Genomic DNA, 71,838 nt, shown 5'->3' on the forward strand with positions numbered 1-71,838 from the left:
CGAGTAAAAATTGAGGTTTAAAATGCACAATCTTCATAATTTCTCACTTGTTTTAGTTTTCTATCACTCGCTGTATGATCACAAGATAACTTGGTACTCTCAACACCGGCACTGCGATAAAAAGAGAAAAAGAACTGGCTGTTAGCGCATGTTTTGTGCGCGCTTGTAAATCGTCAGTTTCATAGGTAATAATTGTTTTTTGCTCATTTTAACTCTAAATTAAATTTTTGTCAATAACGAAAGAGGGCAGCAGTGGCAACACCAAAACATGATGGGCGAACGCAGAAATTTTCAGCTGCCTTTAAGAATTGTCATGTAGATCAACGGAACTCCTTCCAGTTCGAATGGAATTTCAAATTTCGAAGGTCTTTTGACTGAAATGTCCTTTAAAGCGCTCGTGTAGCACACGTAGTCTCAGCAGGCATGGGCCGGAGTGAGGCATGAAGCATGAAGCTTAGCCGAACAGCTCACAGACCTCAAGCTGTGGTAGTTTGGTATGACACCCTGTTTCAGATCAACGCCGCTAGCATGCAATGCAAAACAACTGGCATTGTTGCAAGTAACCAGCTGCTGAGAGCATGTGGAGGGTACATTTCAAACTATCGAGGCGACGGATATGAAAAGCCTTTGGCGACAGGAGGCCCTTGCTGAAGGCACGGGCGTTGCTGCCAACACAAGGCCAGCTCCATGGTGGCGGCGGAAGAAATGACAGTTCAGTTACGAAGGTCAAGCAACTAATGAAGAAGAAACATTCAAGAGGCATTTTTTCTATGAAATTGTGGACATCAGAAACGTCAAAATTGAGGAACGCTTTGTGCACATGGGGCAGCACGTGAATCTGTGGGGTCCGCTATACAACTTGACCAAACTTCCACAAAGAGCGATGCTTGCTGGGCTGTGGGGCGACCTTTATCATGCTCTCAAGCACAAGGAAAATGCTGACATAAATGATAAAGACCTTTGCGACAAACTTTTGTACCTTAGCAGCCTTCTGCCTCCCGACTGCAGCACTCCTGTTAAAGTTCTTCAGTTCATATTAAGCTGCAACCTCTGGGAGAACGTTCGAAATGCTTGGGTGGCAATCGTCAGGTAATCGGTTTCGGAATAGTATACATAGCTTGCACCGACGTCACTGTAGCGGCCATCTTGGAGCACCGCTTGCACGGTGGAAGGCCGTGAACTTATCTCCCCCTCCGATCTTGAGTAGCACTGGGAAAGCGGAGAGCGGTACTCCAGAAGGGGCTGTGGGGACGTCACATGCAAGCTATGTATAAAAAAAAACAAGAGTGAAAGCCATTTTCTGTAATTGCGCTGTCCGCGTAATGGACATGCTTCACGGCACAACAAATGTGGGATAGCCAGCTTACAAACACCAATCCCCTTAAAGTCGGCTTCACATCTAAACGCGAATACATTGCTAGGAAGACTTCTTTAAGTAAAAACATAAGCCGTGTTACCATAAAGTTCCGAGAGAACTCCCTCCCCTGAAACATCACCCACCCCCTTTAGGGGTGAAATGTTCAATTTACTAAAAGACCCCAGACATCGCCCACCCCCTTATATCGCACAAGCTTTCACGCTTTCGAAAGCCCAGGGAGCTCCCTCCGCAAAAACGTCCCGCGGCCACAAACACTGCCAATGTCTTGATTTTGAGCAAGAGACGGTACCTGTCCGGCTTTTTTACTTGACATTCCCACAGTTTTGGTAGGCGGTGTGGCCACTTATTTGTAGTTTTTCGCATCTGACCCGAAAGTTCACCAATCCCATATTTTGACAGCGAAGCTGTTTAGCAAATCGTTTGGTGTCCGCAGTTAATAATACCAAGAAAATGCCAAGCGCACATGAGCGCGTGCCTCACGGCAGCCATCCGGCACTTGACAAAACCAAGAAAATTTCAAGCGCTTGTGAGTGCGTGCCCCGCGGCAAACGTCAGGCACAATAAATGTTTTTTCAATCCAATTAGTGTCCCCAGCGCACGTTTGTCAAGCCAAGCATACCCACTTCGAGAGGTTGGCCAAGATTGGTAAAGAAAAAAAAAAACTCCACCGTTCGCCGTAATCATGGCAACAGTTGCGAGAAAGATACGTCATAGCATATGGCCCTTCCAAGGTGATGTCCAATAATTATCACTTCCAAAAAAATGAAGGAAACTCACACTTACAGCAACAATGATGGAGTAAATGTTGTTGCGACAGTGAATAAGAAGCAAATCAGCTGCAATCAGTTGTGGTGGTTGTGAAGGTTGCATACAGCTACGCGTTAGCTTCCTTCATTTTTTTCATTTGATATCACTGCAGTTTGGGTGGGTGTCCTTTCGGAACTCTACGATTTATCAGAATATGAAGGTCTAAGGACTGTTCTTTATGAATTTTTTTCATACGCTCAAGATGTGGTGGTGGTGGTGGTAACACGCATTTATTTTATGTACAAGGGATACAAAGACGCCATGTTACGTTTTAGCGAATTTTGGTGTCTAAGGGAGAGGGATTAAATAATGGGAGTTGGGGAAAAGTAGGTTACATCCGATTGGGTGTGGAATTAAGGAAATGGTGAAGACCAGAGTTCTCGACGAAGTTTTGTAGAGCGGCGAGCAGGCGCCGTTCTTCGCTCTGATTGGAACTGCGTGGATAAAGCCAATCATTAAGGCTCGGTGGGATTGCCAATCCTACTGTCGGCAAAACGAGGACAGTCCCACAGAATGTGTGCAATGTCATTATTGGCTGAGCACCGCGAACACTCAGGGTCATCTAGACTGCCGAATCTTGTGGCGCGAAAGTGTGGGGTTCTTGCCGATCCAGTTCCTTGCCGATCCAGTTCTAATCCTGTGAACGATTGTGCCATTTCCGGGGCCAATGCTGAGGTATGACTGGACGCTTCGCTCCTAGAGCCGCTCGTAGTTGTAACTTCCTTTCAACCTTGCAGCGGGTGTAAAAGTCCGAGCTCGAAGTGGGTGAAGGTTCCTCCGCTGTGTTTTCACAGTTCTCATCCATCTGCTCATCCTGAGATGCAGATGATGGCACTATAACAGAAGGAAGCTCAGGAGAATGTCCATGCTCAGAAGAGAAGGGGTGAGCCTTGGTGATGCAGCTTTTCCCAATTCATGTGTCCCTCGCAGCTTGCTGTGCAAGCGCGTGGGCCCTGCCATAGCCCCAGATTCCCACGTGAGCCGGTATCCAGAAAAAGGTCACAAGACGTTTGTGGGTCCGTAGCGTGCTGACGTGTTGCCGGATATTTAAGATGACCTCGGAGGTTTCATCTGGTCGTTTTAGACGCATAGGACATTTACCTATCACGTCTGTAAGAATCACCGATTCTTTGAAACGTTCTTGCGTTTCTAGCCACTGAACAGCTCGCTGAATGGCTATCAGCTTGGCCATCTCAGGTGTCATGTTGTCGAAAAGGTGTATCTTACACTTTTCGTCGCATTCTGGACACACAAAGGCAGCACCCGCACGCCCAGTGACTGGGTCAACTGAGCCGTCGGTGAAAACCTTGAGAGCGGTGTTATACTCCTCGTCTAGCCGTTTAAGTGCCAAGGATGCTCGGGTCAGTTTCCGTTGTTCGGCCCTCCAGCCATGAAGGCCGGTGCGGTGTCCAGGGATTGGAGCACATGCGGGCACATCTGCTGTTCACGGTGCTTGCGGGAACTGCCTTCTGGGTCCTTGCGGTTGCTGTTTGAGATGTTGCTTTATGATGCAACGTCCCGCTGGTGTCATAGCGAGGCGATGCTGCTGTGCTAGAAGCCTGTTGGAGGTGAGGTCGGCAAGGGTGTTCATGCCAGCCTCCGTGTAGAGGTGCAAGCTTGGAGTCTGGGCTGGAAGGCCAAGGGCTATTTTTATGCCCCGCCTGTTCAAAACCTCGAGCTCATTAGCTTGGGTCTAGGTAGGGCAGAGGTGCGGTAGGACGTATAGTATCCTAGATTGAATGAGACCTTGTGTAGGCGAAGGAGCTTCTTGGTAGAACAACCCCACTCATAACCTGCGCACCGTTTGAGTATGTCGAGAAGTCGTAAGCAAGTATCTCTTAGTGCGCTAACTTGACTTTAGTTGCGTAGGTTGGCATCAACTATGAGGCCCAGAATGCGGGCTGTAAAAACTCTGTGCACAGCTTTGCCATGAAGGTGGAGTTGGATGTCCGGGGGTCTCCGCACGCATACGTGTACATACCATGTAAGTTGTTTTTTCTGGCAAGAGTTCAAGACCACGACTTCGGAGAAATTCCACTGTGATGTCAATGCCTTGCTGGATGGTTCGTTGCTGTGTTGCGATATCACCTTTTGTCGTCCAGAGCATCACGTCATCGGCATAAATAGTAGTTCTTAGCCACGGAACCTTGCGAAGCACCCTGGGAAGGTCAGCCATCAAGATGTTGAACAGTATCGGGCTTAATACGGCGCCCTGGGGGGACACCTTGCTCAAGCACTCGAGGTTTAGAGAACTCTTCTCCCACCCATACCTTATAGGAACATTCCAGCAGAAAGCCCTCCAGGGGCGCTATTCGAGAAGGCCCGAGTTTCACCTGCTCCCGAGTTTCCAGCTGCTTGGGTTATGAAAGTAGAGATAGTGGAGCATTCGATACACCTCGAGCGAAACCGCCGGGATCGTGCGCAGCACGCCTGGCATACTCAGCGCGCTGCGTTGGGGCCGCTTACGTTGATACAGTACGGCGCCTGCTATCTTCCGCATGCAGCACCCTCTCAAATCGCTCTGCAATGCTCATTCCCGGGCATAAACTAGATAACCCCACTGCTACTTTGAAATCCTCAGCGTGGCTGTTGGCCACGCCCGGTAAGGGGCGGTCCGTTTTTCTCGGTGTTCTGTTCTTCCACTGAATTATGTTTGCAACGTGCCTGAGGGCAGTCCCAGTGCAGCTCTGCGCAAGCACAAACCAAGTAATCAAGCGGGTCCACTGTAGCGAATGGAACACGCCCTGCCCCCGACCATCAAATATGGCTTTTGTTTACGGCTTGCTTGAGTGTGCACGGCGGGCACTTATCAGAAATCATCCCGGTCAATTGAAGAGCGTGTTTGAGAATTGGCAAGTGCGTTTTAGGCGTTGAAGTTGCGTCATTAGTCATCGACTATGTTGTCACGGTGTATGAAGAAGGCTCCTATGGGAAAATCGTGTCGTTTTTGCCTCTCCTGTCGGCTTGTACTCCAGTTCGGACCGAACACCCTCACGACTGTGACACCGTTAGCTGACGGTGGCCTAGGGACTTCATTTTTGTTTTGTGCTAAGTTCTTGTCGCTGCTAGCGGGCATCAAGTGACTACTTAGTGGCTACAACGCTACGCCCCCACAAAGCGGACGCCATGGGTGGGTGTGGCTTCGATTGTTACGCCGCACCCCCGAAGGTGCTGGATGTGTTTGACTGACATTAGAACTCGGAGGAAACTCGGGTATGGCTTTGCACGGCCGAGTTGAACTTGGGACGCCCGTGGTGGCCGCTGCTGCGGCATGGTTTATATTTATGATCTCTGTAGCACGCATATTTCTGCCCCGACAGGTCTTTTAAATGAAATAGGAATTTCGAGCCAGTTTCTTTCTCTCGAAAAGTGCTTTGCATTGGTTGTGCAGTCGTTTGGCGACAGACCCCATTTGCGATGACTTAGAGGCAGCTTTAGCTTCATGACCGTCGCGGAGCAAGTGTAGTGTGCGCTGCGGTTTTACGTGGCGGGCAGCTTTTACAGAAGCCTTGGTGGCGACCGCACCATCGACCGACACCAGTCGACTGTCAGTGGGTGTGTGCGCAATATAATCAGTGGATACATGTTTTGCAGACCTCGCCTTTCTTTGAGGTGGTTTGGTGGACATGGCTTCCGCAGGTTTCTACCGCACGTCTATCCGTCTGCAGCCGGAGCGTGCGCTTCAGTTATCGTCTGCTCGCAAAGCAGTTTCGAACGAAGCGTTGCATGACCGTGTGTTTTGTTTATCATCAGCGCGGTGGAAAGCCTACCTCACGGGGTTGCGTAGCGCGCATTTCTTGTGAAAACGTTACTTACAGGATAGCTTATGTGTATAACATATGCTGTCAAGGAGACAGTCAATGCACCGATAGTCGGTTGACGTGGTGTATTCGCAGGGGTGAAGCCGATAGGAGCGCAGGTCCGAGCGTTGAGATAACCCAGCTCATTTCTCGCGCATGTACCTTATGGGGTTCATCTTCCCCTGGCACGTCTTTGGCGCATATATATCCCCGTGTCTGGATTGGACATATTCCTGCCTTCCTCTTCCACATGGTCGAGGCTGTGATGGCGAATACCCCGATAGCTTGATGGCCTGTTGCATCTTTTCATTATCCTCTCTACAATACAATGAATGGCGCGTGCCTATTGTGAGAGGCGATCTTAAAACCTTTCAACGGGTTTTGTTCGGCGTCACTGTCATGTGGTAGGAAGCAGAACATGGAAAGCGAGTAAAAGGGAGAGCTAAGAATTGAAGCAACCGCGTGACGCCAGAGGGAGGGTAAGCGGGAGTGGGAAGGGCGCGAAGGAAGCGGGAGGGTTGTGAGGGGATTGAACTCTACGAAAAAAAAAACGACTGTGGAGAGCTTCTTCAAACAAGAGCGGTGAACAGCAAAAGGAAATAAAACAAACAACCCTGAAGAGCTTTTTTTCTTGTTGCTATTCCTTCCTTCGTAACACATGGACACTTGGGGGATGGGCCCGGAATTTGGACCTTTGAGGAACTAACGTGCCCGGTTCGCAAAATTAGTAACACTGTGGATTCGAACAGTAACACTTGTAGGATAGTGCATGCAGCGTGCACCTAAACCTGATGTCACGGGAGTAGGACAGGTGCACACCACCCTCGCAGAACCCCGATTCTAGGGAGGCTGTGACGTGTTCCAGTCTGCTTGCACACTAAGACGAACAAATGTAAGAGAAGAAACTGACGCAAACACGCAACAGCAGAAAAAAAAGCTGTTTAAAGTAATCCGTGGCAAAAGAAAAAGAAACGAAAGCGAGGAAAAAGGCGCAAGTACAATAAATTAAAAAAGAATTTGCTAATACATCTCACCAGGGTTTCGCCTTAAAAGCACGTAAGCAGACTGGACCGCGCCGAGGAAATTTTGTGTCGAAAATCGTAGGGTTTCGATAACGTAATACGCGCAGCAAATGTTTTGAATGTGGCGCGCTTTCATCACCCACTTTCTTTTTTTGCCAGTCGGCCATAGTCACGTGATTGCACTGTGCCACCAACGGCAGAAACTACTTCTTAGGACGAAAAAATTCCAATCAAGAAGCTCATATGACTGCATTAAATAAAAAATAAAGTGGACTTTGCAGTGAAATACAGATTAATAAAGTAAAAGTACAATAAAATGAAGTAATTGGGTTTGTGTGCCCCCAGTAGCCACCAGTGCAGCAGGGGAGCGAGAGAAGCACTGAAAGATGCGCCACGCCCTAGTGGCGCATCCTTGGTGCGCGCTGCCCTGGACCGATTACGTCACCTCAATAATCAGCAAATAGCATGAATCGCATTTTTGAAGTGCTTGCCCGCCTTGAAATATGTCCATTACGCGAGGGGGCGGGTACAGAGCTCGTTGATTCCCGAGTTTCGGTCAATCTCGGGCCTCCTGGAATAGCGCCCCAGAAACCTACTTAGCCTCCCACCAAGTCCCCTTCCTCTCAAGAGACGTATTATTGTTGCTGGTGGGGCATTATCGAACGCTTTTTTAACGTTCATAAGGAGCAAAATGCTGAGGCCACCTGGTTTCTTTGCAGCTTCAAGGTCATGAGTGATCATCAACAGGCTGTCGGAAGTTGATAGGTGTGTCCGAAAACCTGTTCACAGGAGTAAATACATGATCCTTTTCTAGTTGCCAATTGAGGCGGCGTGCAACCATGTGCTCGAACGTTTTTGCTAGGGTGGATGTCAGCAATATAGGACGAAGGGCCGCAGGACCATTCAGTAATTTGCTGGGCTTGGGAATTGGTTTAACCCATGCTTCTTTCCATGTCAGTGGGACGTCTCCTGTAACCCATACGTCATTGTAGTAGCCCAGCAAAGCTTCCTTGTTGTTAACTGTGGTGTCAGTCTATATACGCCCACAGGGGAGGCTTCTATTGGACTCCGATGCAGCTGCCAATATGGACTGGATTGAAGGTCTCCGTGACCTGTTGCACCTGGCCCGTTGCTGATAGGAGGTGACTTTAATGCGAGGCATACAAAGTGGGGTTATGCAGATTCTTCGCTACGCGTAAATAATCTTGTCGAAGTAACTGACCGGGCAAGCCTCATTTTGCTGAATGATGGAACGCCGACAAGGTGTGCTCCGCAGTGAAACCAGGAAACGGCACCTGATCTCACCTGGGCTTTCGTGGATATCAGCGCTTCATGGACTGTGGAACCAAACCTTATGGGAAGTGATCATCATCCCATTATAATTTCTCTAGAGAATTACACGTACATGTACGAAGTTGTACTAAGAGTAACTAATTGGGACAAATTTCGTGAATTCTTCACATTGGCGCAAGGAACAGTGACAGATAGGGTCCTAGAGGCGAAAGCCAAAGCTACGAAGGCTATCAAACTACGTTCTCAAGATCCCGTTCCCGACCTACGATATCTCAACCTTTGAGCTGCTTGTCTTCGAGCTCAACAACAATTGAAATCAAATCCTGCAGACCCGGCTAGGCGAGCAGAGCACAACAGGCTTCGCGCGAAGTTACAGCGTTATTCAAAAAACCTGAAACGGGAGCAATGGCCCGAGTTCTGTACTACACTGAACTGTGCCACCCCTACCACAAAAGTATGGAATGTTATTAATACAATGGCTGGTGCCAAGCCCTCTCGCAATGCTTTGCAATCCCTCATGATTAGCATGGACATATCGGCTCAAGAACTTGGGGAAATTTTAGCTGACAGCTTCTTTTCAAAAATGAGACCTGCAGAACCCTACACGCCAACGCCACCCGATGATCAAGGTCCCCTCGACAACCTATTGACCCTGGCAAAGTTAGATGACGCCTTACGCCTTTGCAATGCCAGAAGTGCACCACGCCCAGACAGGATACCTTACAATGCCATTAAGAACCTTCCCCATAACGGCAAGGAAGCTTTGCTGGACTACTACAATGACGTATGGGTTACAGGAGACGTCCCACTGACGTGGAAAGAAGCATGGGTTAAACCAATTCCCGAGCCTGGCAAATTACCAAATGGTCTTGCGGCCCTTCGTCCTATATTGCTGACATCCACTCTAGCAAAAACGTTCGAGCACATGGTTGCACACCGCCTGAATTGGCAACTAGAAAAGGATCATGTATTAAAGGTGTAGCGCAGTTTTTCGATCCCAGGGGTTTGAGTGGGTGCCGCAAGGGGGTGCTACGCTCACGCGTGATTCTCGTCTACGTCACTAGTTGAAGATAGTCTGCTGGATCGTAACCACAGACAGCTTTGCTGTAAAAATGAGTTTAATGGCCAGGGTGGGGTAGGGGACACCTAAGCAGGAGTTCGCACAGGGCGCCGAATGAGGTAAGGCCGGCTCTGTGCGCACTGGGGGGGGGGGGAAGAAAATGAAAAAAAAAAAAGTGTAAATGCTTACCTCAAATAATGATGCACCTCCGAACATGCATCAATTCTGGGGCATTGTTAAGCAAGCAAAAACGGTATGACTAAAAAGCACATTTATTCTCGCATGCTGCATCACATTTGTACACTTTCCTGCCACGAGTTCGTTGCGGGGCAAAACGGCGTGTTGGCACTTTGTAACCAGTGTCTGTGTTGTGCGTTTCTTCTGCTTTGTCCCGTCATTCTTGGAGCAGCCAGCCCACGAAGACTGCTCACAAACGCATCAGCTGGGTGGCCAGCACCCAAGCCTCCTGCACACGTGGCTCACTTGGTGTGCCAAGTGGAAGAGAGCCCTGGTCATGAGCCCCTGGTTCGCTCCAGCTTGGAGTAGCACTTGCAAGTGGTTAGGAGGTGCTCTAGTTGGGTGCTGGGCCGAGCAGAATGCTTGCTGCCCACTTGCACTCAAACAGCCGGGGGGCGCAACCCGGGCGACACTTGTGCGGAACAGCAGCTCGAGCAGGAGGCCTCACTCCTGCTGCAAGTAGACGAGGTACTCCTTCTGCAGGGCTCGGGGAATCTCCGTCTGGTAGATGGCCTCGGGGGACACAATGCAGCGCCGGATCTCCTGGAAGCAGTTCTCCTTCAGCGAGTACACTGCACAGAGAGGAGTGAGGCAGCGCACTCTCAGTCACCACTCCAAGAATAGAAGCACCACGCCCCGCTAGGCAGGGAGGACGACAGGTTCAGCTCTGCCACCACAGCTCGAATTCAAAATTTCTCCCTATTGTGACTTAACCCTTTGATGCCCAAACCTTCAGATTTTAGATTAAGATTTTGAAAACATTTTTATGATCTAAAAGAATTTCCGACATCACAAATATGAAGTTAGAAAAAAATTTGGTTCATTACGATGGACACAATGATCCACTGGGAAATCGGAAACACTCGGCAGTGGCTGCCCATACATTAGTTGAAGAAGAAACCTACCTACCTGATCAGCATAATTTATGGTTCAATTGAAGACAATAACGCAAAGTTTGTAATGCTATCATTTGTAATAACAACGAAATTTCACAATTTCGCTTACCCGTCACTAGCCCATTGGACCATCGGGCTCGATGCGAGTTGACACACATAAACAAGACTTTTTTTTAGCACATGGAAGTACGGGCTTCCTTCTCTTCATTTAAAAGGGACACTGAAGCGAATTTGTCAAGCTCTTGTTTTTGCTTGCACTGCGTAGACTGGCTCAAATTAGCGCACTTTTCATCGTTTATGAGGTTGACAAGTCAGTAAGTATATTACAGAGCGCGAAAGAAGAAAAACTACCATGCGCGGTTTGCGGCGGCTGCACCAACTAAAGGCTGTGACGACGGGAGGAGACGCACCATGATTGGACGATGGCCAAGGTTAGCATTCAAACAAGTTTCGGTTTCGGTTCTGTAAAACAACATGCTTGACATCCGACGGCATAGTTGGATGGGCCGTCTCGATATCTCAGTAATCGTCGCACCGCGCTTCTGCCATGTTGTCGGCCGTAAAAGGATGGCTTCGAATCGTAGAAATCACTAGCTGAAGCCTACGCAGTGGATGAACGCCCTCCGCGTCCCCGCAGATGCTCAAATGCCATGCGCTTTTCCCCCATATTTGGAGCTTGCCTCACTCATGCCTGTATCGTAAAAAGCGTGTTCGCACCAGGCCAAGGGTCTGTTGGTTCTGGCCTGTGCCCACTGCCCGCAAGCCGTCGGTGCTTATGGCAACAGCACGCCAACGAGATCTCGCTAGCACGCCAGTGCCAGCCTGCGCGCGTTCTGTGAACTAGTTCGTGGAGCAGTGAACGTTACTGCCCAAAAAAAGGTGAACTCAGTACAGAAAACATCAACCAAAAACGAAAAAGTCAACCTATAAAAAAAAAAAAACAAAAAAAAAACAAGAATGTACCCTTGGGGATTTGAACTCCTGACTTGCAAAACACTTGCACTAACATACCTAGCGCTCCAGACCACTCAGCCACGGGCGAGCGCTGCTAACTGTGGAAATACAAGATATATAATGTATAACCAGTTTACACTTTTATTAAGTTTTAGCATTTCAAGCAGCTTAGGTGACTATTTGTTGTATTGCGCTCGTGCAGTAAGTGTCCCCCAAGTTTCCAGAATATCTCACGTCTAGCAATTGCATTTCTTAAATGGAAAAGCGTTCGCAGATGCGTAGTCGTGCTGCTGACCGCTGTGCTTGTTTGCCCAGCGCAAAAAAAGTGCTTCCTGCACCCTAGTTTTATGCTGTATGGTAAAAGTATCAGTTGATTTTATTTCCTTAGTACCCACTTACTTCGCTGACTGTTCTCCCACCTTCAAGTGGCCTTAGATTTTCCTACTGGCGTACCAGTCAGCAAAGCGTCGCATGTGCGCTTGTGCAGTGCTTGTATGAAGCGACCTTGACTTGGAGCTAGATGCAGAGTACAAACTAAGAAAGTAAAGAAAGGCACATTCTTCCATTCGCAAACGTGTCCTGGTTTCGTTTCAACTGAGCGAGTGAATTGCGACGACCCGTCGGCAGCTGGCGGGCGAAACGCTGGGCCGACTGACTTTGTCGGAAGGTTGGCGAGCTGTGCAGTAGCGCAGCCAATTGTCAGCTCATCTCCTCCTGACGTCACACGAAAACGACACAGAAAATGGGCGAGGGTGCAGATAGGAGGACAGCATTTTCGAATTGATTTTTCCACTAAATTAATTCGCGTAAACGCACTCAGAGTGGTCGAAACAGGGCCTAGGGACTCGGGCTACAATTTTCACTCGTAATCTTGCAATGTTTACAAATCACTTCAGTGTCCCTTTAATTTTGAAAGTCCGGGAACCTTTGTAAACAGATGGTATTAAATGTCGAAAAAACCAGGAAGTGCAAGAAAAAAAAATTGTCTGAGTTGCTACAACATTGGGCATCAAAGGGTTAATTCTGTCATAATTACATTCATAAAAAATTCAATACGTCCGGTGTGTCCTATTAGGTGCGGAGCACCTTAGGACCGCACAATGTCCGTTCGCGTCCATGCGCATAGCATTTACAAACGCAAAAAAATCACACAGGCACCGGCAAGATTCAAGCCTGTGTCTCGTAGACCAAGCAGAGTTAGTGTCAGTCGTCTTACCCATTGGGCTACGACCATGAGTTAGTACCTGAGAGCCAAATGGCTTACTCCCTCGCCTGTAACGGTGCGGAGTACCTTAGGACCTTTCAATGTCCATCCCCGTCCATCCGTGCACCCAGCACTATCGAGCGAAAATCAAGCGAAATTCGATTTGAGCCGTGAGTTGCAGTTTCATTTAGGGAATAATCAAGGTGCAACTCACTGCTGAAATCGAATGGCGGTCGGGGCGCAAATCGGATGTCACTCGGGGTGCAACTTAGACGTCATTTCCAGTCCCCGTACTCCGCACCCTCGCCATCATACACGGAGTGGAGATGCTGCCATTTTTTTTAAACATACTTAAAGTACAGAGGTCTTTTTCCCCACTTCAATATTTATTCGGGAGATATGAGCTGCTAGACATTTCTGCAGCTAATACAGCTTTCAGCAAACAAAGAAAATGTTGAGCATGTTACAGCAAAGTCAACAGTGATTTTAGAAAACCACAAGCAGCGTCTGTCTAAATTTCATTCATTTCGCTTAAAGCATAAAGGTTTAAAAAACTGGCCACACATCTGCACACTTTGATGCAAATGTCGTCAAAAGACAATACAGTCTTCTGCTGTCCCAACACACACGTAAATTCCACTCTCCCCTCCCCCACCCTTCCCTTTCCGCTTTGCTCCTCCCACGATAAACATGGTGGGTGTCTGCTCAACCCAATTCAATTTTCTTGCGTTCTACTGCTCACGCACCATCTCTACTGCTCACGCACCATCTTTCATTACTGTCAGACGTCTTCGAATGCCGCCACGAGGTCTAGGCTTGGCCCTTTTAGCATTTTTGGGTCAGAACATCGTTTTCAGCGCCTATTGGCTACCACAAAAATCAAGGACACATCCATTTTCAATTAAAAGAACACTGCTAGCACCAGTTGTGCATCAATGTTCTGTCTCCCATGTTTTCTTTTTGCTCGACATTGTCGACAAGTAGGAGGTATGGCATCAGACTGGTTTGGAAAGGTCTTACCCATGTAAACTTCTCGTTTCAGAATTTGTATAACTTCTAGGGGCCATGAAGACAAAATACAAGCTTGGTTCATTAAAAATAGAGCTTAGCCCCAATAACAACGACTTCGATTTTATAGTAAGGTGCAAATAAATAACAGGGATGTTGAAGAAATCGCACAAAGCAGTGGTGCCTCCCCAGCCACTTTCCGGCGATTTCTATATAACGTCACCGAATGTTTGTGCCACTGGCTGCCGCCGACCTAAGTCGCCACCAAGAAACAGGACTGGGCGATTGTGGTGGTGCATCCAGTCCAGTTTTACCGTACCACTTGAATGCTAATGTGCAGTTAAACACGCTGATAACTATGTTTCTAGCGTGGGCCATATTACGCTCCTGTAACATAAAATTTTGAGGTCTGTCAATATTTCCTGCGTCTTTTCTTTTAAAGAAACATCTGTTGTGGATGGAATGAGGCTGAGCGAGTTATCAAAGGCTAGCTTTTTAAAACAAAACAATTGCTTTTGTCTTCATGGTCCCTTTAAAAAGGAGTTTGCCTTAAACAAAGCCATATATCGCATCCCAACTTCCCAGCAATTTTGGTCTAGTGTCACAGCACGGAAAGGTAGGTGCCCTGTGTATGGTTACTGCTATCTTCCAGAGATCGTAACTCCTAAGAATGTCGAGAGGATTTTGCCTCCAAGGCACGTCCAACTGCTGGCAATGACGTCAGGTGGACAACGTGCTACGGTCAAATGGCACTCGTGCCTTGAACAAACCTTGTGCTTTTCACCTTGTATTATATGTGGGTCCATTTTTCACTTGGCTTTCTTAGATATAATTAAGTATAACAAACTATAGTTTTAACTTCTCCTTATTAAGAACAACAAAAAAAACGTGCACAAGTGCCACGAATTTTCACTGAATTTCTAGAAAATAAACTAGGCGCACAGAATGCAAAGCATGAAAAATTCCCACAGGAGCTCCCTCAAACCACACCTACTACTGCTGGTGACTCTCCCCTTTGCGCATGAGCTCTGATCTCCATGCTGACAACATGTCAGTTTTACAATGGGAACACCTGTTCCAAAAATGTGCACGTTTGCACACACTGCCCACAAAGGGCGCAAATGCTCCATTTTAACCTGTATGTCAGGCAGGGCATTTGAATTTCAAGGAGACTTCATGCCTAAATTTCAATACGGGTTCTGGTGAGAGCATGGGGACAAAGTGCTGCGTAATGTTGGCAACCTCAGTACTCAGAGGAACACTTCCTCAGGGCACCACAGAAGCCAAACCTTGGCTCACTCAGTGTCCTTCTGAGTGACCTCATGTCGCTAAAGGATGATAAAATAATGAAAAAAGTGGATGTGCAAAGCAGTGCATGGGCTTCCTTATCTAGGAGGTGTCGACCAGTGCAACCACATCATCAGAATGTGCTGCTGGCCCTAAACTTTTTCGTCCTCCAGCTGCACATGCTCTGCAGAAGGCAGCCAGTGCATTCTGGCAGTAACCACAAGCTTGCCTAGCTTACTGCAGCACACAGACAGGGTGGTTTTCTGGATGTACACTGTGGCTAGTGCCCTGCAAGCCAAAGTTTCAACATTTCATCACCCTCGACAAGAACAAAGACCAACTCAGGTGCTGCCTGTGCAAGCACCGTGTCGGGCTTTCCGACAAGGAGCTGATATTCCTGCATTAAAAGGCACCTGCAACACTGCCGACAAACGCTTTCACTTTTTCCTTCGTGCCTGGAAGCAGCGTAGCACTCAGTGATTTGCTAGCTGCAGCGGATTCACCTTCCAGTTTCTGCTTTGTGCTTGTTGCAAATTTCTTTAACATGGCTATTGAATGTGTTCACTGCTGCAACTGAATGGAGGCTGGCCAATACCCGCGATATGGCTCAAATGACGTCATTCGAGCGCACAAACGACGCCAACACTGGGAAAGAGGGGAAAATCTTTTGAGCAAGTTTAGAAGTTATCTGATGGGCATAGAGCAGTAATTTTCGCGTGAAATTCTTTGCGGGACCCTATTCTATGCACTTTCTGCACTTGTTGTCTATGTTCCGAAAGCATTTTAGAGTTTGAAAAAGTTGAAGAAAGTGTTGCGGGGTTCTTTGATGCAAGCTCCTGAGCGTAACAACAGCATTGTTTCTTTCTTTTATTTTCATCAGCTCAAATTATGCATACATTTGCATTGCCCTGAAATAAATGTTACTGGAGGTTAATTCCCACGTTTAATCCTCTCCTCATCCCTTGCCTGATGTCTCCGCTATAAATTCAAGGAATTTCCAGCACTGCACAGGGATGCATGCTGTTCATTTGCACGCTGACCTCAAAAACTGACAGCAAAAAATGACAGCTTCAAAATAGCTGGAATGTTCAGATTCCTTGAGCACTCAATATATAATTAAAAGTTTAAACCTCACCTTTAAAGGAAAATTGAAGTGAACTTGTGAAACTTCTGTTCATGTCTGTATTCCACAGACTGGTTCAAATAAACACACCTTTTATTTTTTATCCAGGCCCTTAAAGGGGTCATGAATACAAAACATAAGTTTGGTTCATTTGAAAGATTGTCTGGTTAGAAAAGCACTGAAGCCACTTTTAAATGCAAATGTAATTAAAACAAGCTACATCAGAAAAGACCTGCAACAGCCTAGCTACTTTTCCACACTCAACTTGTGACGTATTATGGGCAGCTCATTGTGATTGGTTGAGGCTGACAAAATCCAACGCAAATTAAACAAGGGTTATAAGCTTCCAGGACAAAAAAAGTGGTGAAACTTGGGCTAGTTGGTACATAATTGAAGCGATGAAAACAGCACGACAGACGCGACATGACAAAAGGGGTACAAACACTCGCGCTGTATCTTTCCCCCTTTCGCGTGTCCCATCCATCATGCTGTTTTCATCACTTTGATCTTGTAGAACGCACTGTTTGTGCTTAAATTTAGTGCGCATTCTTTTTATAGTGGTAAAAATGGTGGGGTTAACAACAAAAGTTATGAACGAACACGTCAGCATAGAAGCACCAGTGCGTAGACCAAACTTGGAGAGAATTTCGTTAATGCGGGATCGTTGCCCAAAAATATTTCGTTGCCGAGAGATATAAAATACATGAGCTTCTATAAACGCTCACTGGGGATCGAAAAATATTTTGTTGCTGTGAGAATTTTGTACTCCTGGAATTCGTTATCACGGGGTTTGACTCTACTTCAAAGTTCGAAAACATGCACTGGCGCTCCCCACTGCTGGCGATGGGCTTTCCCGCACTGCTCCAGTGGCTAATGGCAAGAGAAAATAGGTGCTGTTGGGCCGTGCCTCTTATCTCACCGCATGGGGCCAACTCTGCCCTCCTGTTCCTCTATAACACGGTCGGGCTCAAGCTGCCCCAGTCTAGATAAGAAAGCCCAGCTCTGTACAGTCAAAACTCGATCTAACGAAACTGGATCTTACAAATTTCCCCATCTAACGAACAAACTCGGGTTCCCACACAGGTACCCATACGGCTCCATGCTTTTATGAATTCAAATAGATTCAGCGCCATTTCCGATTTAACGAAGTATTTCAAGTTCCGCAAGTCCTCAACATGAGTACAAAGAAGAAATCCTGCCCAGTTCCTGGGAACAGCTTCGTCGGCTTAATGAGGCAGCAGCAGATCTGAGCTTCCACGATTATCTGAGCCCCGTTGCAAATGCAGGCACCGACACGACAGAGGTTTTGAACGATGAAGAAATCGTACAGCTAGTTTCCGGCACACAAGAGGTGTCAGAGGATGCTGAAGACCCAGAAACTGCTGAAGCTCCCATGCCCGCTCCAGGCCAGGTGATGGACGCTATTGACTTGCTCAGGCGCTTTGCTGGGGCTCCTCACCAAGGAACCAAAGATGCGTTGAACGTGTTTGCATGCTACGAAAAGTCTGTTCACCCAATTCTGGCGAAGCGCACACAGGTGGAAATCCAGACATTTTTACCAGGAAATAAATTCATTTACCCCACAACCGCGAGCATTTTACTGTTATAATTTTCCCCGCGGACTTCTGCCCCATTGTTGAATTATCGGCAGGTGAGTGCCGCGGCTGCCACAATTTTAATTTCATTTTAGCTTCTGAGATGTGCCTCCCTCTAGATATCGAATTTATGAAATCAACTGCTTGTAAAATGGCAGTCCCAATTTTACGAAGTTCTCAATTTAACAGAATAATTCGCAGTTCTCGGTGACTTTGTTAGATCGAGTTAACTGTACTATCATAGCCCCCAGTCGAGTCCCAGGTTTTTTGATCAAATCACGCGCAAATGATTTCTCTTCTTTTTATATGGGCCATAAAAAAACAAACTTGTCTAGCTTCATGTCCCTAGACACCAAGATAAAGCTTTTTTGCCAAGTTAGCACTGACACTGCGGCACTCGCGAAGCTGATTCGCCATGCACGTTTGTCCTCATGCACTTGTGCCAATTTAGCGTCAACTCTTTTGACATGATTATATTTGGCATGAAATGCCCTTCTGACAACCCACATTCAGGATTCTCCTGGATGTGCGCAAAGACATATATCATATATGCGGTGTAAGTGCTCTTTTAAAACCAATTACGAGTACTGGGAGCGGCAGAAGCCAGTGCAAGCGGGGACAATACCACCACAGCATGAAGGGGTCATGAATCGGGCTCATTTTTCAAGCCTTGCCATGCAGCTTTTCTTCTTTTTTTCACAAAATCCATCTACATTTCTTGATCTTAAGGGAACTGCGCTAATCAACAGACTTGTGAAAAAAAAAAAAGTTACACCAGCGCACCAGAGAACTTGTGGTTCAAGTCGCCAGAAGTGAACACTTCTCCCATCTAATCTGATATCAATACAGCTAAGAGCAGCAGGAGAGATTTTTGGTGCTTGTTTAATTCCACATGAAAAGTTTCCCACACCTTTTACGCAAGCCTTTTATTGTGCTTCAGGTTAGTCAGTTACTGAAACATTCCTCAGAAATTGAAAATTTTAGTTGTCTTATAGAACATGGCTCAATATTTTCTTCGATTCACTACTATCGAACAAAGCCATCATTTGCTTGGAAAGCAAAAATAATTATTCACACACCCCCAGTAGTTACCTATATTCCTTAACGATAGGAAGTGCACCTTAAGTCACCATAAAAATGGGGGCTATGTTCTTGAGCTAGTCTGACGAGACCATAATGTTTGTGCAGCCGTTTCTGACGAATGAAGGCACCTGATTTGGCGGTTCTTTCCCTTAACCTATCTGCGCAGTTAAACCTTGATTAGCAGGCTTCAATAGAATGAAAATCTTTCTAAACGTAACAAAACCTCAAGGCCACTGAACACTATATGTGCTTGGCCTCAATACATTCTGCCGTTTCAACATAATGGCAGTATAAAATGCAAAGAAGTTTACACAAAGGGCCAATTACTCCCTCACAATGTGGTGTCGGATGACTTGGGCCTTGTGAGGCAGCGCATGCAGGCACTCAACTCAGGTGGGGAGACCCCAACAATGCAAGCACTCGCTGAAAGGATCGGACAGCACACACTTCCATATTCTGCCCCCACTCCCTCAGGGTTACTGCGGAAATTGGGACAAGCTCCTGCCCTGAGGAGGCAGAAAAAGGGCCGAGGTGGTTAATGGGGCCGACGAGTGCGGGAAGCACAGGAGGAACGATCTGTGAAATGCTCCTGCAGATGCAGCAGCCACTGAGGGCTATTCCCAAAGCTGCCGTGAAAGAGTGCCTGCAACTGGCCAGTGGCCAGTTGCAGGCACAGTTTGTGCACCCCCGTTATTGAATCAGTGCTACAAGCACGGACCACACGAGCGGCGGGCCGTGCTGTGAGGAGATTCCCATGGCTGCCCCTCCTGGCTCGGCCGCTTGTTGCCTGCACAACTGGCACACTGACCTGGCACTGTGATGAGGAACACCTTGCGTGTGTACTCGGGCCGGCCATCGGGGCCAACGCGTGTCGGCCTGGGCGGGTGGAACACCTCCTGGTGCCCAACCACCAGGTGGTCCCGCGTCACCGAGTCCCGGAAGATCCACGGGTGGTTCACAAAGGTGTCCACGTCAAACACCTGGGCACAACAGGGCACAAAACGCTGCACCTGGGGGGGCTCAACTGACTGTTGTGCGTAAGCGCCACAGGTCGAGCCGTGCACTGCTTGGGTCATGAGGCAAGCAGGCCAAACATTCCCCTTATTCAGATCCTGGCAGCACACTCGGCCCACCAGGCATGGTGCTGTGCGGAGAGGGTGGGACGCCTCGAAGCACCTGGCAAGGTCAGACACGTGTCTCTGCGATAGCCGTCTCCCAGCCATTCCATGTGGTGTCAACCAATTAATCCTTGGCACACAATAGGCTGTGAGCAGGTTACGCCTGCTCTCACCGTAGTGTGTCGTCACGTGCAGCCGACTTACTCCAAATCTGCCACTTCCAGGCGCCCACAATCTCAAAGTGCATGGATTTCGCACCCATTCTTGGGACTTGAAAGAAAGGGCACACTGCTGCACGGAGGTTGCTGCCACTTTGGCTCCCCTCTTCACATTTCCCTTCTGCGCATTGCTACCAGAGCAAGCACCGTAGGCCACACAGATAAAGCTCACGTGCGACCCCAGCTCTTGCAAATAAGCGGGCGTTAACCATGCTTCAAAGCTGCAAAAGGAGGCGAAGCAGCAATTCATTTCATTTACTTGCACCTTGTTGCAGGTTAAGCACGCTGTGTACACTACACAACACAAGACAGACATGAAAAAGAAAAAGACCACAGAAGAAAAATGCAGCTCATGCAACCAAATGGGATGGAAATGCACACTTGCTCTGTCCCTTTTTATGCCACCATGTTTTACTTGTTTTATGTTTTACTTTTTTCTTTCCACCCCCTCCAAATTTTTTTTGACGTGTCTATACAATGGTGCTTGTCCGTGTGGATTTTTACCACTTTTTTGTGCCCAGACATTGATGCAAGATTCCTGCCATATACACTATGTGACCATCAAAAGGGCAACAAATATGCCAGGTTACGACAACACTTACGTGCAGTAAATTATGAATGAAAATTTTTCCCGCATTGCTTGAACCCACATTCAGGTTTCACCCCTGCCAAGCGAGGGAGACATTGCCTTCTCCGCCATGTGCTTTCAACCACTGGAAAAACATTTATGAATTGTTTAAAGCGCCGAATACCTTCGCACTTTCTTCATCAAATTGCTACTTTCTAGCACAAAAATCTATTGTGCGAGGTCTTTCACGCTACCTAGAACTATCGAGCAGCGTAGTTCAACTTCCTGCATTATGTGGGTGTGCCAATATAGCGGCACCTGGTAACATTATGTGTTTGTTTCATTAAAGGAGCCATGAAGAGAAAATACAACTTCGTTTCATTTGAAAGAACTAGGATTCAGTATCTCACTCAGCTCCATTACAGCCCCAAAAGATGTTTTTTTAACGAAAAAAAAGCAAGAAGTATTTAAAAACTTTCAAATTTTGAGCCACAGTGACGTGTTATGAGCAAGCATGACGTCATACGGGCCAACAATAAAACATAATTTTCAGTGCGTTAACTGCACGTTAGCATTCAAGTGATGCGGTCAAATGAAACTAGAGGCCCCATTACAGACGTCGAGTCATGTGTCATCGCGACAGGTCACTTAGGCGGCTGCCAATCGCGCAAACAAGGTTCCGTGACGTCATAGAAAAGTTGCGGGAAATTGGCTAGGGGGTCGCTACTGCTTCACACGTTTTCTTTAATATCTCCGTTATTTGTTCGAAGATTGCGATGATATTTGTATCATTGTTATCGGGACTAAGCAGTCTTTCTAATAAGCCCAACTTGTATTTTGTCTTCATGGCTCCTTTAACTAAAAACATATTACACAAACAGGTATACAAGGAGGGTGGCATGCCCCTGTATAGGGAACACGCGCTCCTTTATATGCCTTCTGCTTCTGGACAAAAATTCAGCCGTTAGACAATGCACATCTGGTCAATAATGCACATCAGAACATGCCTGCTTGAAGAACTCCACTTGTAGCTTGCATTAAAACTTTTCAGTCATGTATATTTCAAGCATTTTCTCCACTCGAGTGTGCAGAGTGTTACGAATCGGCCAGCAACACGTGTTTTTCCGCATCAGCGACCACGTGGGAATCGACCATGTGCGCCCACGTGTCGGTGAATCGTACTTCGTGTCTCGCCATGCCGGGTCAATCACCTCGCTTTGCACGTGCTTCCGGCAGCTGCCAGCGCCACACCCTTCAGGCACCTGCCTTGACCTTCCCGGCTTAGACGTTTCCTATCAGCGCGATCAGAGTTGATAGCGCGACCCCGGCACCTTTCAAGGACACTCTCTCCCCTCTCTCGGACGCCACAAGGGGTGAAGATGACTCGCGATCTTGGAAAGACTGGGCGTGTGTGTGTCTGTGATTTCGTGGCGTGTTACTCTTGGGGGCGTTTTCTGGGTATAAAAGAAGCAGCACAAGCGCTGATATTCATTCCTGTCGGAGCAGCGAATCCATGCGGTCGCTCTGCTCGTGTCCTGTATTGTAACCTCGCCCGTCAGGGCATTGTATGTTTTTTTGGCTTCGGCTCACCTCTCGCCATGAAGTAAACAGTTACGTTAGCCTATCAGCGTCTGGACGTCTTCCCGGCTACAGTCGTCCTTCACGGTCGCAACAACTGGTTGGCAGCGGTCGGATGACAACTTCGTGACACCTGGAGCCAGCGGTGCGAGACCCAACACCACGGACGTCAAGGCGGCTTCGGACTTCGCAGAATTCACGGCGGTCAAGGGTGAGTGCGGGACTTTTCTTCACTGAGTTTTACCAGGCTTCTGAGGATAGCTGGTAGGGCGTGTGTTTTGTCGCGTGGGTTATTTGCGCAAAACAATTTTGGGAGCAGTGGGAAAGCAGTACTCTAGACCGGCCATGAATTTGAAGCGTTGAAGAAACCGCAGTTGTTGGAGCTTGCAAAAGAGTTGCGCTTGGATGTTACGGACGCGCTGAGAAAGCCAGAGCTGATAGAGGCTATACTCGCTGTTGGGGCTGACGATGACGAGCTGTCCGAGTGCATTGAGACGATCAATGACAGGGAGACCGCTAAACGTCAGGCTGCAGAGGCTGAGCGCCAGCGTGAGGAGTTCGAGAGGCAGAAACGAAAGCAGGAACACGAGGAAAAGATGCGATGGTACGCCCTCGATATCGAGCGAATCCGACGGGAAAGAAGGAGGCTTGAGCTAGAGAGACTCCAACGGGAGGGTAAGGCACTAGAGCACGAGATTCAACTCTTGCGCGTTGAATTGTTGCTTGAAAAAGACCTCGTTGTCGTGGATAGAGAAACTGGCCACGGTAACGAAAAGAGAGCAGCAGACGCTCGGGAGCGCGAGTCGGAGGCGACGGTTGCGGCCCAGCAGCGCGGCGAGGTGGCTGAGAGAGAGAGCGGAGATGTGTCTGTGTTGGTTTCGGAAATCTCGGCAAAGTGTACAGGTGGTTCAAATTCGCGGGAGGCCTTGGGAACGGCTACCGGTCTGAACATGAACACTTCGCGAGATAGCGAGGTTTCGCTGGAGTGCGTAAACCATGAGGCTACCGAAAGGCAACACGAGTCCGCTGAAACGGAGGTTGTTTCTTCGGACGGCGGCAGTTCAGAAGAGACCTACGTTGTGGCAAAGCCTGCTGCCGAGGCAGCGAATGGTTTGCACGGCTCAGTTGGGAGTAATCACGATCTCGCCACTGAGCCAGCCGATTCTGTTCTTTCACCAGCTCAGGTAACCGAATTCGAGCGAAGACCAGCCGAGTTCGTAGAGATTCCGGCAACGCGGGCTGAGCCGTCTTTTGAGACAGGGCAGCCTAGTTGTAGTGTAGTTCCGGCAGCGAGAAAGGAGAACGGAAACACGCTTCGGTCTTCGCGTGCCGAGGTTGTCGCTGAAAGCACGAGGGACGACGAGGTAGTGACTGTTGGGAACTGCAAGGTGTCTAATGGGCTCGTTGTGCCCGTTTCACTCCCAGCTAAGGCTCCCGATGATAGGTCAACATCGGCTGAGCTAGTTGAGGTTCCGGTGTCGCCTGTGGCTGCACCGAAGTCGGGAACCGACCAGCCTAAAGGGGAGAACGCAAACTCGTTCCGGCGTTTGCTTGCCGAACGCGTTCGTAAAAAGGCGAGCAATGAGGAGGTAGCAAAAACATCAGCGCGTAATTGTGGCACGTGTTTCAGAGCGAGCAAAGCCGTGAGCTCGCATCGCGCCGAGGGAACGCCGCCTAGAAGCAGTGCGCGCATAACGTATGAACGGGGGAAAATCCCGCTCGATCCTCCGCGCGCTCGACCTTTGTCGAACAAGACGACCGGTGTCATGTCACGCGGTCACAGCAGCGTTGAGAGAACGGCTGCAACTAAAGTGCGGTACCGAAAGGGAAAGGCTCAAGGCATTGACGAGAGCTCAAATCGCAGCTCTCGGCGCGAGAAGTGGCCTGTAGACGCCTGACTTTCTCAAATTCCTTTGTTTTTCCTGAAGCAGGTTTCGCCTTCACGATTACGTTTTTTTGTGTGTGGGACATTTCCAATCTCGCGAAATGTCACCTTTCAGGTTTGTGCCTTGTCTAAAGTACTGCTGGGCTAAAATATAACTAGTGTAGATAGTTATTAGCGTATTTTTTCGCAACTAAAAGCCTGGTAGATCTTCAGTGTGGATTTGTCTTCGCACTTGCCGGCGATGCGGTTGTGTCTTGCTGTGTTGTTCTGTTGCTTGCCTGACCAATCCAGAGACGTTCTTGGGGAGCCACTTCTCGTCCAGTGATCGGCCCTGTGAAGCTCCAGCACGGTGTCGTACAGCCCAGGCCTGGAGTCGAGCGTCTGCTGAGCACTTCCCTGCGAAAGCATCCCTCCGGACAACGGTTGAAGACCCTTATCCATCGGGATCTCGGACCCCCGGCGGAGAAGCTGTTACGAATCGGCCAGCAACACGTGTTTTTCCGCATCAGCGACCACGTGGGAATCGACCATGTGCACCCACGTGTCGGTGAATCGTACTTCGTGTCTCGCCATGCCGGGTCAATCACCTCGCTTTGCACGTGCTTCCGGCAGCTGCCAGCGCCACACCCTTCAGGCACCTGCCTTGACCTTCCCGGCTTAGACGTTTCCTATCAGCGCGATCAGAGTTGATAGCGCGACCCCGGCACCTTTCAAGGACACTCTCTCCCCTCTCTCGGACGCCACAAGGGGCGAAGATGACTCGCGATCTTGGAAAGACTGGGCGTGTGTGTGTCTGTGATTTCGTGGCGTGTTACTCTTGGGGGCGTTTTCTGGGTATAAAAGAAGCAGCACAAGCGCTGATATTCATTCCTGTCGGAGCAGCGAATCCATGCGGTCGCTCTGCTCGTGTCCTGTATTGTAACCTCGCCCGTCAGGGCATTGTATGTTTTTTTGGCTTCGGCTCACCTCTCGCCATGAAGTAAACAGTTACGTTATCCTACTGCTCTGGACTTCTCTTCACGGCTGCAACACCGGCTGGCCGCTCGCATCATACACGCTACCCATCGTATGTTGGAGGCCACGGAGAAAGGATCGGGTGCCCCCGCCCGGTCACAACAAGAGCTCACCAGCTTCCTCATCAAGCCTTAATTTGTATATAGTGGCAGATCCAAAGTGATCAGTAGAAGGGCACTATGATGATGTGCTGAATACCATAGAGCATGGCACAGCAACGAAAGGAGGCTTGCTAGCAACACCAAGGGTCTCCATGACGGTCCCTAGGTGCTGCTGAAGGCACACATCCCAGCACAAAAAACGGTCCGCCATAAGTCACTTATCAAAGGGTCTCTCTGCGAGAATCGCGCCCTGGACCAGCAGTGCGTGTGAGGGAAGCCTGCTGCTGCTCGACCCCTCCTCACTGCTGGGGGCCTGCAACGGAGGGCAGGTCTTGGTCTTGAGGAAAGCTGTTAGTAGCGGCTAGGCTTAGAAGGGCCTGTACACCATTAGAGCAGTCTTGTCCCACGTAAGGGAACTTCCATGCTGGACGTCTGCGTTCGCAGTGGTCATAACACACCTAGGTACTCTCAACCTAGATGTACGTGAGTCGAACATGAAATGCGGGCTAGCTGGTTCACATTCATGACGGTAACTTTGCGCACACTGAACGGGGACACATGACTGTTTCGTTGTGGGCTCTGATACATAACACTGGATTTCGGTTATATGAGGTAAACTGGGTTTATTATAAAGTAGGAAGAGAAAGCGTATACAAGCGACCACATGGCTGCAGCACAGAACAGAAAGTGACGTGGCGGACAGGGCGCGGGCATAACTCGATGCCGTCGTCTGCTCAAGGTTCACCGCACTCTGCCGCTGGGAGGTAGAGAGGAATACAACTCGTGGGGCCTCGTGTTGGGGGCTGCTCCCGCCGGCGGCTTTCATACACATTGGGTTGGGTCCCACAGTCTACACTCCTAGCTTGACTGCGTGGCGCCATCTGTTAGTTGCTCACGTAACATCTTTCCTTCTTTGAAAGAGCTGTCATCCGACGACAAAGTCTTGCAACCTCTTTGGGAGCATTCTAGTTCTTCGTGGTCGGACCGGAGTGCCTCCCTGGTCAGATTTTCTTCCGTTTGAGCTGATGGATCCGTTGACTTCTTTAGGCAAGTAGTTGGGTGATGCTCGGCTTGTCGAAGCTTCGTTGTTCGACGTACTCGCAAACAGGTCAGGTGTGGTGTATCCCGGCTGGCTCTCATCAGAAGGCTTGGGTGTACTTCTAATGAAGACGCGATTTCTCCGCAGGATGCTGTCACCAATTTTCACCTTGTATGACCTGTCGTCCACCCGTTCAGTCACAGTTGCTTTCTCCCACGTAACTCGAAACTACAGCAAAGAATGGGACCAAGCACAAGGTAAAATTTGTAGTTGTTACGGAAGACCTCACACCGCTGATTGGCGGAAAGACAGCAGAGGAGATGGGCCTCATAACAATAAACTACAACCTTGTGGCATGAATCGATGAGGTTTCAGAAGAAAACTTCACACGTCACATTGTGGAGAAATACCCAGATGTTTTTGGAGACTCTCTAGGAACACTTCCTGGAAAAGTTCACTTGGTGACCAAGGCCGAAGCATGTCCCAAAGCAATAACAAGCTGCAGAGTTCCTGTGAGCATACAACCGCAATTGAACACAGCCTTGACGAACCTGGATCAGGGGGAAGTAATCAAGAAAGTTTCGGAACCAACACAATGGGTGAGCAGAATGGTCATGGCAACAAAGAAGAACGGCGGAATGAGGATTTGCATCGGCCCACAGGCACTGAATGAGGCTCTGGAAAGGGAACTTCACACACTGCCGATTCTCGACGATGTGCTACCTGAACTGGCAAGGGCAAAAGTTTTCTCAAAACTTGACTTGCAAGAGGGCTTCTGGCAATGTTCACTCGATGAAGAATAAAGCTTCATGACAACCTTTCAAACACCTCAAGGACGTTATCGATGGCTTCGCCTACCCTTTGGACTTGCTGTGAGCAGTGAAATTTTCCGGAAGAGACTTCAACTGGTACTTGAAGAAGGGCTCAGTGGAGTTATCTGCGTCGCAGACGACATCCTGGTGTTCGGGATCGGCGAAACAGACAGAGAGGCGGCGAAAGACCATCACCGAAAATTGGAAAGACTACCGTACTCCAAAGATGCCGGCAAATGGGAATACGCCTCAACAAAGAAAAGACACAGTTGAAGACGTCGACAACAGTGTTCCTGGGACACCTGTTAACGAAAGAAGGACTGAAAGTTGACCCAGAGAAAGTCAAAGCAATTCAAGAAATGCCTAGACCAACAGATGTACAAGCAGTACAGCGCTTCTGCGGAATGGTCAACTACCTCGCCAGATTTCTGCCGAGAATCTCGCGTGTGATGGAACCACTGCGAAAGCTTACGATCAAAGAAGAACCATGGTACTGCGGAAAACGACAAGAACAGGCATTTCGAAGTGCCAAGGAAGCAGTGACCAAAGCACCAGTACTTGCATACTACGACGTGCTCAAACCACTGGAAATTCAATGTGATGCAAGTGAGACGGGACTAGGAGCAGCTCTTTTCCAGAACGGGGAGCCGGTGTCATTTGCAAGCCGTGCGCTGACACCAACAGAAACCCGTTATGCGCAGATTGAGAAGGAGATGCTGTCAATCGTCTTTTCACTGAAACAATTTCATCAGTACTCTTTTGGAAAAGCCACTACGATCATCACTGATCACAAGCCACTTCAGTCGGTTCTCAAGAAACAACTCGATCAAGTATACCACGGCGACTGCAAGGAATGACTCTTCAAACCCAAAGGTACGACATAAGCATGGAGTACCGACCAGGTAAAGAACTTCAGTTGGCCAACACGATGTCTCGTACGTTTCTGCCGAACAACAGCAGTGAGGAAGAACTTGAGAACATCAACGTCGTGAATCACCTGCCCGTGCGTAAAGAAACACAGGAGAAAATCCGAAATGCAACAAGAGATGACGAATCAATGCGAAGACTGAAAGCGACAATCCAGTCAGGATGGCCGGAGGAAAAAGAACAAGTACCTCAAGACATACGGATGTACTTCACCTTCAGAAATGAGCTCACAGTTGAGGATGACATTATCTTCAAGGGAATGCGATTAGTCACCCCGACGTCGCTGCGAGCCGAAATCAAACAAAAGCTCCATGCATCACACATGGAAATAGAAAGCTGCTTGCGACGTGCTCGAGAAAGCGTCTTCTGGCCAGGACTCAATGCAGAACTGAAAGACTTCATCTCAAGATGCGAGATACGCCAAAAGCATGCTATCAAGCATGCTATCTCTCAACAGTGAGAAACTCTGATTATGCACCCGCAACCAAGCTACCCATGGGAACGAGTGGGATGCGACATCTTTGAGTACAAGGACAAGAACTTTTTAGTCACAGTGGACTATTACAGCAACCTCTGGGAAGTAGATCAACTGAAATCTCTGAGTTCTGTGATTCTGAAATTGAAAGCTCACTTCGCCAGATATGGAATTCCGCAAGTACTCATCACAGATAAGGGACCACAGTTTTCATGTGAAGAATTCCAGAACTTTGCCAAGAGCTAGAGCTTTAAACACAAAACGTCGAGCCCAGCCTATCCACGTTCCAATGGCACGGCAGAATCAGCAGTGAAAACGGCAAAAATGCTGCTAAAGAAAGCTGAAGAAAGCAATTCAGACTTGCAGAGGGCAATTTTGGACTTCAGAAACACCCCACTTCTGAGACCATGTTTCGTTGTGGGTTCTGATATACAACACTGGACTTCGGTTATATTGGGTTAACTGGGTTTATTATAAAGTAGGAAGAGGAAAAGTATACAAGCGACTACATGGCTGCAGCACAGAAGAGAAAGTGAAGTGGCAGACAGGGCGCGGGCATAACTCGATGCCGTCATCTGCTCAAGGTTCCCCGCGCTGCGCCGCTGGGAGGTAGAGAGCAATCAAACTCGTGGGGCCTCGTGTTGGGGGCTGTTCCCGCCGGCGGCTTTAATACACCGTGGGTTGGGTCCCGCAGTCTACACTCCTGGTTTGAATGCGTGGCGCCATCTGTTAGTTCCTCACGTAACAACGACCAGCGCAGACTAACAACTGATTTTCATTCTAAACATATTACCCTCAGTAACCACCGCGCATGAGTAGATGCCTACACATTCCGGCATGTCACACAAACACAATATTCAACTACTATCACGATACGCTATCTCATTTTATTGAGCACCTAAAATTTCCTTTTCAGGTAAGTCAGCAGATGGATGGCTCACGCAAGCTCCCATCATTCCAGACACTTGCCATGCCTCCACAACCTTCCTGGTAGTTTGATCAGGGTGGTTGAACACTATACTCGTTTGGGAAAACACAAGTCGCCGTCCCTTAAAGCTGGATGGGCGCACTTTCTGACTTGCATTTATCTACCTGCTAGTCTGACCTACATCATGGTGTGGCCCAAAGGTGAAAGAGATTTTGTATACTTCATGTTTTGGCATCGCAAAAATTTCTGCATGTGATGCATAGAACACTTATTATTTTGGCTTCTTACGCTTTCACCCTACAGTCTTCTGTTCACCGCCAAGCAAACATGTCCACTTTGTTTTTTGCTGGACGACAACATGCACATCCTTGGCGGCGACTTTTTTGAGTGTGTGCAGTAGACCGTGCATGTAAGGGATTACTGATATTTTCATATTTTCTTTGCTCCTTTCTTTCTCCTAGCCCTCTGATTGTGCTCTTTCAATTCAACCCTTTTCCTCTTTTTTTTTTTTTTTTTTCGTTAGTCGTCAGCAGCATTGAAGTTGGGTACACTGCTTTTTTGAGGCAGTGTTCGTGCTCACTGAAAGCTTCAGCCATTTCGTGTTTGCATGTTGTAAGGTGAGGCGTACGTGTCGGTTCAATGTTGGTTCAAAGCGACGACAATGACAACGTTATGCACACGTGCCAGCAGAGTGCGTATGCCTCAAATGCGAACGCATAGGGATTGCCTTCAGTGTGGCAGTGCCAAGAAAGAAGAAGAGGCAGGACACACGAGAGGATGATGTTGGACAGCGCCAGCGTGCGGAAGCTCGCCACAAGAAAAGAGCTGGGAGGCCTGGCTGAAATGGGAGAACACCAGGAGGAGTGGAAGAGGCAGGATCGAGGAGTGCTACGTCCAGGTGGGAGACCTGACGCTTGTCAGGCTTTTGAAGCCCAAGCACATGAGGGGTTCAACTGGCACCTTAGCATCCTGTGGCCGAGATTCTACTCCTGACACACCCTGGGATGCTTTGCAGGTGCTAAACAGCAGGCAGGTGCACGATCAGTTGCCTGCTGCCCATCGTCTGCCGCCAGTTGCCGGATGCCTACTTCCCACTGCCTGGCACCCTGTCGTGAGCGGGTGCTGAGCAGACCAGTTGTAACGAGGACAACGATGTGTTTTCTTTGTGAACGTCCCGGCACACGTGATGCCATCGCCGTTGCCTTGTCGCACCTTACCCCGCATCGTCGCATGAACGCACGATGCCCAGACAGCTCTGCCTCACCAGGGTGAACATTTGGTGGAACTTCTTCTTTGTGTTGTCTTTGGAATTATTTTTTTAGCTTCGTGCACATTTGGCTTAGCGTTGATTTGCATCGCTCCCTTTTGTAATTCAGTTTGTAGTGTTGGTGTTTTTATTGCATTGTGTTTGTTTGGGAATACAGTTGAACCCCTTTATAAGAGACACGTACCGGGGAGCAGTTTCTGTCTCTTATACGAGATGTCTCTTATAAGCAGGGAACCATGTTTTCACTTACAAATCAGACCCTAGTTCCATATGAGCCCCGTATGACTAAAATAAGCTCAAAGGAACGCTACAGCATGTTGCAAAAGATTCATTCTAATGTATGTTTGGCCCAAGAATTTATGAAACTTTGCTTCACGACTGTATTTACACTGTTTTTTACAACCGATTCCGCAAGCTTTTTTTCCTTTCCTTGTTTGTGGAAGATGAATCGTAGATGTTGAGTTCACAAGCCTGATGAATAGCCAAAGCACACAGCTTCTTCCGCTGTGTGCTCAGGCTATTCATTACGCTTGCAGGACTCAACATCTGCAGTGCTTCTTGATTTGGAGCTACGCGAGTGGGAGAGCCCGCATGTGCGATCGTGCTTCATTCAATGGATGGCAGTAAGCTTCAACCACTTCTGTCAGTTGCATTTCCACTGGCAGGGCTTCTCATTGTCATTTTATAGCTGACTGAACCACTGTGTGTTTGCTGAAGTTTTAATAAATAGCGACTGCAGGTGTCTGTTGTCCCCCTGTGTTTCCACAATGGAAGCAACTGCAATTAGTGACTGGTAGCACTGTATCTGAAGTTAAAATGTCTGTTACAAGCGAGATTATTGATTAAACTTCAAGGATGACTTGTCCCTTATAACCAATCTTCTACATCCGATGTCTGTTATAAAAGAGGTCGATTTAATGGGAAAGATAGGTCAGCCAACCATGTGGGTGAATAGTGTCTCTTATACCCATTTGTCTCTTACATCAGTGTCTCTTATAACGAGGTTCAACTGTAGTACATGTTTTTTTACGCTCTTTGCAAGTGCCCTCGTCCGATTACTGGCACTGTGGCAAATTTCAGTCGCCACTGAGTACACCAAAGAACCTATGCTTTCCTGGCACATCTTGTTAAAGGCCAACCGCACTGGAAACTTAGACCTTTTGAAAACCTTATTTACGTATAGTCTGCCCAAAAAGACTGCAAGATACAAAATATGACAGCTGAAATACCCGTATCCATGAGTATTTCATAACCATACAAAATTGTCGATTTTGAAACCGAAATTGAGAAGAGCATGGCCATTACGGCCAGGCTGAAGTGACGTCGCATCCGGCGAGCAAGCGGCTGCAAGCGGCTGGCAGGCCGGAGCAAACCTGTGTGCAACGCTTCACCCTCGAAGCAGCCCTTGGAGAAACGCGCCCAGCGGAGCTTGACCGGTTCTCATGGCTGGCCGAAGAACAAAGCACTTGGCCGGCCGCACTGTCACTTCCACTCCATGGCTGTTTGTGTGATCTGCCGGCAGGTACAGTGTCTGGAGCTGTTATAAATGTCTCTAATTAATTAACAACACATTTCACGGGGCTACCAGTCATGTCCCAGTTGGTTTTGTGGTACGTACTGTAGGTTCAAAGTGAATTTGGCCAAGGTGAAATTTGAGTGCAGTTGGCCTTTAAGAGCCGACTTGAAACATGCCATTAAATACGAAATTGTAATGGAATGTTTTATCGGGTTCTTGTGCTGTATTTTTCAACTGCCAGAAGAAACAAATTGCATCCATCGGATGATGTCCTCAAGCCCATGGAGGCGCCAGCGCAGCTTTGCCCATGCCTCCTGTATTCATATGCACCAAACCCTCACTGGGTTTGCCATTGCCACCAGCACTAGCCGCTGACATCAGCACTAGCCATTGCCACCAGCACTAGGCACGCATACCTGGTTGGGTCCAAGGCTCTTGTACTTGATGCGCAGCCCTTCATAGTTGAGCCAGATCACATCCACTAGCCGGCACGTCTTGTTCACGAACCGCACGTACGACCGGCACAATGATGGTCCGGAGAGGCGCTGCCACTGCTGCGGCTCCATGTTGGCTCGCCTGCAAGCGTCAACACCCGCAATTCAGTGCTGGGAATTTGGGTGCCAACATCCAACATCTTGCACTGCCTACAACAGCAGGCAGTTGTTTCCTGCTCATTAAAGCCCATATTTTAAAAAGTTTAGGCGCAGAATTTGGTCAGTTGCCACGAATAACTAATTCAACTTTGTATTTTGACCAATGCCAACCAAGCACCAACAAGCAGAGGCACAGTGACAAGTTTCCTTACACAGCTGTAAATGGTTTCCATGCCCCCATCACATTTCCCCCATCTAATTGTACACAATTTTTGCGAAAGTTTTACTCACATCATTTACACTTTGTCTGGAAGTTTCTGACAGCTACAGTTTCACATTTTTAACATGCATGCTGATATCTGCTCATTTAAGAGCCTGAAGTAAATAACAACGCAACTCGCTTGCGAAATTGAACCTGTCAACACAGATTATTTTGAAAAAAAAAAAGAAAAAATCGATCACTTTTATTCGGGTTACAAAATAGCCTCTCATTTAGATTCTCGCTTAAATAACCGAAATGTGAGAATCAGTTGGGTTTAGAAGGGCCTGTCTTGTACCACGTAAGGTGACTTCCATGCTGGAAGGCTGTGTTCGCAGCGGTCATAACACACTTGCCCTCAAGCAGAAGTAGGTGAATCAAACTGGAAATGCAGGCTAGCTGGTTTGCATCCACGACCGTAACCTTGCGCACAATAAACGGAGACACAACGACCAGCGCAGACAAACAACTGATTTTTATTCGAAACATACCCTCTCTGAGATTCTGGTTTAAATAACCGAAATTCAAGAGTTTTTAAAGGACTTTCAATGCTCTTAGTGTGGATTTTCAAGGACAACATTGTATGTTAGTTATTTCCGCCTGCTACACTGGCATCCGAATGTCATTCGAATGGAATGTCATTTGACTCAAATGAGGGGCGTCGAATGCCATTCAAAATATGCCGTGCTGCACTAAAATTTCGATGGCATTTAAAAGCTTTAAAAATTGCTTGCCGTGCTGCGTAGCACTGCTGCTGATGAGTTCTGTTTTTACACAATAATGCAACAATCAAATTTAGCAGCAGTCTTTGGCATTAAAATGATATCAAACCATAAAAAACTAAGCTTTGGCATAGTTTTTGCTTAATTCTGGACTGCAATGGAGGTTTCTTTGTGCTGTCTCGCCACACTGCTTAGTCGCTTGCGCACACTGGTGCTGAGAGCACGGAATTATTACATTGTGATATAATGATTTAAGTGAATGAGAAGTAAATGAAGTCCCACAATTACGAATATTTTGTTTGTTTTAAGTACATGAGTACTGTATTTGTTTATGCTGACTTGGAACGCTGTGCACAAGAGTACTAGAAATGGCATTCAAGAGCTCCAGATGTCTCTCTGGGTGCTCATTTGGCTCGAATGTCACTTAAGCCGAATGCCATTTCAAAACCCAGTGGAGCAGCACAACTTCGCGTTTGAGACGAATGACATTTGGTTCAGATGACATTCAGACGCCAGTGTAGCAGGGGTATAAAAAGACCGGCGTTCAGGGGAGGTTGGAGGCATGCAATAGTGATAAATCGTCAAAAGATAGGAATGCGCCTGAAGCCCACATTTTAACAAGTTGAGATCATGTACAGCGACACTTCCTTCTCCAACAATTTCTCATCGTCACTTGTTACCGTTCGACGGATCAGCACTTTCACTGCACTAGAGTTAAACCTGGTTGTAACGCACCTCTATGCAACTAATTCCTGGATTTAACGAAGTTTTTCAATTCCCCATTGCCAGCCCTATTGAAACCGACGTGTTCGCGACCTCCATTAACGAAGGCGTTGTGATGGTTAACCTTGATGTAGCGAATCCACAAAACTGGTGGTCCATTGTTTATTGCAGTTTTTCTGAAAAATCGGCTGGAGAAGCACGATGCAGTGTGAGTGCGGTGTCGGTTAGGCGCTAGACCTGCCTGTCGGCATGTAGTCGCGAGTCGCCACTGCTATCTGTGGTGCCGGTTCGTCGGTGATGAGTTCTGCTGTCAGGAAATGAAAAGTTTTGTCTTTTCAAGATAAGCTCGTGATTTTAAATGCCGTCGCCGCCTGCGAGGAAGAAGAATGTGGCCGCCTGGCATATTATCCCAGCTAGCACCCTCTAAACAATGTTGAGTAAGGCAAAGAGCATCAAGTTCACGAAAAGGCGCCCTTTCAGCCTAAGTTTGGTCCTTGAAATGGGTTATAACTAAGGCACCGAAAAGTGTCAAAATACAAGTTATGTAGTTGAAATACGGGGTAAGTGACCTCTCTTCTTTGGAGTGCCGTGTAGTGAATAAGTTCGAGGGAAAGCAGCACGCGCGAATCACACCATTTTTCACTGTGACATAACTCAAGTTCACCTTCACTGATGTCCAGCGTATTGGTTTCGTTTCTGCTTCATTCGCGCGAGCTGTGACTGGAAACCTGCATGTAACGAAAAATTGCGAATTTTTGTCAACTTCGTTATATCCAAGTTTAACGGTACGAAACGGGAACTTTTTTTTAGTGGTTAAAGGGGATTTTTAAAAGGTTAAAGCAAAAACATTCACTCAGTTTCTACATAGCTCCATGTTACTTCCATGTTTGCTGTAATGAAAAATTGAACAATTCTCAATGTTCTGTACGAATTTCAGGACTTTCAAGGCCTTTAAAACAAGCTTTTCAAACCCACAGCTTTTCACGGTTCGCTAACGTCCCTTCGTAAGCGTAAGAAAGGACTTTGGCGCCACCGAACTGCAGCAAAGCCTGCGGCTCTACCGTCAATGCTAGGTGGTTGCCGCAGGCAGTGACGAATCTCTGAAACTCACGCTTGACGCGGTTCCAATCAATTCAGGCCACCGTCACACTCGCCACATCCTCACGACGAGCACCCAGATTCCATGCCTGGGTTACCCCGTACCACTGGCACCACACCACTGGTGGTACCACTGCACTTGTCACACGGAAATTTACGGGGTGTCCCTATTCGCACGTATCGTGCGAAACGTTGTTATTCTTAAGGTACGTAGCGTGCGAACAATTTTTACCTTTAGTTCGCACACCACGTGTGAACAATTTTTGTTTACAGAATAGGGCCCAGGGGGTCCTATTAGAGTGAAGTCCTATTCTCCATAGAGGTTCAAGGTTAACCAAGGTTGCATCAAGATTATTACCACCGCAACGTCTTCGGTACATAGAGGTCGTAAATACATGGGGGCTTCAATATGGGTGGCAATAGGGATTGAAAAACTTCGCTAAACCGAGGAATTCGTTACGTAGAAGTTCGTTACATTCAGATTTAACTGTACGCAGAAAAGGCAATTGAAACAGCAGATAGTATCTCCGGAACTGTGGGCCTAGCTACGGTGGCTAGCCTGGCTCAGTCATTCGCAACTCATTAACGTCAGCATTAGCAATGCATACTTAAAGTTGTTGTGCCACCAAATTTGTTGCTTGTGCATTCTTTGTTGCAAACGTTTTATATTTCTGTAGAAAGCATGATACATGCTCTCACATGCACATTATCTGAGTCAAAAAATTATTATCGCACGATTCATGTGAACAGAATTCGGTTTCGGTTTCAGGGGCCCTATTCTCGACTGCACAAATTGCCGGCATTTCGCCCATGTTTTTTTGCGTATGCACGACGTAAGCAATCAGTGACGTACTGCACCTATAGCTATGACGACATGCAGTGTAATTTGACAAGTCACTCATAAAAATCGCTACCAAAGTATCAAATATTGTGCAAGAAAGATATAAAACACTAGGCATGTACTATAAAAATTAAAACGGTAGCTAAGGCTGGCAAGAAAAACACATTTCTGGAGGTCAAATTTGGCGCCAACACCACAAGGCGATCGAGTAACGTTGATCCAAAAGCGAGCGAAAGGCGGATGTCCGGAGCGGCTAAAAGGAGGAAAGAAATCCTTGGGTCACGTGATCAAAACGTGACGTCACTGGGCTTGTTTTTGAGCGCCTAGGGACAACGCCGAAGTAGGCGCAGCATTTCCCTGGGTCCCCCGAGTGAACGATTTGAGTACCCAGCGTGTGTTTGTGTTGATTGCTGCCAAGTGAAGCTGCAGATGCGTGAATATACCGTGAATGCTAGTATTGGTGCGATCTCCGTATCCGACTTACCTACTACGACATTTCAAGAGAGACTTGCAGCCTGAGCCATCGCCTCCTGTACCTGAGCTCAGCGTAGATCAGCCATGCCGGTCTCCGGCGTTTGCAGTCACAGACATGGAAGAGCGGAAAAGAGGGCATCGATGCGCTCATTTTCCCAGCAAGGTCAGTAACATCGCTATTTTATGTTTGTTGTAGTTTTTGTGTTTATACCACTGTACTGTGTACCCTAAAGCTGCGTGAATTCTTGCTTACGTGGCCGCCTAGCTCGGCCTCCTAGCTGTATTGTGATGTTAACGATTTTTTTATAATCTTGAATCAAATTTAGCGTGCGCTGCATACTTGGGCGAGGAACAGACAGAGTGGAAAACGACAAACCAGACGTTGGCGCGCAAACCAACACCTGCTTCGTGTATCCAACGTAGTACGTGTGGTTTCTTTTCCCACTCCCTGTTTCTCGCCCAAGTATGCAGCACACGCTAAATTCAAATTACGATGCTATGTCCTTTCACACTCCGGCCGCAGTTTCAAGCGTTTCATTTTTCCTTTTGTGTAGGAGCCCATAACATTGCTCAAGTTTGATCGAACCGGTGGCGTGTACTCCCCGAAGCGCTGTCCTGGATGTTTGAAGTGCAGTGCCTCGATCGTAAGTATGCATGTGTTTGATAGCGTTAATCTCGCGAGTGTGCCGTGTGCACGCATCAACGTTCTAGCTCTTCGGGCAGTTAAGTTGCGTTGCGGGAGATGAATGGAAAACGTCGCTTCTGTACAGAGAACGTAAGGATATCGCGGCCAAAGGGAAAAACAAAAGCGTGAAATCGTGAGCCAAAAAAGACGGAAGAGGGAGAGAGAAAGGATAGACCAAATGACAGCGGCAGAATCAGATCGTCCAAGGGGCTGTGAAGGTTAAGCGGCATTTTGGGCCCTTTATGAGGAGGCACCAGGAGCAACTGTCAGTAAAGTGTACATTGAAGGTGAATGGAAGAAGCTGCATATGGGACAAATAGGATGTGGCAGGGCATAAAGCCACTGAAAATTTGAAAGCACACAAATAACGTGTACAGGCAGGAGGGACACACCACAGCCTCGTCAAACAAAGGGTGGCACCCACACTTTTTATCATGTGCAGGAAGATTTGCACCCGTTGATTTCGTTACCGTAAACAAGTGCTCTCCGAGATGGACGCTTAGACGGCGTCCTGTCTGGCCCACATACACGGACTTACATGACAACGGAATTCTGTAAACCATGCCAATCGTACAATGAACTAAAGGCTGCGCAAGGTTAACACTGCACTCGTTCCTCCCTTTACTTCAATAATCCTTGTTATTAACAATGCGGCAGAGATTTCCCACTTCTGCTTTTGCAGAAAACACAAAACAATGTGCTGTATGTGTGTTCTTTTTCTTGTAGTCGGTTGTCCTGTGTGGTCTTATTCCACGTCGCTATCTTTTACGCATTTTGTTTTTCAAAGATGTATTATTAGCCTACCCAACTTTCAGTTGTGCTGACACAGCATTTAATCCTGTTCCTGCAGCATCTGCATAGGAGGGCTTCAGTGGAAAAAAAGAAGTGCTTGGACTTGGCCCCTACGATGTTGGTGCAGGGCCTGGAGAGCAAGGCTTGGTCTACATCCTTTCTGGGTACCCATGGAAAGCAGGTGAATGCCTCCACAAGTGGGTCGTTTTGTGGTACACTCGAAATTAGCTGCAGACAGACTGTGTCTGCTCGCAGACCACCCTGGTAGTATGACAACCAAATATGTAGCTGTGTCCTAGTTACTGACGGGAAGACTTAACAAAAAATCAACTGCCCATCTGTTGAAACGACAAAAATGGGGGATGTGAAGCTTTCCGAAACCAAGTCCAACACCAAATTAACCAGCCCAGTACTGAACACCTGTTTCTTATTGGGACGGTCTCATGCGCTGCAGTTGTGCTCTCTAGAGCTTTACTGATGCAGGCAATCCATGACCTTCTGTAGTGTACAACCATTGTCGTTAGATGGAGGTGTACATTTCCTGTGTAATTTTCCACTTCTATGCAAATCCAGATTGCTTCGACTGCGCTGGAATGACGCAATGGGATAGATGTCAGCTTCATAACATGAGGGACCCAGGTTCAATTCAGATCACGGGAAGCGTTCACTTCACCCACGATCGTCATCATTAGAAAAAGTTGGCTTTCTGCAGTGCATTTTGGGTGGACTACAGACACATCAGCGAGAGGCTGGAGGCTTCACTTTAGTAAATGAAACTGTACCAAGTACAGTATGTGCGTGAAGCTTAAGCATTGTACATGAGCCAAGCCAGGGAGGAGTGGTTATAGGTTAAATCCTTGTAAAGAAAGTTCACAAAAAGTTCAATGTGAATCACTGAGCTTGCAAACTTGTCAGATCTCAACTTGACACTTCATTGTACCAGTCTTTCATGCTCAGCTGAGGAATGGTGGACAGATGGGGGCAACAACTGGCAGAAAGGGTCATTAGCTTGCAGTTCATTTGTCTATATAAATATTCTAAAAAAGTACTGGTATGAAATTCTCGTGTTACATTTTTCCCATTTCTATGGGTGCCTACCAGCCCAGGAATCATAGATTGGAACATTAGATAGTCAACCTCAGTATATATAATTATTTTGAGCCTTGTTTATTCGTGTCAGTTTTGGCTTGGACAGAACGAACACCAAGGCGGCCGCCATGAGAGAATGGCACTCTTGATGTCGCTGTTCTCATTGCATCATGGTCAGACTAGATGCGTGCCCTAGAGTAGCCCAAGCTGGCCATGGCCGCACACGTCTGGGCCACACGATATCAGTCCCAAAACTGTGACATGATTCACAAGGCAGTGCAGCGTGCACCATCAGCAGCCAGTGTGTTGGCTAAGTCACTGTAGCCCTAATGTCGGCAGTTTGGGGCGAACTGCATGGCGAGGCACTCCACGTATCTTGCTTATGCCAGTGTCGAAAGGGTATTCATTTGGAGCTTTCTTGTGCATGCAAATATTAAAATTGATTTAAAATATGTTATACTGAATGGTTGCTACTAAAATCTGCAGCTACAAAGGAAACTTTTTGCATAGTTATCTCAGCTTTGATATTTCAAGTACTCCTTTTAAGTAGAGCCTAATCATGCTATGAACGTTTAATAGTGGTGCTACTCCTTTAAGGTATTTTTTACTTGTTTTAAGCTGACTTGTTTTTAGTTTGGAGTTAAGAGAGACTGTAACATTCTGGCCGCCCATTTCTGGCCATTAGTATTTCTGAGTTGTTCTTCAAAACAGTTTTTGCTCGGCACTTCTCTGAAATGTTGAGGACACCTAACTGAACTTAGTCGTGATTAATGCATTATCGTGCAAAGGTGAAGCAATCTCCACCCTTGCGCTCACCTGGTAGAGCATCATCCTTACATCACAAAAAAAGCTTTGTTTTGCCAAATCTTTGCCACTTCATACCACTATAGAATTTGCTGCCAACATAGGGGTGCTCTCCAGCTGAATCAGCCTTAGGTGTCACAGGAGTGAGAGTAATAACTTTAAAATAATGTTAGAAATAAGCACAATACAATAGCTTTCTATTTTGTAACTGTTAACAGGTCGACCAACCTCATTGCGACTGTAGGATGTGACTTGTTCGTAGAAGGGCAAAATCAGAAAAACAGAGACGAGCAAGTAAGTCATTGTTGTACAACAGCTTCTGCGACACCTAAGGTAAAGGAGCCATGAAGAGAAAATGCAAGTTGGTTTTATTCGAAAGATTTCGTGTTTTATAGTGCCCCCAGCGCTTGTCCGGATACAAACGGTGCTTTATTCACTGAGAAATTAAACAATTTAGGTTAAAATTTTGATTTTCCCGCTCAATCGTGCGTTTTCGTGGTCCCAAGTGACATCACAGGAACCGACCGCTCTGCAGCCTAGAGTACCTTGATTCACGCATCCGCCGTACAGGGTAGAGACACGTATACGCTGGCGCCGCCATTTTCGGTTGCTCGCTCGCCGCCGAAGCAAGTCATTGTGTCAAAACCGCGCTAAAATTATCGCCGCAACACGGTTTACGGAAGAAGTTTGAATCATATTGTCTGTTTCGCGTTGCTAGGTCTCGTGGGAAACGAAAAGAATAACGCGTTGAGCCCGTTGGCCCAATTGCGGCGGGACGGGACCGTTCAAAGGTTGTCTCCACCCTGTACAGCGGTGTTGGTTTGTTCCCGCGTTTTTTTACGTTCCGTAACCTAGATGGCGCCACCATACCGTGGCAAGCGTTTGGTTTGTGTTTGCCCGCATTTAAACCTGGCTTGTTTTTGTTCTGGGAGAAAATATTCGCTCCCTGAAACAGTGCTCGCTCGACAAATGGGGTCACGTAAAACAAGGTTGCTTGCGTCAATCGGCCAGTGTCGTCTGAGACAGCCCCAAGCCCCGTAGTGCTGTGCTGCTAAACCAAGCATGCTGTGCGCAGTACGAACAGCAGAATGCATCAGTACTTCTATGTTTACATGTGCTTTCATAATTTCCACTGTTTGTCCCATCATTCTTATTGCTTTGTAAAGAATGTGCCCTAAATTTAAGCGCAAATCGCTCGTTCGTCTAGTTTGTAATTACAGCTCTACCTAATTTGTGTCTGCTTCTGCCAGCCTCCGCCAATCGCAGAGCTTAGCTCATGTGACATCATAGGTTCTGTTGCGGGGAATGAGCTGGTGGGTCGCATGACCATTCCCGTTTTTCGTAATTATGTAGCTTATTTGAGCGAAGTTTACGTTAAAAGTGGTGTCAGTATGATTCTAACGAGACAATCTTTTGAATGAACCAAACTTGTGTTTTCTCTTCATGGCTCCTTTAAGCTGTCTGCAATTTACGTGCAAATAAAATTGTTTTCAAGATGCTTACAGTTTTTTTGCCTGGTTCAAAGAGACTGGTATAGTACAAAATTTTGAAGAAAGCTGGAGTTGGCCGTGTTTTTATTTGTATTAGGAAATGTGTGGAAATGTGCCATTTTATTATTTATTTTATAAATTTTTAACTGCTGCAGGAACGTTAATTTGTAGATGTAGCACCATGTATTTGGTGTTCTATGTTTATTTATTCAAGATACCCTTATGGCCCCACTGACATTAATGAGGGGTGTGGTACCTGAGCAGATTAAACGAAGAATAATAACATACGAGAATTCTGCCACGTGCGTACAAGAAAAAAATAAAGGAAAAAAGATACAGCAGAAACGTCAGTGTCCACACGCATACTAAAAAACATACACGCAAGCAACACAATAATAGTGTACTGTGTTTAAGCTGTTTGTTCATTTGAATTGTGAATGGGAGGCTCCTAAGGAAATATATGTAGTGCTTGACCAGTTTTCAAAATGCTATTTCTTTTTTACTTTTCAGTGACAGGGGTCTCAACAAGCATCTGGATGCACCTACAATGTTTGTGCTGAGCACCTCTGATATGTCGTCTTCTATGGCCGTGAAACTAGAAATAAATAAAACTAAAAACTGTCTCCTTCATTTGGTATATTCCTTTTACATTGTTCAGGAACGTGGAAATAACATGGACGACAATACCCAAGCACTTGCACGTCATCGTCCCCTGGGCACTTATTGGTATTTATGCTGCAGTTTAAACGAACTGCCAGGTAGCCAACATTCACAACCAATTCAAATAGTAGGAGTGCCCATGCTACATCGGAGGACATTATTTTTTCTAGGGACCACTGGATTGTGCGAAGAGATGTGTCTCATCTCCTACTCGGATTCTTGCAGTCCACAGGACTAAGTGAGGTGTGGTGACATTGCGTGTCTGTTATTTTAGGACTAAGTGAGGTGTTATGACTTTGAGAGATTTGATATGGTATTGGGGACGATTAGGCGGAGCAATTGCCGGCAGCTATGCAAGGCTAAGTCCGCCTTATTCAACAATACATACTACTACTACTACCTCTCAAGCTGAAAAGTTATAAGACATTCGTCCGAGGAACATGTTAAAGGTCTTCACAAGAAGACATTAAGATTGAGATGCTACACTGCAGGTTCTCTTACAACAGCAGGTTCTCAAGATTTTGCATATTTTAATACTGGCCTTCACATCTGCTCTTGAAGCCTGTAAGTTGGAAGCAATCTAATGCTTGCTTTACATCGGTTGCTACAAAGGGCTAGTGTCAGCAATCAAGCATCCTGCAATAACACAAATTTGTTTAGACTTAGATCCACTAAATAAGCTACGCTACCATCAATTGCCAATAAATATGCATTTTGGAATGACCACATCTGGAAACTGACTAGAGAAGGCAGTATCTTATCCTACGTTTCTTTTTAGTTTAAATGTGGCACACTGCACAAGTAAAACTGCTATTGCGATAACTGTTCTCCCGGGTGCACGCGCGGTTGTAAATCTCGCAGCCGTGAACGGATGATTTTCTCATCGTTCTTGAAAGAAGCAGAAACTTAAACGCAGAGGTAATTAAGTGTCGGAGAAATAATGAAGAAGACGTCCTCCAAATCTGATTATTGGTTGGCGCGGGCCAGCAGTAATATATTAGGGCCACACAGAGGAGAAAGAAATTTTGAAGTTTTTTTAAGAATAAAGGAACCAGCGCAGGACAAACTCGGGGCGACACCATGGACACGGTCAGGCAGGCACGCTCCGCATTAAAAAAATCGTTCAGCAAGACACCCGTAAAAATTGAAGTAATTACAAAAGGAAGCGTCAGTTCCAGCCGTTTCTTGCGTCGTCTGCTGCTAGACACTGGCCATCGCCTCCTCTCAGCTACTTACAGGGAATTCCCTAGGAGGCGACGCGCGAAGCCACATCAAGCCTGCTCACTGCAACAACAAATTCCCTAAATGTCCCTAACTTTTGTCTCCAACTGACAGTGGTTTCAGGAGCCAATCAAAACGTGGAATAATTTCCTCCTTTTAGCCGCATGCGCGGATGTCGAGCTAAAGAACATCACACAATTTTTTTACCGTGTCTATTTATTTCTTTCAATCGCTTTTATTAACACAGCTGGGCTCTCTGCTTCGATGCAAGCTTTGTTGTGTCACGGCCGCTGGATGAGAGCGCACGCGAGGTGTGGCCTGCCGCGTCGCCCGGATTTCAACGGGCGAGGGCGTGAGTGATGGTGGTTACGTTTGCCGCCGCTTGACCCCTCGCGGCGCTAGCGTTCGGGGACTGGTTTCGGGACAGAGCGGGGCGGTCCCCGTAGGCGAGCGCTTGCACCGACTGAGAGAGACAGCCAGTGCACGGGTTTTAAAGATGTGGTTGTCCTTCCTGGGCTACTCAACCGCGAAAACTGTCTGTCCGTATTAAATATATATATTAACTGTGAATTAAGGCACCAGCCCCCTTTGATCACAATATGTGGCACTTTATGTCAAAATACTGGAGGCCAGATAAATAAGCCAGATATTAAGCCAGATAAATCAATTTCTTCCTTCTCTAACTACTGAGCAGAGAAGCTGTCGTCGCCGAAAAAACACAATTAAAAGATCCAATTCTAGCAACAACAAAAAAAAGAAAAAGAAAAGAAGGGGGGTTTGTATTTCGCGTACAAAGTGACAGGAAGGTAAGTCTGCCAGTCTGTCGCTCGATCCAGCCGCCCGGCCGTGACTGAAGCAGCCAGAAGCTAAAATAATTCTTGAATGAGATATAGGCAATACATTTTCAATCCAACAAATCTAAAAAGATGCTCCATATTCGACAACATTGTTAAAAAAAGATAATATTCAACAAAAAGATAATAACCACCGGTTAGCTTTGTAGAAAGCGTCTCACACACAGCACGTAAACCGCGTTGCACAGTTTAAAGCCGCAAGTTGATTAGTTACAGTTCAAGCGGCAGGTATTTGGTGGGACTTTATTCGTCCGAAATTTCAAAAATGTCACCTTTTCTCGGGAAAGGCGGTGTCGACACACGGGAGAGCTTGCCTAAAGACACTTCTTTGCAAAAACATGTTGGCCGGGCGGAATGCGCACCTCATAAAACGAGGACAGGCGATAGGATGGTCGAAAAAGGATTTGAAAAGACTAGACATTTTGCTATGCGTGTCTTTTTTTTTTGATACTCTTATACTGGCCCGATCACGTCTTGCCGCGCATAGAGATTTGGGTTGTTTTATTTTCGCAGGCACGACAATGCCTTTAAACGCGCTACTGAAAACTTGATTACAGAGGTTGTATAGAAAGAAAAATAAATGCACCGTGCTGTGTTCAAGAAACAGTGCGTACGCGGTCCACGTTGCTAAGCATTTTTCAAACTTTGCGATGAGAACAAGCGCTATATCCTCCGTTATTTCACCGCCGATTTAAACCCATACGCACTTATCCCTGAAGCTATAACGGCCGGGCTCCTGGAGCAGCACCAGTATGCGCTCAAATTAGCGCGCTCTAAAGACGTTGCGGTAGTTTTGCTCTGTGAACACACTGCGCTTCAATTCGAAGTAATTTTCGTAGCGTAGGAAAATTTTCACATACGTTGTTATTACGTCAGCTTTCTTTTTTGAGTACCCAAGCATAATACGTAATGCAACAAGTGCAATACCTTGTATCTGCACAAATATTGCGGCGCGGCGGCCGCTTTTCTGATGGAGGCGAAAAGCAAAAACGCCCGTATGTACGAGATTTCGGCGCACCATAAAGATCCCCAGGTGGTCAAAATTAATCCGGAGCCCTCCACTACGGCGCGCCTCATCGCCTGCGTTGCGTCGGCGCGTTAAACCCCACAATCAATCAATCAATCAATCAATCAATCAATCAATCAATCAATCAATCAATCAATCAATCAATCAATCAATCAATCAATCAAATAATGCGTAATTCACGCAGTTAGAACAATTAATAATTATGATATTCAAGATGTACAATTGGTTTAAAATAGCAACGAAAACAAGAAAACGTGAAGTGGAAAAGCGGTGTTCGAATGCTTACGCATTATTAGGCAATTTTTGTAATTTCTGTACAATTTCGCTTTTTTCTTTCGTGTCCGGGCAAAAATTTAGCTTGCCAGGCTCGCCAAATATTTTTTTAAGTTTTTTGTACACCCGGAAATCCCATCTGCTCTCCTTAATTTTTTTCGAGGCTACAGGGAAGAAGTAAAAATATCAGGTAGAAACTGGAATCGCTTTCATTCAACTGTATATATATATTATCAAAATAAAAAAGGGCCGACATGATATTAGTATTACTTCATAGCTAAATAACGTGTAATCAAGTCATATGTGCCGTGAGATTAATACGAATTGTGGTGTTTTATTTAGTGCACGAGGAAAAACCTACATAAAAGTTGGTTACGTCTTAAACATTGAGAAGTGTTGGCACTCATAAATAACAAGCGCCGTCACAAAAACATTGTTTCTGCTTGTCGGGAATTTTAATATATTCTCTGCAGTCGCAGCTTGCAGACAAAACATAAATCTCTGCCGTGCGTGAGGCCATAAAGAGCATGCCGGGCGACGTGAGACACAACGACACAGCAATGCAAGACAGAAGGCACACTATCAACGCGTAATGCTGCTGCTGTGAACGGAATTTAACTTCCACCTTGACCAAATTAAGCTCGGCCGCCGCTAATCGTGTTTGTCCTTTAAAGGAGTACTGACACGAAATTTCAAAGCTGAGATAACTATGTAAAACGTTTCCTTTTTATCAGGAGATATCTCCCAGCAAGTTTCAACAGCAACCGTTCAGCGAAACATATTTAAAATCCATTTTAATCTTCGCCCGCACGAGAAAGCCCAGAGCGGGCCGACGTGACATCATCTGCTACATGCCCCAAACTGCCGACGTCGGGGCTCCCGTGACGAAGCTGACGCGCTGGCTGTGGTTGGCGCGCGCTGCTCGGGCGTGTGTACACGTCATGGTTTTGGGACTGACGTCATGCTGCCCGGGCCTGTGGGGACGGCGAAAACCTCGGCCGGTCTGGGCGCGCGCGTGCGCTCGCTCGCGCGCGCTTCCAGAGAGGCAGCGATACGGCAAGAATGGTGACGTCATGTTATACATGCTGTCATGGCGGCCGCTCGGCGTTTTTCAGTCGAAACCGAAACTGGCACGAATAAACGACGCCGTAAATGAATGTTTACGCTGCGCTCGACCGTCTAATCTGTCATTCTATGATTAGTGGGCTGGTAGGCACGCATAGCAGCGAAAAAAACGTAACATAAAAATTTCGTGTCAGTACTCCTTTAACAGGCGTAACATTAGTGCTGGTAAATGCCTTATGCGGAGCGTGGAACACCGATGATAAGCCCACATTCGAAATAAGCGGTCCAAAAGCCGGCGTCCCGCGGGCTGCGCTCACCGCAACCATGATGATGATGATGATTTCTATTGGTTTCTCCTTTGTATCGGGGTGATGACATGTCATCTGACCAAAAAGGACTAATATACCTATGTTTTACACTTTTGGTTCAATACTAGCGCTGCTTAGGGCAGGCACACAAAGCTTATTAGGCAGCGATGGGTACCAGTCCCGGAACGGTGGCGCCGCCGCGGCAGCGATGGGTACTAGGCACCCTCACGCCGGTTTGGGAGCACGCGGCAGGCCGCACGTCAGTGCGCCTCTCATCCAGCGGCCGTGGTTGTGTTATCACCTTCCCTGCCGCCACCACCGCCACGCCATCGTCTGCTGCTATGTTACAAGTTTATGGCGTGATCACAGAAAAAGACGGCCGCGACCATCGCTTCTATGACACATAAGAGCAGCGAAGCGCTACGCCTGATAACCGCGGAGCGCACCGATGTCGCCGATTGACTCATTCGTCAAGCTCGACTGCAATCAGCGCTGTAATGAACTAAATAGTCACTTTTCATTGTTATTTTTCTCTCATGGAGGAAAGAAAAGCTCAGGAGAGGCCCTGACGTCACACCCAGCGCAGCCGGAAACGCCATTTCTGTAAGTCGAATGGCGGACCATTGGCCCTCCATGCCATTGGCGGACTCTTTTTGCCTCTCTCTCTCGGTGCACCTTCTCCGCCTCCTCCGTCCTGTATCGCCTCTCTTGTCGTCTGCATCTGCCAGCGCCGAGCCGGCGGAAATCAGCTGATAGGCAGGTAGAAGGCCGTTTTGCAGCGCGTGACCGTGAACCTAAACGCGCGGTTACACTGTTACACGTCTTCAGTGTGGCCGCAGCAGGTTTGCGAAGCGGCTCGCTCTAACAATATAATGCTCGGTGCCAGGCTGCAAGTCGCGATAGGTACCCAAGGAATTGGGCGTCACTTTCCACCGGTTAGTGCATCATTCCGCTGACAGATATTGCTGTACATTGGTGTGCATTCATCCTTTGTTTGCAATCGCCGCCGTTTATAGGTTCCCAAGCGATAGAGAACGCCGCAAACAGTGGGCGAACGCCTTGCGGCTACCGGACTGGAAAGTGCCCAAGTTTGCGTTGCAGTTTCACTGGCAATCCCAGAGATGACTAGTCAATTAAACGGCCGTTCTATATATATAGGTAAGCAGTACTTTATGCAGATTTCACGCTAAAAAATTGTGGAATGTTTTTACCGTTGTTCGCGTGCCTTCGATAGAATTTTTTGCGAAGGAGGAGGAGGAAGCAAAACGTTTTATTGAGTAAAAAAAATGAGAGGGTGGGTGGCGTCAATAAACTCTTTTTCGCCAAGTTTCAACTTGTCTCAGGGTCAATAAATTCAAGGTGATATCAGTTGAAAACGTTCATACACTAACCTCGCAGTATGAAGCGTTGAAAAGCGAAATCCAGAGGGAGACCACAAAAAGATCCAGATTCCAGATCCAGCACTCTTCCAGTCAACAGACGGACACCTACTAAGGTAATAGGACGATGGAATTATATCAACTGGGAATCTACCTTGTAACAGTTGCAAAGGCACTGCCGCGCATTGCCGGCCTAGCAAACTATATATTGCAGCGGCGATAACCAAAAAATTGAGTTGCGAATCGTTCGGTTGCAAGTCGCCTACGTACTGCACATCGTGTATCACTTCCCGAACATCTACCTGACGGGTGTCCGCGCGTACGACGGGACGGCGCGTTCACGATATCTGCACTTCAATAGGCGCGTCGTGATCGCGAGCGGAGCAAAAGCTTGACGCGGTACAAGGTGCACTTGCAAGTAGAAATTAAATGACATATTCACATCGGCGCAGCTGTCGCAACTCGCAGCATCCTTTTCGAGTTCCGCAAGACCACAGCGCAGCAAAGCGAAGCAGCAATCTTCGCAATCGGACGACAAGGCAGGCGCTGCCTTTCCTCCATGACTGGCGAACGGCGGGCGGGCTGTTGCTAGGACGCCGTTGCTAACGCGACTTCAAATGGCCGCCGAAAACACGTGACTTCCTCCACACTTTTGCCAATGCGCGGGGATAGCTGGGGGCCTCTCCTAAGCTTTTTTTTCCTCCATGTTTTCTCTTGAGTTCGATCATGTGACCCAACAGCTTACTAGGACAAGTATGGACAAATTCCATGCATTGGGTTCTCTTTGTCATGGAGAGGCTTGTACTGCCCTCTTATGTTGCGGTTACGCCAAACAAATAATTTTTATTTGATTGCCAGACATAAAAGCAAAATACTGCATGTTATTTGTATGTTCCACGGTCGCTGACTTGGAAGTAGTTGAAACTATAATTTGTTTCGGTAGGAAACAGGCTTTAAACAGCGCGCATGCGAAACTGCGCCTGCTGCAAATTGCCGCACATTTCGCGGCGCCGTAAGCCGGGGCAATAGTTTGCCCTCTTTTGCTTGTATTTTGCGACAAAAACAGACGCCATTTTCAAGCTGTTACGTAGCATTACGTCACTTTTACGCAGCCTGAAGTTGCCAATGCATGACGTAATCGTTCCCGCCAAGTGTTTAAATTACGTCAGGCCTTCTCAGCCAATCACAGAGGGGGTGTGTATTACAAGCAGTATTGTTGTTGAATAGCAAATACAGGCTTACGTTGTCATGTCCACTGCATTTAGCCTGGTTTTTCATTGCCGGCCAAGAATTATGCGCCTTTAATAACGAGAAATAAGTCAAACTTTAGAACTGGTGTCCGCAGACGACATGAAACGTCAAAATGACGACAGCACACACAACCGCTTTGTCAACCGGAAGCACATGACCAAAATTGAAAGCCAATCAGAAAAGACTTCCGGAAATTTGCCTGAATTGCCGGCAATTTGTGCAGTCGAGAATAGGGCCCCAGCTCTTCTTGCAGCCTCGCAGCCATGCTCGCAGCGCAGGTAAGGTCAGGTTGCTTATCGCTGGCGCAGCACTCGCAGCTCCCATCAACTCTCTTCATGTAGCGCATTTTTTAGGTGCGAAAATGAAAAGAAAAACTGTTAGCCTATTTTGCATATATATAATAATTTGGTTGGACATTTACGGAGATTTATTAGTGAACAAAACGCTTCATAACATTATACCAAATAAAAATTATTGCTCAAGGGCAATCATTTCATCCTTTTGTCTTGTGATTTTCCGGAAAACATAAAAATTCAGGAAATCGCACATTGCGTGTCTATTTGTATTAGTTTTTATTTAAACCAATACGTCTCTATTGGATCGTATTAGAATCGTTAGAATCAGGTCTATCAGATCTATTACGTCTCTATTAGTTCGTATTAGAATCAGGTCTATCAGTTCTATTTGTATTTGTAAACTAATACAAACTAATACAGCCTGATAGGTGTATTTGCATTAGACTAATACAACTTGTATATGAAACTTATAAAACTGATACAAGTTTGTATAAGACTAATACATGTCTTATACACCTAATACAAAAATGTATAAGACTAATACAAGTTTCTATCAGAATTTTTGCTAGGGGCGTGCCGGGCCGCGCCAGCGACGGACGCCGACGTCGACGAGGAGCCAAGCAACGACGAGGACGACAACGGCGCAGAGCCCCTGACCACATACGGTGCTACGCTGTGTTGGTATAGGACAGAGAGGCAGGCCTATCCTCCGCCCCACCCGGGGCTCGCGAGGAGAGAGGCCGTGCTTCTGCGACAACTGCAAACCGGGACGGTGCTTACGCCGGCGCTCGCGCGCCACGTGTGCCCGGACATGTACGAGGACGAGGCGTGCAGTGTGTGTGCGCGTGTGAACGCAGACTTGGCCCACTTGATGTGGGGATGTGCGGACCACGACTCAAGTGCGGGGAGGCCGATCATCCCACCGGACATTGCGGACTCAGTGCGCTCTTCGGGGCGAGAAGATCAGCTAAGGGCCATCCAGCGGCTCGAGGCTGCACTGGACAGGCAAAGGCGAAAGGGGAACCCGCACTCCCCTCGGCCTCCTCCTGCGGGAGCGAGGGCTAGGGGCGACAGCAGCGGCACTCCAAGTAGCCCGCGCCGACCAGACGCAGACCTCGGGGTCGGCCCGACGCCGCGGTGAGCGGTGAAGACTACGGGACGCTGAAGCCCTGCGTGGCCTGATCCGTCCCCGACTGCCGGTACCTCAATAAAGTCCTTTCTCTTTCTCTCTCTCTCTCTCTCTCTCTCTCTCTCTCTCTCGGCGCGGAAGCAAGGGGAGCGGTGTAATTTTGCTAACTCCGACACACGCCGCGAGGCGGCGCCTTAACAGCCTGATAGGGGATTGCTGTGGCATATACTGGAAGAAGAGGGGATTGGGTCAGAATTTGTGGGGCTGCTAAGGGCAATCAATATATGAGGATAACAAGGCGCATATTACATGGGAAGGACGTACAGGCACAGAGCCCGTGTACATTCGAAGAGGTTTAAAACAGGGGTGCCCCCTTTCGCCATTGCTGTTCACACTGTACATTAGAGGAATGGAAATACGATTGGAGGAGAGTGGATTAGGCTTTGACTTGTCGTACCGAAGCAATGGAGAGCTGGTGGAGCAACGGATTCCGGGATTGATGTACGCGGACGATATAGTGTTGCTGGCAGATAATGCGGAAGACCTTCAAAAACTGGCCGACATTTGTGGGGATGAGGCAACGTACCTAGGCCTACATTTTAACCCACAGAAATCTGAAGTCATGGTGTTCAACGAGGAAGCTCATACAGCACCAATAAGAATTCAACAGGAAGCCATACCATTAGTAAATAAGTACAAATACTTGGGGATCTGGCTTAATGAAGGAAAAGGCTACCTGAATGCCCATGAAGAACACCTCAAACTGAAAGGGAGACGAAATGCAGCAGTAATGAAACAGAGCACTTTGGGGATACAATAAGTACGAGGTAGTGCGAGGCATCTGGAAAGGGGTAATGGTGCCGGCGCTCACGTTCTCTAATGCCGTATTATGCCTAAAGTCCGATATCCTGTCGGGACTGGAGGTTAACCAAAAGGCAGTCGGCAGATTAGCACTGGGAGCTCACAGTAAGACTACAAATGAGGCGGTACAAGGCGATATGGGTTGGGCTTCATTTGAGGCGAGGGAAGCGCAAAGTAAGATACGTTTTGAGGAGCGGCTTAGACATTTAGATGAGAAGAACTGGGCAGCCAGAGTGCACAGGTACATGTACCTTAAAAGTGTGGACACCCAATGGCGAAAGAGGACGCGAAAGCTGGCGACTAAATATACCTTGACCGCGGCAAATAAACAAGGGGGGGGGGGGGGGGGGCAGTTAAAAAGCAAGTGAAGGAAACAGAGACGCTCATGTGGAAAGAGAGGATGGAAAAGAAGGGATCGCTGGGAATCTACAAAGCAAGCAAAAAAGAGATCCGGAAAGAGAACTTTTATGACAACAATAAACGTAGTGCGTTGCTCTTTGAGGCGCGGGCTGGCTGCTTGAGAACTCGAACCTACATGAGCAAATATTCGTCCCAGGATGAGACATGTGTTGTATGTGGCAGGGATAAAGAAACAATCGACCACATAGTAATAAGATGCCAAAAGATTCAGCCGGATAGAATTGGGAGGAAAGTCCTACTTCCTGAGGCACTGGGCTTCGCAATTGTTGGAAGCATTAACTGGTCAGCAGTAGGTATTACTAAGCAGCGGCTGGAGTATTGGTGGAAAAAAAGCAGGGAAGTCGATAAAATAACAGCCCAGCCAGGGGTAGCGGCAGGGCAGAAGTAAAAAGAAATCCGAGTTGAGGGACTAAATTTAAATTCAAACTACTGAGATAGGCTAGATGGCGCACGCCGTCACCCCGATTCAAAGGGGAGGCCTTTAATCTTCATCATCATCAGCGACCACAGGCGCATACTCCTGAAATTTGACAGTGGAGGGTAGAGTGTACTAGAAGTTTTAGAGTGGCCCGACCGGCCGCCAGGAGAGGTGCTCGTTTCGCGCAGAAAATAGCGGCGGCGCTGTAGTCAACAACAACTGAAAGCGGCGGCTGGCCGCGCGTACGGCCGTGCGCCCAATCGGGCCAGGAAACGTTGCTTCTTTACGCGCGGAGCGCTCGAAATTTGTTCTGTGGGACGTCCAATTGCTTCAATATACTGTAGGTACAGTGGACTGTGGGTAATAATGTGTGGTAATAAACGCTGCAGCTCATTTTGCGTTAGTTTTGCCTTTCCCACCTCGACAACAACGAAAAAATTACGGATTTTTTCTTAATTGAGTTCAACATTCTTAGCGGATTGTAAATAAAGTATTTTCATCGACATTTTGGCTATTCCAACTTCCAATTCCAATAAACAAATTCCAATAAACAAATAGCAATAAGCAATTCCAATAAACAAATAATGTGTGGTAATAAACTCTGCAGCTCATTTTGCGTTAGTTTTGCCTTTCCCGCTCGACAACAACAAAAAAATTACGGATTTTTCTTAATTGAGTGCAACATTCTTAGCGGATTGTAAATAAAGTATTTGCATCGACATTTTGGCTATTCCAACTTCCCATCAAAATTTATTTTGCGTGAAATTGCCTGATATGAATCAGTTCATGATTGCTTGATGAGTGTGTCCTTATTGTGCTGCTTGATGGACATAATTGGTCGACACAAATGACATTAAAAAATATGAGGACTGGGATGATGGCTTTTCAGAAGAATTTCTTATTTATTGTCTCGCACTTTACGCTCCAACTGCAGTTATGTGGGTTAATATCATAGGTTGTGTTTGTTTTTTTATTGCGTGAGTTATTATTTAAGCAGTGGCCCGCTTGTGATAATTAGGGGTCACCGTGATGTTAATGCTGTCGCCTGTCCGAACAGAAAATTACACGCGCAAGGGAGATATCTTTTTAAATAAAAAAGGGATAGCCCAGCGGTTAGCTCAGTTGTCCCAATCACCGTCTTTTACAGAACTATGCCCACAACAATATTCTATTAATAGCACCACCTTTCACCTGATTCGGTCAAGAAAGGAGTTCAATCAAATTAACACAAATTTAATTCACAAGTATGCTGAGAGTATAATTAGACACACATAAAACCAAAGCAAAGCATAGATTAGAAAATATATTGACCGCGACAAAAATGAAATATAACACGGGAAATCATACACAAAGTCAAGAAAGCTAAAATAGTGGTTCGAATAAATGGAACTAGAACAAAATACACATTGTGTTTTCATTTTCAATAGCCCAGCATATAAAATGTTACGCGGGAAATCATGCACAAAGTCTACACAGGTAACGGTTTAGGAAACGCTAACAGGGAGATTTAAATTGACATTTTTGGCCAACGCATTTTCATAACTCGCCTGCGATCATTAGTGACGGCTAAGTTTAAGGTGTTGCTCCCGCCTTCGCATGTAATCACGAAACTTGTTTAAACCTTTTATATAGAAATGAATCCGTGTCACAATGCATACAGAACCAACCAAATTTGCTGTCAAGGTCTCACTGTGCTGGTCGCAACCAACGCCGTCAAGGTGTTTGTTGTGAATAAGGGCCGCAGCACATCCATAACGCTGTCATGCCTTGTGGCTGAAGCAACCGGTAAAAATGTACTAGAGATCGCTAATAAACTTTAAAAATGCACGGAAGGATTGAAAAGTCCCCCAAAATTACAAGAGGTAGTAAACACAGCGGCATCTTCCCCTGGCATACAGGAAGCAGTAGTTGGTCCTGCAGACTTATTTTGGCACTTCGTTTTCAGTACACACTTACTGACCAAGTGCGTGCGACATAGTACGTTAATAAAGTAACAAAGCACACTAACGACAGTACAAGCACCAACGTTAGGGGTATCTCAGAAGAAGGCTGTTAATATTTTCGTTCCAAATAGGAACGTAAAAAAACAGCAAACTTTTTTCAGCCTATAGAATGTGCGCCCCGCCGCTTGTGCTTCACGCGCAGAGTCAAGAAGGGGAAGGGAAAACATTCCTGGTGCCTGTCCGTCAAATTAATCCCTCGTTAACTCGAACTCATGCTATCTCAGAATATCTTCTCGAAACTTTTTCTTACCGTGTGTTTACCTCCCATAGGCCATACGCATTTGCCCGCTTTATCTCGAAACGTTTTTTTTTTCGGAGGACCACGGATATATTGCAATACTGGCAGAGAGGACACAAGGCAAAGCCCGCTACAGGCAGCTGATAAGGTCCCCGTTCGAATGCTTACTCCCACTACGCACTGAACGCGACCGTGAAGTGCAAGTTTAACGCGGACTACGCGTCGCCGTTACCGGAATGCTGTCTGGCGCGTACATCATTGAGATAGCTGTGGACAACGCAGCTGATCATGCGGAGGAGGAGGAGACCCCAGAAGTGACTACGACGGCAGATACAACATACAACAACGGCCGATACAACATAGATGCTGCGTCTGCTTCGTAGCAAGGTAGAAGTAGCGGTGGCGAACACCAATTCATGCGATGCATTGAGGAGCTCGAGTAGGCTTTTCTGGTATGCAGATGCGAACGCGACACAGCCGAGCACAACACAGTTCTTTCTTCTGCAATAATAAAAGTTTCTTTTTCCTGCGAATTATTTTGCCTTTATAACGAAATCTCCCCTGTGCAATAGTGCTTTTGTTAGAAGCACTAGCTGCTATTTCAGGGACCTAGCCACAAATTTCCTGCATTTGACTTAACTCGAAACGCCGTGCTAATCTCGAAATTTTCAGCTAATTTTACGACTTTGAGTTAACGAGAGATTACTGTAGATCAACAACGTTTTCAGAATACGCATGAAAACATGAGAAAGTATTTGGGGGGGGGGGGAGAGGGGGTCAGATAAATGTTGGGTCATACTAGTTTAAAATTTCATCAAGCGGAGTCACAACGGTCTGCGTCTACTTTCTAAATCACCAAAGTGATTTAGCTGACAAAAGTGGGTTTGATTCCCGGCCGCGGCGAAAAACGCTCGTGTCTTCGAGATTTCGGCGCATGCTAAAGATCCCCAAATGGTCAAAATTAATCCGGAGCCCTCCCCTACCGCTTGCCTCATCGCCTGTGTAGCACAGGCGCGTTAAACCTCATAATCCAAATTAAATCAGCTGAGCAAGCGCAAAACACCGCAGCGAGTAAAGCAAATCTTGCCGCGCGCAGGTGCCGGGGAGCGTCGGCTGTTCAGTTGTCGTAGGGAGCCTACATGCGCCGCGCCTTCGTCGTTTAGGGTGGCGACAGCAGAGTCCAAGGTTTCCTAACGGCGGCTGTGGCGGCCGTCAAACCTGACGGGCCGCCATATTGGTCCCCTAGTGCCCGCCCGACCTAGGCGTGCGCCGCGGCTACGAAGGCGCGGAACAGGCTATCTCTAGCACGACCTGCTTCGAAACGATCGTGCGTGGTTATGGCCAAGCAGCTTTCCAAAAACTTACTGCTGCTGGGCGCAATTGAGATCGTGGGATCATTCGTTTAATGCGGCATTCACGTCCTTGGTAAAGGCTTGCCAGTGCCTCCTTTGGAAGCACTAGATGTGCGTAGAAGCGCGCGACTACGCGATTTTTCGTGCCTGGAGCTCCATGTGGCGCGTAGCCGGTGTATCTTATTTTTCACATGCAGAATCGTGCTACGGTGCAATTATTTTTCGCAGGTAAGTTCGGTGGCAAGCAGGAAATATATCTCAGATTACATGACATTAGTCGAGAATAAAAACACGTCGTAAGCAACTGACATAATGGAGAGCAACGTCTCGAGAGAAAGGGGCAATGTGAATGGAGGCACACCAGTGTTCTTGGTTTTGAATGCCTTTTTCAGGCTGGTACTGAGAAGCAGAAAAAGAAAATGTTAGCAGGAAAATATTTCACAGCTTTTTTGAACACACTATAATTTAAATACACAAATGAGGCATCAATTTGTCTTTATTACCACTGTACGGCAATGAAGTTGCATAGAGTCATTAACAAAGGCACAGTCCTGAATTACGATTGAATGTACCACTCAACTCGTTCAAGTGTCCTCACATAAAAAAATTGATCGCAGCTGCGTATCTTGTCGGCGCTGTCGGTATCTTGTCGGTGCTGCTCAAAACTTGAATCTTCAAAATGTGCCTAGAAGAAAAAAGCCAATCTTAACAATATTTGAAAACCACATATTGCACTTGAATTACTAACTCGCGAGGCAGAATGCTTGCTCTCGCGCGTTTTTTTACCTTTTGAAATGGAAATTGTTTATGCCCTCTAACTAATGCACTACGGCAATTTTTATGGGGCAGTTCGCCACAGAAATCTTTGCAGACTTTAGTGACCCCTCATACGCAATTTGGCAGTGTTGCAAGAAAGAATCAATCATATATTCCACCCCCGTACGGAATATCAACACAAGCAACGCAGGGGACAATTTTTTCTGCGACCCGATGAATATCCAGCACACGGCAGCTTCAAAGTCGATTGCCGAACGCAGCTGAGGGATGAGACAATAATCTGAATTGCAGCGCGTTCGAAGATTGCGCAGATCGCTTTTGTCGCTTGGTATCAACCAATTTTTGTCGCAGTGACGAGAATCGCGCCTTTTCTGTCGCAAGCGTGAACGGTTCGGGCCTTTCGGGGATGTTTTATAACCAGGCTTGGTTTTAAACCTTCACGTTTCATGCATGCGTAAACCGGCATAATCGAGCCACGCAAACAATTCACTTGCGCGCACGCTGCATTTGCACGCTAAATTGCCGCTCGGCTACGTGCAGCCGTCGCTGGAAACCATCAAAACAGGCCATGGCCTGCGCTACCGGCGCTGCGGCGACGGAGGAGACGTTGAGGACACGACGACGCTCGCTGAAAGCGTTGTAGGTGCAGAGCACTTAAATAATAGAATATAGCTGCAAGTACGCGAGCAAAAAACATGAAGCGAGCTGCAATACTCACAGCGCAAACACAAAAAGCAGCAGTGGGCTCCCAGCGGTCCCTTTTCACTTGAACAAGCCAGCGCTTTCTTCGGTTCGAGCTGGCCAGGAAGCGGAACATCCGTGTGCCTTTTCTGCAATGGTTCGTACATTGCGGAACGCAACAGCCGGGCATTTTTGGTACTCAAACAACTCCCAACACGTTCACCGAGCTGGCATGGTTATGAAAAGCTTCCCGTGGTCAACAAAAGACACCGTGAGTCACAGGCGGCAAGGACGCAGCCCTACGCACACGGCGGCAGTGAACCGACTGGGGACAACATGGCGCCGTATCGGCCCCGTTGCTATGGCAACGTGTGCTGGCAACGCTGCCCGACGGCGGAAGGCGGCACGAGCTGTGTCAAAGAGTGGCACCACCCTAAACGACGAAGGCGCGGCGCATGTAGGCTCCCTAAGTTGTCGTAGGGTGCCTCGATGCGCGCCCGCTCCGCTCAGGGTGGCGCCACTCTTTGAAGGGGTCGCCGCCGCCAAGACCGGTTCTCGGGAGGCGCCGCCGCCATTTTCTTGCATCCCGCCCCCGCCGACTCCCGCGCTAGGCGCGCGAAAAGCGGCGCTCTTCACAAAGTCTCTTTGCAGAATGTCTGGGTGCTGCGTTCACCAGTGTTCTAACAGCGCTACAAATGTCTGGAGGATGTTTTCGTTTCCTAGAGACCCAAAAAGGCGGCTTCTGCGGACGGGGAAGATCAACCGGGACAAGTGGCAGCCGACGAACCACTCCTGCATATGCCCGGCTCCTCAGCAATGCCAAATTCATTTGGGGCTATTATCAGCTGGTCTGTGTGGCGGTTTCTAGATACCAGACGTACGGTTTTATGTGTTTAAGTTGGAGTTTTCATCATGCTTTGGCGGCCTTTTTATATTTCATTGATGCAAACGGACGTGGCCTCTTAAAGCGGGGGGCCGATATTAAACGTATGGCGCTTTGTATCTTCAGTCATTTCGCTTTGTATCACGAAATAAGGCGCTCGTTGTAAGAAGGTGTGCCACCTTTCCCAGTCCCGAAGCGTCATCCCGGCGCATCACGCTTACTTCAGCAAAAGCCCATTTTTGGCAGTGTGAATGGTATATTCCGAAGCGTAAAACTGCATGCGACGCGTTATGCTCGTGTTTCTCCTCGTTGTCTCAACGTAAGGTCTGTTTTACATCTCGTTGTGCGGAAAAATTATGACATTTAGGACATTTATTCTGGCTTATCATGTCATAAAAGTAGCGCATGGAGGTGAAAAGTAATGTGAATTAAACCTCTATTTTGTGAATCATGTGCGGATGTACGCCGATACGTGTGGATGCCAGTTTGCTCGATTTGCTTGATTTCACAACATTTATTCTTATTTCTCAGGAGAAAAAGGCAACTTTATTGGAAATTTATCGTGCAGGCTCACTTTGAGGGATTCTGTTTTGAACCAAACCGGGCAGATGGATGGAAGAAGCTGAAGCCAAATGCTGTGCTAACGACTTTCCCAATCAGAGGTAGACATTTACCATTTGATTCACTGCGTGTTTTCGTATAAGTGCGTACATTACTTAAAAATCGGTGGTGGCCGCTGGGAAACGTTCCAGCGGCATTTGAGCCGTCGGTCTGGCATGCTTCACTTCTTTTGACTTTACACGTTAATCATGCATGCATGTAATTGTATATGTATCGATGCTCCTTCTCCTGCTCTTATCGGGAGTCACTTCCACCTATTCAATTTTAATGTCAATCAGCCCATGCAACAACCTTAACCTCACGCATCCAGTTTATCCATTTCCACTCCATGGAAAAGGCACAATCGCTCGACCTGGTTAGTGTAAATGATGCAGTGTTTCCGCTTTGTTTTTTGTCTTGATTTCCCGTTCCCTTGATTACCGCGCTTTCCCTGAACTTACTGCATATTTGATCATTGCTTTGCATATCCTTCTGCTTTTAGTTGCTCTAAAGCAGCGAAAGCCACCCAGAGAACGAACGCAGCCTGTGCCCACATCCAACAATGAAGAGGTGGACAACTCTGCTGAAGAACCTCACGCATCATCAGATACAGCGGAAATGCTCCCAGAGTAACTCACACGGTGTCACAAGAGACATCATCGCAAAAACTCCAACTCAACAGCGCAGGTGTCGAAGCTTTGAATACCGAAACTCGGCAAATGAAACTCTCACAAAAAATATAGTGAGACACAAAGGAATTGTGCTGAGTTGAAAAAGCAGTTGGCAGACCTGGAAAGAACATACACCCTACTTCAAGAACATCACACATGCCAACAACGCAATTCAAAACTTCAAAAAGCAAGTTCGAAAACAACCGAGCTTAATCATCGCTACCTGTTTTATAACCGCAGTGAAGTGTGTTTGTATCATTTTGTACATAATTTATTATCTAACAGCAGTGGGGTATGTTCTTCATCATTTTGTACATAGTGTATTTGTGCTTCTTCAAGGTATTAAATGATATTATTCCTACTTCCGTGTAACCTTTATGTTTAGATTGCAGCCCACGGACGCTGGTTCGATTCTCGGCATGGCGGCCGCTTTTCTGATAGAGACGAAAATACAGAACACCCGTGTGTTCGAGCTTTCGGCGCATGTTAAAGATCTATAGGTGGTCAAAATTAATCCGGAGCCCTGCACTACGGCACGCCTTGTCGCCTATGTAGCGTAGTCGCGTTAAACCTCATCAAACAATCAATTATGTTTAGATCGCACAGTGCATACATGACAGTTTGCCGCCAGGCAATCCTATGTAAGTACCGCAAGTTTCAGTGTCCGTAAGCGTACCGGACATTCCTACATGAATATGTAGCAGTTCCCTTCCTTCGTGTACTTTACCTACTCTCTGCTATGTTTACATGTAAACGCAAGTTCACGGCGCCGGTTTGACAACGACGGCGAGAAGTTGCCCGCCATGTCACCTATCGTAAAAAAAGAAAGGCATTCACCATACCTTCGCTAATCATCTCAGAATAAAGAATTCTTCACCAAAACGTTACTCTCCTGTTCATCTACCCTAGAAAAGCAATGAATATCAAAAGTAAAGCCAAATCAAGCCCACACTGTTAGCGAGACCAGCACTATCAAGGCGCGTCACGCAGCAAGCGCGCGCCCCGCGTCCAGCGGATGCAAGAAAATGGCGGTCGCGCTAGCAGACGACGCGGTTGTCCTCACCCTCAGCGGAGCGGGCGCGCATCGAGGCACCCTAAGTTGTCGGCGACAGCAGCGCCGCCGCTATACCGGTTTTATTTTCTGCGCGAAAGTCGGAGCAATGGGAGAGGCCGCCGCTCGGGCCACTCTAAAACTTCTAGTACACTCTAGTGGAGGGGCTAGGCAGGAAACACCGGAGGTTGGGCTCCCGAAATTGAGCGAAAAGCAGGTAGCAGACATTGTCAATAGCACCGAAAGAGAATTAGAGGCCGAGCCCACGAAGGTGTGGGAATATGACGAGGTTGTGTGTTGCATACAGAAGGAAATATACAAAGTAAGGAAACAAGACCGCTGGAGGGGTAAAAGGAAACCACGAAGCTGGTGGGGCAAGGAAATTAAATTGGCTATTGAAGAGCGACAACGGGCTTCTAGATTGCACAGAAAGGCAAAACAAATGGGATATCAGGATGAAGAGGTGCAGTTACGGTGGAGCCGGTACCGAGAAAAGAAATTTGAGGTGCAAAAACTAGTACAAGCAAAGATTAAAACTGCGAGTGAGAAATGGGTATCAGGTATACAAAAGAAGGATAAGAGCGCCCCCCAAAAATTCTGGAATCATTTAAAAGCATTGGGAGCAACGACTAAAGAGGTGCAGACTCAGATACCGGACGGGGAAGGTAACGTTCTTCTGGGGGACAGCGCATTAAAATACCTACATGGAGTCATAGCAAATACTTTCGGCCAAACACGCGAGATATCGGCTACCCGGACACATGTGGCCAATAGAAGAGCGACAGATTGTGAGCCAGCGCACCGACTACTAGCGACACCTGCCCGACACATCACAAGCCAGCGCCGCAAGCGCACAGACTACGGCGACACCTGCCTGCAACATCGAAAGTAGAGTGAACTAGTATTCTAGAGAGAGAGAGAACAGACTTTATTTACAGATCCTGCGTGGGGTTGCCAACCGGCCGCGCAGGGCTCGGGGCTTCCCTTCTAATGCCCTAGTCTATTAAAAGTCCTAGGGCACTGGGCCTAGATCTCGGGGTGTGCTCCTGGCAGGGCGTCCGGTACTGGGGTCCCACGGCACCCGGTAACCGGGTCCTTGGTCCCCTTTCTCTTCTGCCTAGCCAGGGCCTCCTCGAGCCGCTGGATCGCCCATCTCTGTGATGATGAGTCTATGGAGCGCAACCAGCGTTCCACTTGCTCGGGGTACGTGGCATCCAGGGACTGCCCGTCCCCATCGCGCACTTCACCGCCGCACTTCATGATGTGGCCGAGTGTCGCTAGTTCCCTGTCACAGACGCTACACACTGGGTCTGCGAACACCTCGGGGCAGATGTGGCGCGCCAACGCCGGGGTTAGCACGCATTCCACTTGCATCTGACGAAGCATCACCGACTCCGCACGGGATAGTTCGTGGTGCGGGGCCGGGTACTCCCTCCTCTCGCCCCTGAATCGCTTTAGGATCTCTCCGTAGTCCGTCAGGGGCTCGAGGTCCTCCTCGGCGTTGGTTTCGCCTGCATCCGCGGAGAGGCTGGTGCTGGCGTCCCGGCATCTGACGAGTTCACGGGCCGCCGCGTCCGCCTCCTCGTTGCGGTTGTCGACGCTCGGCAGCTCCCCCATGTGTGCGGGGAACCACTTGATAACGGTAGTCGGGCTAGCGGGGGTGCTCCCTGCAGCCCGCGAGGCCCTGGCGAGCCCCACAAGCCGCTCGGCATCCCGCCAGACCGTGCTCCTGGCGAAATTCTTTACCGCCGTCTTTGAGTCACTTAGCACCGTGCGGGTGCCCGGTACCCCCATCGCCAGGCCTATCGCCGCCTCCTCTGCCTGGCCGGGCGTACTGGCCCGCACGGTGCCTGCGTTGAGTAGATCCCCCGTAGATGCCTGGACGACTGCGACCGCGTAGGCGTCTCTCCTTCCAGGGTACTTGGCTACGTCCACGTACGCAGCGGCCCCGTCGTGTTGGTATTGCCTGGCCAGAGCTGCCGCCCTCGCCCTGCGTCGGTCCAGGTCCCTCTCCGGGTCCATGTTCTTGGGCAGCGGGAACACAATGATGCCCCTCGCCGCCTCGTCGCTCAGGGGGACTTGCTCTTCTAGCACCCCGTCGCTGCTTGCTCGATCTCCCGGTGGCTTGAGCCCCGCGCGGTCGAGGACTCTCCTGCCCGTTGTCGTGCCGTTCAGCCGGGTCAGCTGCGATATTCGTTGGGCCTCGCTGATCTCCGAGAGCGTGTTATGTACTCCCAGAGACAGCAAGGCCGACGTTCTCGTACTGGGTAGTAGGCCCAGGGCACTCTTGTAGGCCTTTCTGATGGCGGCGTCGATCTTGCCTTCTTCCGCCTTGGTCCAGCGGTGGAAGGCTCCCGCGTATGTTGCTTGGCTAACGACGAAGGCCTGCAGCAAACGCAGGAGCCCCTTCTCGTTCATGCCTCGGTGTCTTGTCGACACCCGCTTCACGAGGCGGGTGGCGATCCCGATCTTTGTCACGATGTTCTTCAGAGCCGTGGTGTTCGTCTGGACCCCGTCCACGAACATCCCCAGGATCCTCAGCCCGGGCACGTGCGGGATCGGTGCACCGTCGCTCGTCCGCACCACGATGCTCCTTGCGGCCTCCTGGCTTGCCGCCTTCCGGTGCCTCCCCGGGGGCGGCAGGATGAGAAGCTGCGATTTTTGCGGCGAGCACCGCAGGCCCGTGCTCGAGAGCGCGGACTCCACGGCGTCCACCGCGGCTTGGAGATTCGACTCGATCTCCCCGTTGCTGCCGCCCGTGACCCAGATGGTGACGTCGTCAGCGTATAGGCAGTGTCGGACCCCCGGGTTCAGCGTCTCCAGGCGCCTCGCCACCTCGATCATGACGATGTTGAAGAGAAGTGGCGAGATGACCGAACCCTGCGGGGTCCCGACACTGCCCAGCTTCCGCTCCTCCAGCTTCTTGCCTCCCACTTCCAGCCGGGCCGTGCGGTCCGACAGGAAGGCTCGAACGTAGTTGTAGGACCTCGCCCCCAGGCCCAGGCGGGAGACCTGCTCCAGGATCGCCGAGTGCCTCACGTTGTCGAAGGCACCCTGCAGGTCCAAGCCCAGGATTGCCCGGTTGTCCTTCCCGGGCAGCCCGCCCGGAGGGTCGAGGATCTCCCTCTGGATCAGCAACATGGCGTCCTGGGTCGCCAGGCGTGCCCGGAACCCGAGCATGGAGTCCGGGTAGATGCCGTGTCGCTCCAGGTAGTCGTTCCACCGGGTGTTGAGTACGTGCTCCAGCACCTTGCCCACGCAGGACGTGAGCGAGATGGGGCGCAGGCCCTCTATTCCCGGTGGCTTGTTAGGTTTGGGTAGCAGGATCGTCTTCGACGTTCTCCACGCTTTCGGTAGAGTGCCGCTCCTCCAGCACTCGTTGTAGTACTTTGTTAGCGCCGCAATCGCCGAGTCGTTCAGGTTGCGGAGCGTCTTGTTGGAGATCTTGTCCGGCCCTGCGGCCGAACGGCAGTTGAGGTTCTGCGTTGCGAGCCTCACCTCCCACTCTTCGATATCTCTGTCCAAGTGGGAGTTGGGCCGCCCCTCGTAGTCTCGGTGGTCTTCCCTGCTGGTCTCTGGTAGGTAACGGTCGTTGAGACGTTTGTGCATCTCTTCTTCCCCCATCTGGCGCGCCGTGGTGTGGAGGATTTGCGCCATTCGGGTGTGTTGGAACTCGTGGCTCTTGGTTTCGTCCATCAGTTGTCTGAGGATCTTCCAGGGGCCGCTGCGGTGTAGTTGTCCGTCGACCTGGTTACATAGGGCGAACCACTGTTGGGCGCAGAGTTGCTTGCTGTACCGCTCGATCTCGCGGCCCAGCTCGGCTATCTTCTTACGAAGCTTTCTGTTGTGTCGTTGTCTTCGCCATCGCCGCTGAAGCGATCGTCTGGCGTCGAGGAGGTGTGCGAGCCTCGAGTCCATCGTTTCGATGTCTCCGGTAGCTTCCACCTCTTTCGTGGCTTTGTTCGTGGCTTCTTTTAACCTCGAGGACCATTCGTCTATGTCGGCTATTTCGCCCAGCTCGGACTTTCTGAACTCGTCCCAGTTTACGAGTCTGTGCCTCTTTAAATTGTCCCTGCTCTGGTCCCCGTTCGTGTGGGCCAGCGGGATCTCTATTTCGATTATAAAGTGATCGCTGCCCAGGTTGATCCCGGTGTTTCTCCACCTCGCGGTACCACCGCTGGGTAGCAACGCGAAGGCAAGATCCGGGTTCGTATCCCGGGCAGTGGACGTCCCTATTCTTGATGGCTGTGCTGGGTTCGTTAGTAGCGTGAAACCCGCTTCGGCGGCGTCTTCTAACAGGTCTTTCCCTTTTGCTGTGGTTACCGTGTATCCTAGCTCGAGGTGCTGCGCATTGAAGTTCCCGCAGACTATCGCCGCGGCGTCCCCCATCTTGGCCATTTCTCGCTTCGCTTTGGTCGTGGCGTCTTTGACTTTGTTGAAGAGGGTCTTGAACTTCTGTCCGCTGTGCCTTGGATTGCTGTAGATGTTGGCGAGAAGAAGCGACGTCGACGTCTTCTGCCTTCTACCCCGCGATCTGCCTCCCTTGCCGATGAACGCTAGTTCGGTTACGCACATTTCGATCGCGGTGCTTGAGTTGCCCAGAAATTGCTGGTGTTTCACATGGGCTAGCCCCTTGCGGATCAGCGTACACACCCCCTGCGCCGCCCCCTTCCCGCATGTGCGAGCCGAGGGCGGGCAGTCGTGCGCCCGGTAACCCGAGAGTTTCGGGGTTTCCTCCAAGTGAGTCTCTTGTATCGCTATTATGTCGGGCCTTTTCGCTGGCTCCAACGATCTGATATGTTGCTGTAGGACAGCTTTGCGGCATCTGAAACCGTTTGAGTTCCAGTGCCATATTCTGATCTTATTGTTGCTGGCCATCTTGAGGTTTGGGTTCGCAACGGTGTTGCTGTAGCATGTTAGCAAATTGCTGCAGCATCTGCTTTTGTAGCTGCTCGAACTGTTGAGCTATTTGTTGTTGCACTAGCTGGGAGCATCTTTGGATGATCCTCTGCTCCATGGCTTCTAGATTCTTATCACATTTCTTGTACGTATGTTCTAGCCTCGTAAGTCTATTACTAAGGCCTGCGTACCCTACGGGTTTCGGTGCTTTCTCCCTGCATTCTAATCCGGTGGCCGTTGATAGTGCGTCGTCGTCGTCTTCTTCTGCCTCTTCGACTTCGCTTTCGCTGACGTTCTCGTCGTCGGATTGTAGCTCGATCCCCCTGGACGCCGCTATGGCCGCCGTCCTGGATTGGAGTCTACCTCTAACCGTGTGCGTCGCTTTTTGGCTGGAGCCGCCCGCTGCCTGCGGTCCTGTTCCCTCCATCTCGACGGGATCTTCCGTCGCCATCTTCTCTTCGGCTTCTTGCTTCTGCCCGCGCTCGGGCCCGCCGCCATTCTGGAACCTTTTTATGATGTTGTCTTGCTTGGCGATGTGTTCGCGTTGTTGCTTAATGGTAAGCTGTAAAGCCGCCATTACTGTCTGCAGGTCTTGAAAGTCCTTTTGCATCTTTCTAACCGTCGCTTTGAGTTCGCGAGTTTCTGCTTTGCATTGTTCGCCGCAACCGCTCTCGCCGCTGCCGCTCTCTCCGCTTTTGCCGGGCCCTCGCTCCGTTGTCTTGGCAACGCTCTGTGGATCGGGTTTCGCCGGCGCCGGCCTGGCGCTGACGTCAGACTTGTTTTTCGACTCCGGTCTTTTCTTGGAAACCGAGCGGCGCCGCGAAGCGGACCTTCCGCTCGACTTCGAGCGCCTTCGCTGGTCTTTACCGGATGTGACGTTTGCCCACGTCAGCCCTTCTGGCCTATCCCTGCTTTTACTCCTCGCCGCCTTATGTGACGTAGGAGCTTCTCGAACCTTCTGTGCGAGAAAATCGCTCTTTCTAGAAGGTCTGATGGCCGGGCGGGAAACCGGCGCCATCTTGTTCGGCGCCATCTTGCCTTCTATGGTTTCGTTTTTCAGTTTTGCCGCCATCCGCTTCTTTATTTGCGGTGGCACTTTGAATTTGTTTATGCAGCTCCCTGCCCCTGTGACATGGGAGCCGCCACACAGTTTGCAGCGTGGCCTGCAGTGATTTACGTGTTCTTCGTCGGGATTTTTACGCCCGCATGCAAAGCACACGCTCACGTTGGGCGTTGGGCACACATCTCTCCTGTGCCCGTCTTGCCCGCACGTACTACACACCTCACGGTGCTGCCTGTATAGCGTGCATTTCGTTACGAAGCCGCCATATTTCACGTAGTACGGAACTTTCTCTCCGTCAAACAGGATTACTACCGACTCTGTTCTACCGAGTCGGTGGGCCGCCATGATCGTAGGATTCTGCTTGTTAACTAAGCACCGGGTGATTTCTTCCTCGGTCTCGTCAAGCCCTACCCCGCTAATTACTCCTCGCGAAGTGTTCTCCGGGGTACTCTTATACGCGAACGCTTCATACGTTCGGTCTCCGATGACGATGCTCTTGATCGATCCGTATCGGAAAGACCTTCCCTCGTTCGGGGTGCTAAGCACGATAATGTTTTGGGCAGCGTTTGGGGCGAACGAGTCGTCCTGCGCTTCCTCTCTGGGTATCTTGGCTGCAGCAATGATTGCTTCGCGCAGCACAGACATCCTCACGTTGTTTACTGCGAGCCCCCCGCGAGGCCTAACTACCACCCGGTGCTCGTCTTTCCTAGCGAAAGTCGGCATTCTCGCCGCTTTTGCCATATTGGCGTTAACCCGAGCCACGTACTGAGCTCTCAGCTCCTTCTGACGCTCTTCCTTGCTTTTAGCGTTCGAAGCCGAGGCTGCGCTGCCTGGCTTACCTGTAGACGGCGATCCTCGCTGCGATGAGGCCTCCGTTTCTAGAAGTTTCTTCCCGCGCCGACGTGGAGTCACTACAGTCCACCCCGCACACGAGCTCACTGGATCACAGTCACTATCCGCACCGAAAATGTCCTGTCCGGCTTCGTTGGCGGTGCGCAGACCGCTTCCGACGCTCGTCGAGGCACCTCCGCTGTAGTCGTGGCCGTTCTCCCTCGCCGGTTGAGTCGCTCGCTTCTTCGCGGCGGTTAGGCCTAGCTGGCCCGGCCGATCCGATTCCGCTCCAAAATCGGTTGACGAGGTATCCATGACTTGCAGGTCATCGCTAGTCACTTCTACTTCCACTCCGCTAACCTCAATTAGCTCCGGTGAGGCTCCGAGAGCCTTAACAGGCGCCACGTCGACCGAGCACATGGTCGGCGCTCGGCGCGTTCCAAGGTTAGCTCGAACTCCTCCGGGGCCCCATCTTCAGTCACTCAGAGCTTGCTCAAAAATGTGCCCACCTTGATAAGCGTGGTATCCGCGTGTGCCGCTGAGCTTCGCGAAGACGCTGACGCCAAAATTTCGACGTCCGAGTTGAATTTTGGCTACAAAAATGGAAAAATTTGCGGAGCCCACCGAACAGGCGACTGTTCCATGCACGTGCCGGCACGTCAGCAACTAGTATTCTAGAGTTCACTCTAATCGAAAGCGAGCACGAAGCCGAGGAGAGCGAGTGTGCGGCGCGCGGCCGGCGGTAGTAGCTTTAGAGGCTCCTGGAGGCGTCTTGCCTGGCTAATAGTTAGTTTTCTGCCTTCGAGTGCCTTGGTCGCGTCTCGGGCCCTCTCTGGCCCGCGTCGCCCCTCACAACTGGCGCAGTCGACCCCGAACCGTGCCTGGAGCATCGCCCCGTGAAGTTTCGTCCCAGGAGAAAATGTAACTGCTCCCAGCTGGTTTATGGTTACATTCCCAGCTGGGTCCAGCTGGGCCCAGCTGGGAATTTAACCATAAACCAACTAGGACCAGCTACCATTTTCTCTTGGGGTCGCCCAGCGCTCCCTCCGTGTGCAGGTGCTACCGCCCACTTCGCCGGAGCCATTTCGCGCTTCGCCCTGTGTTTCGCCGACTGTCGTGTTGGCGCCTGCCCGCCCGATGAAGTAACCTGCCTTCAGTGCCCAAACCGTTCGCCCTACTCGCCCTCTCGTCTCGTAACCAGTTTGCTGCCTTGTACCGCCATGCCGCTCGTGAATTGGAACGAGGCTACGCCAGAGGACCTCGCAGGCTTTACAGCAGATTACCTCCGTGAAGAGTTGGCACGCCGAAATCTGGACGCTACCGGGCCGAAGGAAGAAGTAATAAACCGCCTTATCGCCGACATCGCTCAAAACCGCTCAGCCACGCCCACTTGCCCAGACTCCGCGGCGTCCACCCAGCGCCCTGACACAGCACCGCCTCCGCCGAGCTCCGATGCAGCACAAACTACCGAGTTGCTGGCAGGTTTACTTCAGCAGCTCCTTCATGTGTCGCAACGCGCTGCAGTCCCTGTTCAAGTCACAACTCTTCCAGACCTGTCCGCATCGCTTCCTACTTACAGTGGGGACGGCGGCATTTCAGCGTCCCACTGGATTGAAGAGTTGGAGCGAACTCAAAACCTTGCTTCGTGGCAGCCTTCAACACTACTCGCCGTCGCCATGGGCAAATTTCGTGGAGCGGCCGCTGATTGGAAAGCCGTCATTGGCCGTCAATGCCCGACGTGGGAAACGTTCAGGCAAGCGTTCCTAGATCAATTCAGCGCCAAGCAGACGTTGCTGCAGTGGCAACAAGCAGTTACTTGTCGCGTGCAAGCACACGAAGAGAATCTTGTCAACTACTCTCTGGCAAAGCTGAGGCTCATCTCTGGATGCCCAGTCACTCTCTCGGACACTCAGCGCATAGAGTACGCCCTTCAAGGCATTGTCGACTCGAACCTGGCCACTACTATAGCAGCACAACGCCCAGCGACCGTCGCAGCATATATGGACATTGTCACTCAGCTTGATCAAACACTGAGCCATTCGGCCATTCCATTTTCACGCCCAGGGTATCTAAACGCCACACCATGCGTATTCCGGTTTCGGCGATGCATCACCCACGAAAGGGAGAAAAGGAGGAGTGCGAGAGGGAAAGGCGAAGGGCTGCGGGGCTGTTCTGCCGGCGCACACACTCCCCGCTCTTGGCCCGGCGGCCGGCCGGCAGTGAATACCCATTTCTTTCCTCCATGTGAAGCGGCAAGTGTTTCATTCGCGCGTTGGATTTCGCCTTCTGGGACGGCTGCGCTGTTATTCAACCACACTCCTAGATCTGTATATTTTAACGAAGTTAAAAGTGCTTCAACTGTGTCGGTGTTGGATTTCGCGTCCGCTTGTGATACCCACCGCTGTGCATGTCGAAGTGCTTCAACCTGGTCGTTTGATTAAGTTTTACGCTGCAACAGTGTTCTTGGAAATATTACATAAATACTTTGTAATCCGTGCTGTTTTGCAATCGCAGTGTAGCATTCTCAAATCGTCGCGTGAACGGTTGCTACGCAAGCGTGCATACACAGTTCACCCTGTGATCGGCCGCCGCTGTGAAAGTCAACCTTTATTATGAATCAATTCCTGGAGTGTGACAAATAGAAATTTAGCCTAATGCCCCATAAAGTTGGGCCTAAGTCACGCTGGGAATACGCGATAAGTATAATCACTTGTAGCCCACCTTGAACATGTTGGTACTCATATTTTCTGACGATTGCTTTCAACCTTGTCACGATGGTTGCACTTTGTGCCCTGCTGCTTTTTATGCGATCGCACAAACAACCGGGTTGCTTGTTTTGTTTTTTTCTTTATCGTATCTAGCGCTCCGCCCAGACGAAACGGCAGTTGGCACTAAAGTTTTGCCCAGGCAAAATTAGAACTGTCAAATACTCCTGCTCTGATCTTCGCCTCTTAGATTTAGACACGCAGGACTAGCTTTGCACCGGCTCCTTTTCGCGATCGTGTGTTCACGGGTCTTTTTCTTTTTTGCTTGCAAGCCCCAATGGTGCTAGCACCCACATTTATTTGCGAGTTAGACTATGAAGCCTCCACTGATGACTTACGTTTGTCCACACACACTGAACAAAACAAGCTACAAGGGGCTTTGGTATCCAGTATTCTTACGCTGGAGCATGCTTCAAGGCATGTGATCACAAAAGCACTTAAGTTTACAGCAAATACAGGTTCTGAAATTGACTGAAAAACTGAAACATAACATTAAGCCTTATAAATATTTACCTAGTATGTGTGCTAGTTCTGCATCAATTGCTAAAAAAAAAACCCGCAACACATGCCAATGAACTGATCATGAGAAGTGACGTAGTGAATAGTAAATCTGTCTGCTGAAAACAATTTTTTAATAAAACTACAGATTTGAATATAGATTACACGTTGCAATGTATGGACATATGAAACAGCAGAAACCAAGTCCCAAAGCTCGAAAATTCTTTATTAAATGCTTTATAACCTCGAATATACATACAACATTTTACGTGCCCATCACGGTTTAGGCCAGGAACATCTTGGCTCAAAACTTTCCACAATTTCTCAGTCAGCACCTGCAACACCAAATGAAACAAATAAACGCTTCCTTTTACAACCACACCTCAAACGTCAAGTGAATCTAAATTCACAATTGATGGTGTATTTTGTCCCATATATGGCTACATTATTATGTACACAAAAGTTAGTTTAGCCTGCTTTTGAACTATTCTAACCCCTATTCTGAATTTTTTTTCTACGTGACACCAGAGATCCTTTGCTGATGCAGTCTTGTGTCTAAAGCCTGCTTTAGTCCCTTCACACCAAACGGTATTTTTGACTT

General features: G+C 48.5%; 1 protein-coding gene across 3 annotated transcripts; it reads right to left on the reverse strand.

Annotated features, from left to right (window-relative positions):
- Window positions 1-9,633: 9,633 nt before the first annotated feature.
- Window positions 9,634-35,864, reverse strand: LOC144163731 (von Hippel-Lindau disease tumor suppressor-like). Of its 3 annotated transcripts, none has more exons than XM_077694472.1 (5): window positions 35,602-35,861; window positions 35,155-35,218; window positions 32,610-32,769; window positions 19,556-19,727; window positions 9,634-10,140 (listed from the first exon to the last, which is right to left on the reverse strand). In XM_077694472.1, exons 3-5 carry the CDS (start codon window positions 32,757-32,759, stop codon window positions 9,932-9,934), a joined length of 531 nt encoding a protein of 176 aa, XP_077550598.1. In that variant the 5' UTR covers window positions 32,760-32,769; window positions 35,155-35,218; window positions 35,602-35,861; the 3' UTR covers window positions 9,634-9,931. The 3 variants fall into 3 exon arrangements, with proteins under 3 accessions (XP_077550598.1, XP_077550607.1, XP_077550603.1); XM_077694481.1 differs by having other exon boundaries at window positions 9,634-10,169; window positions 35,602-35,825; XM_077694477.1 differs by lacking the exon at window positions 35,155-35,218 and having other exon boundaries at window positions 35,602-35,864.
- Window positions 35,865-71,838: the final 35,974 nt, after the last annotated feature.

The sequence above is a fragment of the Haemaphysalis longicornis genome, unplaced genomic scaffold (genome assembly GCF_048455015.1).
Source record: "Haemaphysalis longicornis isolate Haplotype H1 unplaced genomic scaffold, Haemaphysalis longicornis Haplotype H1 scaffold_1, whole genome shotgun sequence".
Lineage (NCBI taxonomy): Eukaryota > Metazoa > Arthropoda > Arachnida > Ixodida > Ixodidae > Haemaphysalis > Haemaphysalis longicornis.

Bases quoted from the DNA above. Each gene is read 5' to 3' on its own strand.
- LOC144163731 (XM_077694477.1), bottom strand. From the start codon at position 32,759: ATGGAGCCGCAGCAGTGGCAGCGCCTCTCCGGACCATCATTGTGCCGG. The intron at 19,728-32,609 runs GTATGCGTGCCT...TGTTGTGCCCAG, and splicing joins AGAGCCTTGGACCCAACCAG to GTGTTTGACGTGGACACCTT. The intron at 10,141-19,555 runs GTCAGTGTGCCA...AACTGCTTCCAG, and splicing joins GTTCCTCATCACAGTGCCAG to GAGATCCGGCGCTGCATTGT.